The sequence below is a fragment of the Lethenteron reissneri genome, chromosome 10, assembly GCF_015708825.2.
Source record: "Lethenteron reissneri isolate LAM-NWPU_2019-01 chromosome 10, ASM1570882v1, whole genome shotgun sequence".
Taxonomy (NCBI): Eukaryota; Metazoa; Chordata; class Hyperoartia; order Petromyzontiformes; family Petromyzontidae; genus Lethenteron; species Lethenteron reissneri.
Window position 1 is genome coordinate 3,779 of NC_083788.1, and position 60,986 is coordinate 64,764.

The window sequence follows — 60,986 nt, forward strand, 5'->3', positions numbered from 1 at the left end:
CCCTGGCGCGGCGTGCGGCCTGCAAACATGGCCTCGACGGCGGTCGGGCTGCTTCTGGGCAGACCAACAGCACTTGCCCCAACAGTTTGTGACAAGCTATACGGGGAATCTTTGTCTTTGCGTCGCTAGCAGCAACTTACCCCAACAGGCCGACGTAATATTGGCATCATCGTCATCAGTAGCATCGGCAGCAGTCGCATCGTTATCGTCAGCTGGTCGTGGCAAGGTGTCATCATCGTCATTCGCAGCATCACAAGCGTCGTTATCACCACCGTCGTCATCATCATCAGCAGCACAGCCAATCTTCAGTCACCCCCACCATGACTACGACTGACTCTGCGTGCCATTACAGACGTGTGATCAACCGCATGAGAACGTCAACAACGGGCCGATGTTGTACCGCATCCCCTTTATAAATAGACAAACAAGCCACGTGAGTGCGGCCGCGGCAATGCAAACACAATCATAGACCACGTCGTAACCCCATAGAGACACACGGAGATGCATAGATACCCACTGAGATACGTGGAGACCCACAGAGATGCATAGATACCCACTGAGATACGTGGAGACCCACAGAGATGCATAGATACCCATAAAAATGACCGATGGTAATCCCCGCCATTGGCCACCGAGTGACGGTGACTCCACCACGGCGCCCGTGCCAGGCCAGGTGCACTTTAAGGCCACGAAACGCGTCTAATGCCCTCTGGCAGGCAGGAGGTCACGTGACAGACCCTGCAGGTGCCATGGGTTGACTGACTGCGAGCTGTGTGACTGGCAGATCACACAGCATCAACCACATGGCTGTATACTTGTGCATCTGCCAGGCACACAGCACACAGTTCATCGAGACCCACAGAAGCACAAAGAGATACATAGAGACTCATGGAGATGCATTAAATACAAGCCACTGTTCGACTGTGGCCATGCAAACCGAACTTTTGACCACGTGGATAAACTCCTGTAATCACGCGCTCCTTCAACGCCGCGAACTTCCTCTGCTGAAGCCCTCCCGTCGTGGCGAGCAGCAGACCTCGACATCGGCATTCAGCTCGCGAACAATAAACAACAACAGCAGTAACAACAACAACAACGACGACGAACACAGCTCGTGAAATAATTACGCAAGGGTAGAACAGAACGCGGATTTGCGTACGCATCCAAACGCGGTAAATTCGAACCGCCATCACCCGCTCAGCACACAAGACCCAACAACAAGAACAACAACAGACGTCATTCGCCGCTAATTGGCGGGGGACACCACCGCGGCGCTTGTGCCAGGCGAAGTGCACTCCGAGGCCACGTGAAGTGTCAGAGGGTCGCTGGCAGGAGGTCACACGACTACCATCACCACCATCATACCAACCATCACCACCATCATACTAACCATCACCACCACAATACTAACCATCACCACCATTACACTAACCATCACCACCATCATACTAACCATCACCACCATCATACTAACCATCACCACCATCATACTAACCATCACCACCACCACACTAACCATCACCACCATCATACTAACCATCACCACCATCACACTAAACCATCACCACCACCATACTAACCATCACCACCATCATACTAACCATCACCACCATCACACTAACCATCACCACCACAATACTAACCATCACCACCACCATACTAACCATCACCACAATACTAACCATCACCACCATCATACTAACCATCACCACCACCATACTAACCATCACCACCATCATACTAACCATTACCACCACCATACTAACCATCACCACCATCATACTAACCATCACCACCATCATACTAACCATCACCACCACAATACTAACCATCACCACCACCATACTAACCATCACCACATACTAACCATCACCACCATCATACTAACCATCACCACCATCATACTAACCATCACCACCACAATACGAACCATCACCACCATCATACTAACCATCACCACCATCACACTAACCATCACCACCACAATACGAACCATCACCACCATCATGCTAACCATCACCACCATCATACTAACCATCACCACCATCATACTAACCATCACCACCATCATACTAACCATCACCACCACAATACTAACCATCACCACCACCATACTAACCATCACCACAATACTAACCATCACCACCATCATACTAACCATCACCACCATCATACTAACCATCACCACCACAATACGAACCATCACCACCATCATACTAACCATCACCACCATCACACTAACCATCACCACCACAATACGAACCATCACCACCATCATGCTAACCATCACCACCATCATACTAACCATCACCACCACCATACTAACCATCACCACCACAATACTAACCATCACCACCATCATACTAACCATCACCACCATCATACTAACCATCACCACCATCATACTAACCATCACCACCACCACACTAACCATCACCACCACAATACTAACCACCACCATCATGCTATCACCACCATCACACTAACCATCACCACCACCATACTAACCATCACCACCATCACACTAACCATGACCACCATCATACTAACCATCACCACCACCACACTAACCATCACCACCACAATACTAACCATCACCACCATCATGCTAACCATCACCACCATCACACTAACCATTACCACCACAATACGAACCATCACCACCATCATACTAGCCATCACCACCATCATACTAACCACCACCACCACCATACTAACCATCACCACCACAATACTAACCATCACCACCATCATACTAGCCATCACCACCATCATACTAACCATCACCACCATCATACTAACCAACACCACCACAATACTAACCACCACCATCATGCTAACTATCACCACCATCACACTAACCATCACCACCACCATACTAACCATCACCACCATCACACTAACCATCACCACCATCATACTAACCATCACCACCATCATACTACCATCACCACCACCATACTAACCATCACCACCACCATACTAACCGTCACCACCATCATACTAACCATCACCACCACCATACTAACCATCACCACCACCATACTAACCATCACCACCATCATACTAACCATCACCACCATTATACTAACCATCACCACCATCACACTAACCATTACCACCATCATACTAACCATCACCACCATCATACTAACCATCACCACCATCATACTAACCATCACCACCACCATACTAACCATCACCACCATCATACTAACCATCACCACCACCATACTAACCATCACCACCACCACACTAACCATCACCACCATCACACTAACCATCACCACCACCATACTAACCATCACCACCACCATACTAACCATCACCACCACCATACTAACCATCACCACCACCACACTAACCATCACCACCATCATACTAACCATCACCACCACCACACTAACCATCACCACCACCACACTAACCATCACCACCATCATACTAACCATCACCACCACAATACTAACCATCACCACTACTACTACAACCACCTCTCATCCACCACCACCACCACCACTACTACAACCACCTCCCCACCACCACCACCACCGCCGCTCAGCCGCAAGCACCAACCCCGTGCGTCTGTCCGCAGCAGCGGAACGCGCCGTGCCCCCCCGCCCCTCACTCATCTTTGTGACGTGTCGGACGCGGTGACCGCGTGCCGCACTCTCTTGAACGACGATCAATCATTGATGGTGATGAGAGCCCCCCCCCACCACCTCCACCCACCACTCTCAACCCCCCCACCCTGCCTACCCACTTACCTCGATCACTTCTAGCCCCCAACCCATCCGCCCCCCTCAAACATAAACCGCACGACACTCACCACCGCAAACGTGAATCGACTCCCAATTATGCAGAGAGAGAGAGAAGCTGCCAGTGGTAGTGCGGGCTTCACCTACACGAGCCTCGCTTTCCTTCAGGGCGAACTTGAGCTCGGCCTGAGACCGCGATGGTGAAACGTACGCTCGCCTCGCTAGATTTCAGGGTTGACCTGGCGTAGGTTTTGCTAATGTAATGTAGTAACTCGGCAGGAGACGACTTCACGGGTAGCACACTCTTTATTTCCACCAACTTGTAGTTACACGGATTACTAACACCCTACTTCGTTACACGGGTGACTAACACCCTACTTCGTTACACGGGTGACTAACACCCCACTTAGCTACTCGGGTGACTAACACCCACTTAGCTACACGGGTGACTAACACCCACTCAGCTACACGGGTGACTAACACCCACTCAGCTACACGGGTGATCAACACCCACTCAGCTACACGGGTGACCAACACCCACTCAGCTACACGGGTGACCAACACCCTCCTTAGCTACTCGGGTGACTAACACCCACTCAGCTATACTGACACGGGCTCTTACGCCCCGTAGCCTTCCGGGACACACCCAGCCGGGGTGCCCGTCTCGGCTCTGGGTACCACCGTCCCGACCCACACGGGCGTCGGACTACGGTCCCCCAGTCTCGGCTCCGAGCCGCACAGGGCCCCGGTCCTCACAAGGACGGCGGGACTAGGGGTCTCGGGCCACTACCTCCTCCACCCCGTCTTCGGTCTTCAACTGGTTAACACTGACCACGAGTGCTCTCGCGCGTCTCCCTTTATACCCCTCCTGCGGACGTCGCTGAGAGCACCCACTTATCTGACCAATCACTGCGCACTCGCTACGATCCTCTTTTCCCAGCTTGTGTCAGCGCGCCTTACCACCGGCGCGCGCGTCCATACCACGCCCACATCGCGTGCCCAACCCCGCGCCCCGTGATCCATCACTGTCGGCGCACGTCAATACCACCACTACATCACCCCCTACCACATAGCTCGCAGCCGACCCGGCTGCTAATAAAATATACAACACCCCTTCACCCCTATGTGTGCCCCGTAACATAACAACAAAACCCTAACAACACAACATGAACACCGCAATCCGCAAAACCCAGCAACCGCCACGCCCACAACAAGAAAAATATGCGCAATCCGGCGAGTGGCAACGATAATGTGTATGCGGAAAGAGTAACAATAAAAATAAAAAAAATATTTTCCATTTTCTCTTCTTTTCTCTCCGACTCGTGCAGCGTCCCAATGTGTCCGAGCGTCCCTTGAACGGGACATTACCCCGGCAGAGGGGGACCCCGGCAGCGAGGTCGGGCTTTAAACAAAAAAGGAAAATTATCTTTTTTTTTTTTTCATGAAAAGTGTTGCGTCCTAGCCCGAGTCCGCCTTGCCGGTCCGTCGTACGGCGCCAGACGCAGTTGGCCATCCGGTGGCGCCGGCAGTTCAGGAAGGCATGGGCCAGGCATCGGGGCTCCGCGCGAGCCGCGGGGTTCCGGTTCCCGACGGTCAACAGCCGTCAGGTCCGAGACACCTGGGGGTGGGTCAGGTGGAGACACGTGAGGATCAGCCTGCGACACATCCCTCCCCGAGTCGACGGTCACATCACACGCTCGGTCGTCACGGCACAACCCGGGGTCACGCGGCACCGCGTAGGGTTTCAGTCGGGAGGGGTGCACGTACCAACGGCGTTTTCCCCATTTAATCTGTATACTCTGGGGTCGTGCAACCCGCACAATTTCCACCGGTCCCCTCCATGGTCTCAACAGTTTGGGGGACGTAGCCAACGGTGCGTGTGGACAATGCAGCCAGGCCTTATCGCCCGGTTCCCAATTGTGCGTATGCACCTTCCGTCCATGCAATCGCTCGTTCGCGATCTGCCGAGACCGCGAATTCAATCTCGCAGCCTCTCGCGCTTCAGCCAATTTGGCGATGTTAAACTTGATATGGTCTGCCAATTTAGATTTTGCACGTGGCTGGGAAATCCCCAGTTGGACGTCCATGGTCGGATCGGCCTCCCGCCCATACATCAGAAAAAATGGAGAAAACCCCGTCGCCGCATGAGGTGCCATCCGATAGGCCGCTAGTACCCCCGGTACCTGTAAGTCCCAATCCACCTGGTCATCGCATACCTGTTGGCACAGCATAGACGTAATCGTCCTGTTCAGACGTTCAACCATACCGTCAGTCTGCGGGTGGTACGGAGAGGTACGTACTTTCTTTGTACCCAACAGGTCGCACACCTCGCGCAACAAAACACTCGAAAAATTTTTCCCTTGATCCGTCAGCAAGCGTTCGGGGGCGCCTTTGTCCAAAACATAACCTTGAACAAAGGCGTCCGCCACTGCCGCAGCCGACTGGTTGGCGAGTGGCCATGCCATGAGCCAGCGAGTGAAGTACTCTACGCCAACCAGCAGGAACTTATTTCCCCGAGGCGTAGCGGGAAAGGGCCCCAAGATGTCCAGCGCTACCAATTCGTTCGTGCGCAAAACCTGAATGGATTGCAGCGGTGGATTAGCCGCTATTGGTGGTGGTTTTCTTTGGGCGCACCCTACACATCCCTTAAGAATGTTCGCCACGTCGTTGCCCATCCCCGGCCAATAGTAGTCTCGCTGAATGAGGGCGAGCGTTTTGTGAAACCCCAGGTGCATGAGTCGTTCATGGGCAGCCAGGACGACCCTACCCCGCATAGCAAACGGCACCACGAGCACGTGACGCCGGGACATGTTGTCCCACCTCATCAAAAGGCCCTGTCTGCACACCCAGGAACCGACCCGCGTTTCCCCTCCCTCGGGATCGTCAACCTTCCGACGTAGCGTGAGTAGGGAGCTGTCGGACATTTGCAGACGGCCCCACTCGATGAGAGGCAACGCTAACAGCGAGTCCCTCCCCGTGGGAGCGTCGACCCCCGTAGTATCCGTGGCGGCGAGCACAACTTCCGCGGGGGACAGCGACAGAGGGTTTACACCGCGCCGATCCTAACAGACATGCGCATTCCGTACGCGGCGGCAACCGCGACAATGCATCCGCATTCGAGTGGCGCAACCCCTTGCGGTAAATCGTCGTGAATTGGTAGTCCTGAAGGACCTCCAACCATCGGGACAATTGGCCGGATGGCTGCGCCACCCGCATAGCGTATTGGAGAGCCGCATGGTCCGTGCGAACCGTAAAGTGACGGCCATAAAGATACGGCCTGAATTGCTGTATAAAAAACACAATCGCCAGCAATTCACGACGTGTCACGCAGTAGCGTTGTTCCGCGGGGGACAGAACCCTGCTACCGTAGGCGACCACCCGTTCGACCCCCCCGACCACCTCTGAGAGCACTCCCCCGATACCCGTGTTACTGGCATCCGTGTCGAGCACAAACGGTTGCGTGAAATCGGGGTAACACAAGGGGGGAGCCTGCACCAAGGCGTCACGAAGGGAGCAGAACGCGGCCTCCTCTTCCGACCCCCAGTGAAACCGCACCCCTTTAGCCGTAAAAGCGTGCAGGGGCCTGGCTATGGTGGCAAACTGCTTGACAAAACGACGGTAATAGGAGGCGAATCCTATGAAACTGCGGACTTCAGTGACAGAGGTCGGCGTTGGCCATGAGCTGACGCATTTCGTCTTAGCAGGGTCTGTCGAGATCCCTGAACGGCTAACGATATGGCCCAAATACCTGACCGATTCCCGAAGCAGAAAACATTTAGCCGGTTTAAATTTAAGCTTAGCGGAACGCATCCTGAGAAACACCGCTCTCAGTCGCTGGAGGTGCTCCTCAAAAGTCCGGCTGAAAACGATGATATCATCGAGGTAAATCAAACAGGTGTCCCATTGGAGGCCTGACAAAACCAATTCCATGAGCCTCTGGAACGTGGCAGGAGCGGAATGTAAACCCATGGGTAATCGGTTGAATTCAAATAGGCCTCCCGGTGTCCGGAAAGCGGTTTTTGGTTTAGATTCGTCATCGAGGAGTAATTGCCAAAATCCCGAAAGCAAATCGAGCGTCGAAAAAAAACTGTGCTCCCGCCAAGGCATCCAGAGACTCATCCATCCTGGGGAGCGGATACGCATCGGCCATTGAGATTTTGTTTAGGCGGCGGAAATCGACACAGAACCGCAAGGACCCATCCTGTTTTTTAACCAAGACGATAGGAGCACCCCACGGACTGGAAGAGGGCGCAATGATGTCGGCCGCCAACATGTCATTAACTGCCGACTGCACATGCTCCTTCTCGGCTGGACTGAGCCGGAAGGGATTCTGTCGAATAGGGGCCGCGTCCCCAGTAGCTATGTGGTGGCGCAACAGGTCTGTGCAGCCAATATCATACTTGTGCCTGCTAAACACGTCAGCGAACTCGAGTAGCAAGCCCCTCAATGCACCCGACTGCACACTGGACAAGTTACTGGACCCGGCACACAACGAGTCCAACCACTCCGTCCCCTCCTCACTTTGAGAATGCGTATCGGCACTCGAATTGGCGTGAGCAACGAGCTGTTCCTCGACGGGTAGCGGCGCGGCGTGAGCCAGCACCGTTCCCTGCGTAATCACGGCCGTATTCAGGACCATAACGAACGGCTCACTGTCCCCCCTCACCATGGTCTGGGCCACCGCTAAGTCGAGGCCCCCTTTAGCTCTGTTAGACGGCCCCAACAGAACTCCCTGTGCCCCCGCATCTACCCCGAGGGGTTTCCTCAACCGAAGGGGTACCAACATTTGCGAACCCGGGGGCACCCGTACAGTCTGGGTTGCCAGCGCCTGCACCGTCGCACAAACCGTGCGTATCTTAGTAGGACTCTTCAAAAACTCAACCCGCCGTCCCGACGGAAGCTCAATGCAGGCCTGGTCTATGAGAATTTTGATGGGCATTTTAGACAGGAAGTCCGTGCCTAGTAAACAAGGAACGGCCAACGAAGATGATACAAAAATAGGACCCGCCAATTTTATATCGCCAATACAAATAGTCGCCCGAATCTGGCCGATGATTCCCAAAGATCCCCCGTTTGCCGCGTAAAACGGTACGTCCACCGGCAGAAGGGGTCGACACTGGACGGGAAGAATGTTATAAATAAGGTCCGAAATGATAGTGGCCGACGCACCCGTGTCCACAAGCACCCGGACCTCAACCCCGTCAATGTACCCCGTTACCACGGACGACCCGGCCGATGCAGCCACTATCCTGTGGGCCAATTCGGACCATTCGACTGCTTTCGGGCCGTGTACGGACCCCTCTCGCCGAACCGAACCCCCGGTGCCCATACGCGGTCCCCCCACCGCTAAGCGGCGACCCGGACGTGCCGTGCATGTGGACCGAACGTGTGAGGTGCCGCGACTTGCCGGGTTCAGCTGGGATGTCTTTAGGCCCTGGTCGTCGTCCGGACGTGGTCCCGCGGTACGCTGACGTGGGGCCCGGCACCCGGACGCGACGTGGCCCCGAAGGCCGCAGTTGTAGCAGACGACGAGGGACGTCGTAGGTTTCGGTTGCTCCAGCTTGCGGTGTGAACGTGTGGGCGAACGACCTCCAGTTCTCCACTCCCCCGGTCTTGAAACGGCGAAGGCCTCCTCCCGCGGCACAGCAGGCTGAGGGCCGATGATCGTGGCGGCCGGTGCCCCGTTCCCCACCGATGCGCAGACGACCGTCGGCTTTCGCTTTAGGACTTCGTAAGCGTGAATACTTGTGGCAATCCCCAGAGAGCAAATGTCCATCTCGTCCGCCGTATTAATGGGAACTCCCAATCCGTGAGCCAACGCCAGCAGCTGCTCCGTCACCATGGCGTCCTTCCCCTCCTTGTCCATGCGGGGAAAAGCTGAGTCTGCCAGGGCGAGCAGCGCCGTGCGATAGGCGAGCGTTGTTTCTCCAACCACCTTCCGCCGATCGTAGAACTGGTGGCGACAGGTCGAGGGTGGCCCGAACACCTTGGCCATCAGGTGTAGCGCGGCCTGGAGCGTTGAACGGGACGACCTCGGGGCCGATGTGAAGGCTGCAAGCGCGTCGTCGTCGAGCATCGCTGGCAGCGCGCGCAGGGCAGTGGTGTCGGACCACCCCGACATTTCTTGATGCGCGACGAACCGTCGCTGGAAGGCTCCCCAGTCGCCGACAGCGCGGGCAATCGTTGCTGGAGGACTCGATCGCCGTCGTCGTCGTTGGAACGATTTTCCCGCGCGCCGCTGTGGTTGTAGAAGATGTCGGCTCCGTCTGCAGGCGCATAATGGAGATCTCCGGCGCGCGCCGATGACGCGGGCTGCGCTGTGTGGAGATCTCTGGCCACGTGGTGTCCGCGCTTCCCGCCAAGCGGTGGCGGGCCCTCAAAAATGGCGCCAACTCCAAAACTTTTGGCGCGAAACGCCGTCTGGCGGGATCCCTCCAGCCGCGCCGCCTCCTCCAACCCCGCAGCCATCCCTCCGCCCGCTGGAACGGAGATTTCCGCCAAAATCGCAGCGGCGGCGAGCAGCAACTCCGCCAGGCGGGAGTGTGCGTCCTGCAGGCTGGTGTCGGAGGCAAGCGGAGCATCGGCCATTTCTGCGAAGTGCTGCATCGGCGGCAACTCCTCGTCCTCTCCTCCCGAGGGTGGTGTCCCCGGTACGCCGTCGTCTCCCCGGTCTTGCACGTGGGAACGAGAAGTCTTCCTTGTGTCCATTCTCCTTGAAGACAGGTTTTACTTCTGACGCCAGTTGTAATGTAGTAACTCGGCAGGAGACGACTTCACGGGTAGCACACTCTTTATTTCCAACAACTTGTAGTTACACGGATTACTAACACCCTACTTCGTTACACGGGTGACTAACACCCTACTTCGTTACACGGGTGACTAACACCCCACTTAGCTACTCGGGTGACTAACACCCACTTAGCTACACGGGTGACTAACACCCACTCAGCTACACGGGTGACTAACACCCACTCAGCTACACGGGTGACCAACACCCACTCAGCTACACGGGTGACCAACACCCACTCAGCTACACGGGTGACCAACACCCTCCTTAGCTACTCGGGTGACTAACACCCACTCAGCTATACTGACACGGGCTCTTACGCCCCGTAGCCTTCCGGGACACACCCAGCCGGGGTGCCCGTCTCGGCTCTGGGTACCACCATCCCGACCCACACGGGCGTCGGACTACGGTCCCCCAGTCTCGGCTCCGAGCCGCACAGGGCCCCGGTCCTCACAAGGACGGCGGGACTAGGGGTCTCGGGCCACTACCTCCTCCACCCCGTCTTCGGTCTTCAACTGGTTAACACTGACCACGAGTGCTCTCGCGCGTCTCCCTTTATACCCCTCCTGCGGACGTCGCTGAGAGCACCCACTTATCTGACCAATCACTGCGCACTCGCTACGATCCTCTTTTCCCAGCTTGTGTCAGCGCGCCTTACCACCGGCGCGCGCGTCCATACCACGCCCACATCGCGTGCCCAACCCCGCGCCCCGTGATCCATCACTGTCGGCGCACGTCAATACCACCACTACACTAACACCGGCGTAGACGTGGGGTTGTATTCGCCACGTGAAGGGTTAACATGTGTTGTAATCGCCACGTGTAGGGTTAACATGTGTTGTAATCGCCACGTGTAGGGTTAACATGTGTTGTATTCGCCATGTGAAGGGTAAACATGTGTTGTATTCGCCACGTGAAGGGTTAACATGTGTTGTATTCGCCATGTGAAGGGTTAACATGTGTTGTATTCGCCATGTGAAGGGTTAACATGTGTTGTATTCGCCATGTGAAGGGTTAACATGTGTTGTATTCGCCATGTGAAGGGTTAACATGTGTTGTATTCACCATGTGAAGGGTTAACATGTGTTGTATTCACCATGTGAAGGGTTAACATGTGTTGTATTCGCCATGTGAAGGGTTAACATGTGTTGTATTCGCCATGTGTCGGGTTAACATGGGCTAACATGGCTTCTGGCTTTGCTTGGTGTAGGGTTAACCATAGCTCTATTCGCTCGGCTTAGACGCAAACCTGCTTGAGAGATATCATCACCACGCTCGTTTACGGATGACGAGACACGTGTTGTGGTAGAGAGTGTGTGTGTGTGCGGGGCTCTGTGCTGAGATTGCGAGGATTAAGGAGAGAGGTTGGGGGGCTCTCGGCTGGGTGGGGGGGGGGCTATCAGCTGCGTTGGGGATCAGAGTTTCGCTGAAAGCTGGTTAAATCACAAATCTATTGCCTCGCGAGCATAACAAGTGGCGGGAGTTAAGGGATTAAGAGTCCCAGTGAGAATGCATTTTCACCGGATCACTGTGCGCGAGCACCGCGTACGCTGAAGTTCCTTCGCACCGTACGTTGCCAACCGTGCTCATCGGAGGCTGTAGGACTACATCGTTGGCGGGGTCGCTAGTCAACTCACTTCAGCATCGCCACCACAACGACCATCATCATCATCATCCGCGGAAACAGCAGCACCATGATCGTCAGTTCCACGGGAACCGGCGAGACTCGCCCAGCCCCAGGTCGTGTTCACCCGATGCTGTGGGGAGGATGAGGAGGAGGAGGGAGCCTTCTCGAGCGCATCCACAAACATTTGGAACTCCACCAGACCCCGCCTGCCCGCCCGCCCGCCACGGGACGTTCTAAATCGCCCCGAAGTGTCGCTCGATTCCGCGGTCTGCGCGAGACGGCATCCGCGGCGACTTCCCTTCCCATCAGATACACACACACACAACGGAGAAATAATGAGGGCGAAAAACAACCCCCCCCCCCCCCCCCCCGTTTCTTTACTCATTATTTACCGGTGTTCGATTCACGCTGCGCGCAGTCGGTATCAGGCGCGAAGGTCGCCACGGATTTCTTTTTCCCATTTCTGTTTCTCTCAACCCCCCTCCCTACCCCCGTGCCGCCCACGTCCCGCTGTGATGTGCACTGATGCCTACTTTATTGAGGGCGATATTTGCACGTAAAATAAAGATTGATTAATGATTGATTGAGCAGCAGTGGCAGCAGTGGCAGCAGCAGCACCGTCACCACCATCTCCAACGTTGACGAGAGGTTAACGTCGCTATAACACACCGACTCCCAACCACGGCTAACATCAGTATTGCATAGCGCTAAGCACTACGCCACTGCTCCCCCATTTACTTGTACAAAAAAAAGAGACAAAGTTTCACCTGTAGCCTGAACAGAGTGTTGGGGCAAGTGCTGTTAGTGAGCATCTATGAAGGCCGGTGTTCCACACGAAGGGGTGGGTGGCCAGAACCATGTCCGGCCGTGACAATGATTTTACACACCGCACCAGTTAATACTTAATTTGAGGCGGAGTCGACCTAGGGGAGTCCCAGGACCGGTTCAGATAATCGTCACTGGTGTTGGTGGCCGTGAGTGTAAATCGAACTCGGGTCGCCGCGGTTCGTAGCGCGGCATCGCGCTAACCGCTACACTACCGCTCCCCACTTATACACATTCATACATACACGCACGCACGTACGTGCTGTCACACAGTGGCGCGGTAACTTCATCATCAGCTCAGAGGGTGCGGCAATCGGCCACAGGTGTGGCCCCAACATTTGATTTGTGCTCGCACGGTCGCACCCAGAGGCTATTCGAGATACGCGCGGCTCATCTTTCCTGATCAAATCATCGTCGCGCTCACGGTCTCGAACATTTAGCGCTGTATGGGGCGTTCCGTCTTCCCAAAAATGTTGAAAATTTATCTCACGGTGGGTCTCAATGGGGGGTTCAACTCGTAGGGGCGGGGGTGGGCGGCCAGGCACCCCCTGCCCCTACGCTCGTTACGCGACTGGCTGTGCATATTCACAACATACCCACGAATAGGATTAGTCGGCTGTTAGGGCAAGTGTTGTTAGCGAGCGCCTATTAAGGTCGATCCGGCACACGAGGGGGTGGTACGGTTAGAATAACGCCCAGCCGCCTTTGTCTCCCCGGTGGTGATGTTTACACACCGCACCAGGTACAGCAATAATTTAAGGCGAAGTCGACCTAGGGGAGGCCCAGATCCGGTTCAAAATTTGGTCACGAGCGAATGCCGAACTCGGGTCGCCGGGTCGTTGCGCAGTGCGCTAACCACTCCGCTACCACTCCCCATACACACACAAAGACAAAGACCCCCCGTATAGCCTGAACAGACTGTTGGGGGGCAAGTGCTGTTAGCGAGCACCTATCCGACACGGCACACGAGGTGGTGGCAAGCACCACGCCCGACCGCCTTTCTCTCTCACTCACCGCAACCAAGGTACTCAATTCAGGCCGAGTAGACCCATACGTAGCAAAAAAGAGACACATTCACTCACACCTGTGGTTCTTAACCTGGGGTGCGGGATGCCCTTTCTGGGGGTGCGAGACGCGGCCAGATTTATTAAGGTAAATCATCGAAAACACAAATTAAGTATACAACTTACTCCGCTTAATGAAACCCTACGTTTGTGTTAACATTATACATGGTTTGTTTTCGTAACAATTGAGAACCAAAAGGGGTGCAAGGCTGTGGGAAAGGTTCAGAACCACAGATTCACACCTTCAACAGAGAAAAAAATCACAATCTCACACGCGCACAATGCGACTCCAATTGACGAGCATCATCATCGTCAGCAAGCGGCAGCGAGCGTGTCCTTTGATTCGCCGCGTGAGCTTCACTGATGTTTTCCCACGCCAACGCGCCAACGCGCCAACGCGCCAACGAGTTTGATGTCATTTATTGAATCTGATCAAAGCGCCGAGATCTATGACATCGCAGCGGCGGACTCCCCCCCCCCCCCGGTGGCGATTTGATATCTGTCCCGGTCCTGGCCATATACCCCCCCCCCCCACACCACCCCCACCAATACCGCCATTCACCACTAAGTGAAGTAACCACGGCGCCTGTGCCAGGCCAGGTGCACTTTGAGGCCACGTGGAGTGTCTCGCTGACAGGAGGTCTCGGGACAGACCCAGCAGGTGCCACGGGTTGGCTGACTGAGATGACTGGTAGAGAGGCACCTGCTGTACCCCCTACCGTGTGTTAACTTCACACCAAGATAAGCCCACCGCCCCCTACCGCCCCCACCACCCTCCTACCATGGTTCAAATCGCTTTAAACTATTTCCATTGTAGTGCGTATTTAATGTGGCATAAAAGTCTAATTAATTTATTTAAGAAAACATTTACGTAAAAGTGTATTTAATTAAGTAGAACGTGTTGTCTATATTAATTAAAGTTGCGCATTTTTATGTGACGTCACATTTCTCACCCCCCCCCCCACTCGTCACACATCGTCACAAATGTCTGACCCCCGCCCCCCTAGGTACGTGACGTCATTTATGGACGGTCCCCAGGTTGGCACTAACGTCGCCGTGTGGCCAAATAGCTCCACGTAGAAGGGGGCGATCCTATTACCGTAATTGGTGATCACGTGACATCACACGTTCCATTGTTCCCGGAAGGACCGCAATTATGGACGCTGTCTACGATTGATGTTGTACCCATCGCGTTAACGCAGCTGTCTCTCAACCCTTCCTTTTAATCCACATCCCTTTGCCAACCCCCTGCTGGATGGAATCCTGCCCCTACAAAGTGTCGGGGTCACGAGGGTCGTTCCATCAGACTTCACCGCGCAAAGGCCAATTGCCGAGAGGAGCGTAGAAGTACAGCACAATAAATATATTTGTTTTCCTGCACTGCCTTCTGCTACCAAACTACACCGTGACGCGTGTCGGTCACTCAAGTGCGGGTAAACCACTTTGGGGCCGTCCATAAATGACGTCACGCAACTTTCAATAAATATAGACAACACGTTCTACTTAATGAAATATAATTTGAAATAAATGTTTTCTCCTACAACATCAGAGTGCAGTCCCACATAAAATACGCACTACAATGACAATAGTTTAAAGCGATTTGAAGCATGTTTAATTTTTTTTTGAGGGGGGGGGGGGGGGGTCAGAGCTTTGTGACGTCATTTTTGAGGGGGGGGGGGTTCTGACTTTCTGTGACGTTGTGTGACGAAGGTGGGGGGGGAGGTAAAAAAAATCGTCCAAAATCGCGTGACGTCATTTATGGACGGCCCTTTTGCAGACTCAATCAAACCTCTGCTGCTCAGCTTACTGAACGAGAGACCATTACGGGAAGAATAAGCTTAAAGATCGGGACGCGCTTGCAGAGGGAGCTGGTTTGATCTGATCACACCGCCCGCCTTGGCCTTCACGTCAACGCAACACACACACGAGCATCTTACAACAAACCCAGAACGCGGGGTGCTTGGTCGCCTACAAGACGCCCGGCTCCCACCAGCCGTGCCAACGATCAAGCGGCCAGGCGGCCTGCCGCTAATCCGCACGCGCGATTCGCGCGTTAGCAGCGGACCTCAGCCGCGAGCGGTCGCCAGACTCAGCTGCAAGCCACGTGGCAACTGCATCCGCTGCACACCGACTCGCCCCCCCCCCTCATCCCCCCCCCCCCAAACTATTGTTGAACATCCCCTCCTAACTAGTGCTGAACTTCTTTCGCACCGTACGTAGCCGGCCGCGCTAATCGGAGGTGCGGGGGCAAGGACAGCGAACTTCGAGCACAAAAAGCAGTTCTGAAGAATTGAGTTCGACATTTAAGATTGGTGGATCGGTGTGGTGCAGTGATTAGCGCAATGCGCTACAGAACCAGGCGAGTCGAGTTCGATTCCAGGCTACGGTCAACACATCAGTGGCGAGTGGTTATCAGAACCAACCCTGGGTCCAGCGCGTCACCAAACCGTACTGACCAGCGTGATGAAGTATGGTCAAACACCCCCCATGGCGAGCCACACGGCAGAGAGAGGCATTTGATTGTTCATTCATGTGTCTCAAGGTTGTGTCACATCTGTCGCGGAGACGGCGTTTTAAAATCCTTTATATAAAGTTCACTTGCTTGCGCGCTTACGACCGTGCAAATCTTTCGGTCGTTTTTTAACCCACTTCCCGTGATCCAATCGAGCTGACATTTTGCGCATAGACTCGTTGTGCGTGACAATTTATTTTCGTGAAAATTTTCCAAAATTTTACACTTTTTAGGAAAAAATAAATTATATTTAATTACCAATTGCTTAATGGTGGCAGGCAATCATCTGATCCATAGGTGGCAGCCATCTCAAGCCAGAGGACGAGAGGACTCTAGCCGCCACGCATATAAAGGATGTATAGTGAAAAACTTAGTTTTTACGGGTTAATTTTTATTGATGAAACCCGACTCAAGAGCTCACTGGGTACTTCAAAATAAACAGAAACTGATCCAGCAGTGGACTGACATTGGTAGTGATGGCAGCTATACAGGTCCCATCGACAATACAAACTGTACCTTAGACAGATGACAGGAAAGACATTATATTATACTGGTAGGAACCACCTGGTTCCACCAGCCCACAGGGGATTATTGTGTCCGTCCGTCCGTCGTGCATCCAAAAATGGGAGGGGTGGGGCTGGGTGGAGAGGGGCTGGGTGTGGAGGGGCTGGGTGGGGAGGATGGGGGGTGGGAGAGGTGGGGCTGGGTGGGGAGGGGCTAGTCACCCCGTGGTGCCCTTATAAAACTCAACGTTTAACCTACTCACGCCAGCTTGTGCCCGCCCTCACAGTCGGGCATATTTACGGAATACACCACGCCGCCGTTGACCCTGGCCATTGACCGAGCAACCCAACGTTCCTACCAGCTCTCTCCGCAAGAATGTGTTATCATTGAATTCGCGGCAGATCCCTGAACCGAATGTGCCGGGCAGAGCTCACAAATCGCTCCATGGCCTGCTCTCAGCGCCTTTGTCATTCCGCTGCTGGACGAGAGACTCTATCCTCCCACACAGCGCGTGGGGTCATTGGGGTCATTTGACCCACAATTCAACCACGGTGGCCAAATGCGGGGGTTTGGTGAAGGCGGGGAGCAATCGACGCGGGAGCAAAGCACGGCGAGTCCTCGCTCAACGTGTGGCGGCGTTCACACCGCGACGCGTGTTCGCTGTGACGCCGTTCTTCCGTTTGGGAACACTTTTTGGGAACACTTTTGGGAACACTTTTTGCACAACGGGCGCTGTTTTTCTCACGCGGAACGCGCATCCCGTCATAGCGCAGAATGCGCACCCTGTTATAACGCGCCTGTTAGAACGCGGAACGCACACTGCTATAACGCGCACCCCATTATAGCGCTGAACGCGCCTGTTATAACGCGGAACGCACACTGCTATAACGCGGAATGCACACTGTTATAACGCGGTTCCTGAGCGCTCGACGACGAACTACTTTCTTGAGCTGTGCGGCCGAGCGGTACGATACAGTAAAGCGGAATGACACAGCAACGTGGCGGTGGGGTGCTCTCAGTTGCTCGTCCCGCCATCGCCCTGTTCGCGTGCGTAGTAGTGCATCGTATCTCGCCGAACTTGATCATTACTACATTGTTCATGGGGGAAAGCTTTTCTCTCGACGCGTTTTTCGTGAATGCATTTCCCGCGTCGGACTTGCTGGAAGAGCGCAATGGCTTTAGCTGCACTGCCCTCTGCTGACGAGATGAGCCGTAGCATCGCTTCCAGAGCGGGGTTTAAGCATCGCAGTTGACAACCAAAGCACCACCGTGCAAGGCTCAGCGTGTCGCGATTCAAGACCCCAGCGGCCGCCCTGGTTAATACTGCAAAGTGGATTAACCGTTTATACAACCAAACGACATCTGCAGACACTGTACGTGTGTATATGTAGCCAACCGTGCCAATCGGAGGTGCGGGGAACATTAAAGAATCCTAATACAGGTTTTTGTGGGTGAGATCGCGTAAATACATGTGTCGTTAAACCCGCCACCACCCGACACCGCCAATTAGTAAGGTTTGTCACGTAAACAGAACATTCCAATTCGTTACTTGTACAGCACACCGGTGTGTTGGAGAGCCAAGCTACAACATTTACAATCTGAGTACGACGTTTCGCCAGTAATTACCACCAGCTTCATCAGGCGACAGCCAGATTTGTGGAGAAGTCCTCGTTACATAAATGATTCCATTATCTCATTCGAAAGAGGAGGCCATTGTGTGCCGCGTGGCAACCCAAATTTCCGAAAATTTGAAAAATTACACCACAAACTACTTAACTTGGATCCCACACACACTCGCAGCAGCAGACATCGCCACCCTCCTGGCAGAATGCCCCGGGTCATCTCTTGCAAATGAGGTTCATCCTGGTCTCATGAGTTCGTGTCTGGTGAAACAAAATCAACACGACTAACAACAATACACTCTGCTTTACTTGCGATCCCCCGGTGAGACTGGGTGGATCCCGAGTGACCTGGTCACCGACACACGCACACTACAACCACCGCTGCTTGTGCAACACGCTCCTTCATTGCAATGCCGGGTCAAGGAATAATTTAAGGCTTCATGAATACAGCGCCACTTAGCCCCCACCCCCCCACCGATATATTTAACATCATTAGTAAATAATTATAAATCCGTTTATATACATGAGTTGGTTCATAATCACAAACTCTGCGTGCCGTGAACTTCAAGATCGAAATGGGGTGGACCAAATAGTGGGATTCAAGCAAAGTGCACAACCAACAGCTGGTTTAACATGTAGGAGGCTTTCGCGACCAATATCATCCATAAGAGGTTTTTTGAGTTAGATCGCGTAAACGTGTCGTTAAAACCCGCCACAGCCAACGAGTAAGGGTTGTCACATAAACAGAACGTGGCCAATTCGTCATTACTACAACACACCGGTGCGTTGGAGAGCCAAGCCACAACATTTACAATCTGAGTATGACGTTTCGTCAGTAATTACAACTAACTTCATCAGGCGACAGCCAGATTTGTGGAGAAGTCCACCTGTTTCGTTCCTGAAATAGAGGCGTAGATGTGGTGACCACGCTTCTGCGCTCTTGCACAATGATGGGGGAGGGGGATTACTGAGTCAACGTACATGATGCATGTGCATTATGCGAGCCCGTTGTACTTGTACATCCTGTCCATTGTGCGTATTAAAATAGCCGTACCAACGGTAATCCCAATTGAAGTATGGTGCCCTTCATAGGCATGCATTTAAACAATGTATTATTGAACAATTCGCATCCACGCAGCACTAGGGCGGTAGCTATCCGAACGGTTAAAATTATTTAAATTTCTTTCAATTTCGATAGATTCTCTAATTAGTCTTGGACAGTAGTAGCTAGTTTTGCACAGAACATCAACATTATCAAAATCAATTGAGTGTCCTTGTTGGCACGCGTGTTCTGCTACTGCTGACAGTTGTATTTGGGAGAAATTAATATTTACCTGATGTTCTTTCAGCCTCGCGCTGATCATTCGTCCTGTTTGCCCAACATAACATTTACCACACGTGCAGTTAATCCTGTACACACCTTCTATTGATAGCTTCGGTAATACATCTTTGTACCAGATATTAATTTCTGTATTTTATGTACCATGCCAAATCTGACTCGGATGTTTTGTTTTTCCAAACATCTGGCTAGTTTATCAGTTACTCCCGCAATGTACGGTATTTTGATCGTTTTAATTACTTGGGTAGTTTCAATGCTCGTGTTATTTGATTTGGTTTTGGCATTCAATGCCCTGTTGATTTGTGCATCATTGTAACCGTTCATTTGCAGCGCTTCTTGAACATGTTGAATTTCACTTCTCAGACTGTCACCATCTGACACTTTCTTAGCTCGATGAATGAGCGTCTTGATAAGAGCAGATTTCTGTGCGGGGTGATGGTGTGACTCTGCATTCAGATAGTATGCGTTTTCTTTCAGTAAACGCTGTGTTATTTTACCATTTCGACCCCGTCAGAGCAGAGAGGGATTAGCGAGCAGATAGGGATCACCGTTGGTAGGGCTATTTTAATACGCACAATGGACAGGATGTACGAGTACAAAGGGCTTGCATAATGCGCATGCATCATGTACGTTGACTCAGTAATCCCTTTCCCCACTTTGCACAAGAGTGCAGAAGCGTGGTCACCACATCTACGCCTCTATACAAGGAACGAAACAGGTGGACTTCTCCCCAAATCTGGCTGTCGCCTGATGAAGCTGGTTGTAATTACTGGCGAAACGTCGTCCTCAGATTGTAAATGTTGTGGCTTGGCTCTCCATCACAACGGTGTGCTGTACTCGTGACGAATTGTCATGTTTTGTTTACGGACAACCATTACGAGTTGGCTGTGTCGGGTGGTGGCGGGTTTAACAACACATTTATATATTTAGGAGATCTATGAACAAACAACTGGTCAGCGAGCCCACCACCACCACCATGCTGCTTGGTTACTTTAACACACAGCTCATCAGCGAGTACATCACCACCACCACGCTGCCGGCTTCCTCTACACACTGCTCATCAGCCAGCCCAACACCACAACACAGCCCGGCTTCCACCTTCCTTAACACACACCTGATCATCCAGTCCACCACCACCACACTGCCCAGCTTCCACCTTCCTCAACACACACATGATCAGCCAGGCCACGACCACCACACTGCCCGACTTCCTCTACCCAGAGCTCATCAGCAAGCCCACGACCACCACACTGCCTGGCTTTCACCTTCCATTGAAACAATGGGCAGCGCTTAACCGGATCCGCACAAACCACGGCAGATGCAGACACCCAATGCACAAGTGGTGAATAAAAGAGTCTCTCTCTCTCTGTCTATTCCTGTGCACGGCTGTGGATACGGACACCAAACCATGGACCATGCAACTTCGCACTGCCCCAAATGTAAACTTGAAGGCTGTGGGTGGTGAGTGGGTGGTGGTGAGTGGGTGGTGAGTGGGTGGTGAGTGGGTGGTGATTGGGTGGTGATTGGGTGGTGGTGAGTGGGTGGTGATTGGGTAGTGGGTGGTGAGTGGGTGGTGAGTGGCTGGGTACGTGCATCTGAAAGTCACCAACTCTCAGACAAAGCAATTGAAAGGCTAAATCACTTAGAACCGAATCTCCGATAGTTGCTCTTCATTAGCCATACGAAAATGAAATAATCATCAAAAAAGTTAATGAGATAACGCGGTTGTTCGAAAGTTTCCCTATGATTTCTCTCAGCCCGGCATATTCACGGTGGCGAGATGTTAACTACCTCGCCTGGTATGCAGAAGGTCGTGGGTTCGATCCCGACCCTGACGCCTGTATATTTGGAGTTTGCATGTCTCTCTCGCCCCATGATTGCGTGGATTTTTATCCGGGTCCTCCGGTTTCCCCAATGCACAATTAGAATCAACATCACACGTTTAGAGTATTTGGCTGCTGCTATAAATGTCCACGTGACAAGCAGCCACTTCGTTGGACTATCATTTGTGGTGGCCAGGTCGCTGCTCGTCATGCGATGTTGTTCCTGTCCTGCTGGTCACACGGGGTTACACTCCGGGCTTAATCGGGAGCTGGGTCTGTCAGGGGTCCGTGACCCAGAAAACGATCTGCGCCGAGGCACACCGTGTCCAGTTTACTTCCCGCTACAGCTGCGGTTATCGGTCCACGTGCCTAAACCGGTCGACCAGCCACTCGAAAGAAACCAAAAAAAATGTTCAGTGAGAAATTAAGCCCCGTCGTGTGAGACTGCTGGTCAGGTGACATAAATTAACTTTTCCCCCCAATATGCACTTTCGTGTCATTTGGTGATGAATCCACTATGGATCTCTAGCACGGCTGCACATTACCCTACGTGTTAAAGTACGGCCCAGGGAAGTAGAAACTGCAGAGCTACCCACTTGAGATGGAAGCTGCTGGTCACATGGCCCATGCTACTCTGGTCGCGTGACTGTGCTGCTCCGATCACACGACTATTCTTCTTGGTCACATGACTGTTCTGCTCCAATCACACGACCCCCACTGCGCTGATCACGTGACCGCGCCGCCGGTCACGCGGTCGAGTTGCGGGGCGGTCAGGACTCGTCCGCCTTGGGCTCGCGGAGGCCGTCACTGTGCTTCACCTTGCCGGCCATCTCCAGCATGGCCTGCACCTCCGGGTCAGCGTCCAGCACGCTGCGGGCCTTGCCTCCCTGTGGGTGGCGCACGTGGCACTCCCGTCATCAGCAGCAGCAGCAGCAGCAGCAACGGCAACGGCAGCAGTGGCAGTAGTCGCGTCATCAAAATAAACATTATGGTGATGATCATCATTATCAGCAGGAGCAAAATCATCATCATAGTCATCAGCAGGAGCGACAGTGTCATCAACTTTCAACAGCAGCAGCAACATCTGCAGCAGCATCACCACAATTAACCCTTTCCTGTTCTGGTGTCGTGTGAGTACATTATCAAAACGAAACCAGAAGAAAAACTGAAATAAAATAACTTTATCGCGACCGATCCTCCCACGGGGCCATGCGGGAGAGCGTGTGGCACAGTTTGGCACCAGCTACCGTAGAGTGCGGCGGTCGTGTTGCTACGGTTCTCTGCAGTGAGTACAATGTCTTTCAAAACAACGGCGCTATGGCTCTCTAAATAAAATTAACGCTGAGCCGCTTGGGCGTTCCGAGATTCAGAGGTGAACGGGACACCCTGCGATTTGTAGACGTCTCGGAATGGGAAAGGGTTAACATCAACGGGAGCAGTACCATCATCACCATCATCATCATCGCCACAAGCAGCAGGGGGCATTTAATATTCCCACAGATGGAACCTGAACAGCGACAGGGGAGGTCCTTGGGGTGTGGGGGTGTGGGGGTGGAGGGGTGGGGGGGTGGGGGACTCACGCTCCCTTGGGCGCGTTCGGGGGGAGCGCCGAGCCCCCACACCTCGACGGCTGAGAGCGAGAACTCCTCGCGGGCCGACAGCTGGGGGCTGCCGTAGGTGGTGCAGCGCGGCTTGGCGCGGCTGTGCCCACGTCCGTAGTCGCTGTCCAGCCACAGCCCAAAGTAGTCGTGCTGCCCGCCCATGCCCTACACAGACACAACATCATCAACATCAATAACGTCAACATCAACAACGACATCAACAGCATCAACATTAACAACATCAACATCAAAAACATCAACAATATCATCAACATCAATAACGTCAACATCAACAACATCAACAACGGTCCTAATTCTCCACTAAGCAACGGTGATGTTCACGGAGGCGACGGTGTCAGGCGAGGTTACTCAATTAGGATCACACATCTGTCCTTAAAGACCTTTTTACTTTCTTAATTAGTATATTACACTAAACATCTGTGAAAAAAGCTTTATATCTCATCGGATTCCTCCAGTATAAATAAATATTCTCATTCCGATTCGGATTTTTTTTTACCCATGCGAGTTTTTGTCGTAGCATCGACAGATTGTCGAGGAATCGGCGGCGGCCTGAGTTCAGCGTCGTTTCGATGGTGGGGAAAGGATGTGACCGGGACTGTCAGTAAAAACTCACTCATTGGCCGACAACACCTTCATATACAGAGGACCGCAGAGCTTGGGGGCGGGTGGAGGAATTTGGACACCGCTCCTCTCTCTCTCCCCTCTCTCTCTCTGAGAGCGTGAGCGAACGCTGCGCGGTGGCGGCACACTGAGAGGTGACGTCACTACGATTACCACTCAGGTTGCGCACGGGCGACGGGGCAGATGTGAACTCACGAGTCCATTGGGCATGGTCTGCTGGCCGTGGTTGAGGTACATGTAGTGGTCGTTGTAGCCCGTGCAGGAGTACACGCCGACGGACGGCCGCAGGCTGAACAGAAAGCAGTGGCTGCTTCCTGGGACAACGCAAACGGAGGACGGCGAATGAGGGGGTTGGCTGGGGATCGTGGCTCAGTGTCGCAAGACAAGCAAAAAAAAACGCCTGTCGCGGCGATTGTTGAGAGCTGGGTTAGTTCGCCATGCACGTTCGGCGAACGTTCTATCACTGCGGCTTGTCGTTATACGACCGTGGTCATCCAGAACGAACCGTGCAGCGTATAACGACCCAACAATGCCCGATCCATAAAATACGAAGGAGACATCGCAGCGGTACACTCCGCTGCTCCCGACGCGGTCATCTGCTGCCTTGACCACCTGAATGTGAAATTGAAGTTGTTGCGCTGCATCTACATCAGCCATATGAAAGAGAGTTGTATGTATGTATGTTCAATTTCTTTCGTACTGTATGGAGTCAACCGTGCTAACAGGAGGTGCGGTCGTCGGAGCAAAAGCTCTGACGACCTTCAATTTTAAAACGTTACTGATGCCGTCCGAATAAAGACGAATTATACGGTGCACCTTTGGATTTATACGGGGGGAGGGGAGGGGCGAACGCTGCGGCATAACCCAAGGGAGAGGAACCCATGTACAGGAGTCCCTCGGTCAACGTTTTTAATCCGTTCCATGAAAACTACTGCTCACCGAAATAACCGTTGATCGAATTCACTTGTACGTTGAAAGATAAGTAAAAATCACCGAGTCTGCAAGAGAGCTGTTTCCACTGCCAAAATAAAAAAAACGTAATAATGTAAACAAAGCCAGTCGAGGTCTAAAAGTTCATAAATGGGGGTCGCTGATTGGCTGAGGGCATGGCTCAGCCCCACTTACGAGCCCTCGCATTGGCCAAAATTGGCGCCCCGTGTGCATAACGTAAACGTAACGTAAATTAACATTTTTAAATCGGTCGAAACCATGGGGGGGTCCTATGAGGCGAAACGTTAACAGCAAAAACCGTTAACCGATGTCACTGTTAACCGAGTACTAGAGAACACACGTGGCCCAGAGACATCATGTTGACCGCTGAGAAGGGTGCGCTGAGGCAGGACACGTCGCAGCTAGAAGGGAGGACGTCCGGCGATCGAGGCCGGAGGAGGACGGAACGGCAGCGAAAGGAATCACGACCGCCGTTGAGACGGAGCGGTGAAATACGCTCGCGTGCGGAAGACGGACGGATCGGTTTGTATCGCAAAAACCACGAGAAACAGCGGACAGCCGGGGGGGGGGCGGGGGGTGGGAAGCTTTAGTCCAGCAGAGTGGTGAAGTATGGCTAAACAACAAGGTCGACACAGCATGGGGAGGGAAACATGCCGTGTCGGCGGACTGACAAAGGGCTGTGTCACTGCCATTTAGATATCGGTATAAAAGCGTGTGGCCCAGTCAGGCTGGGGAAGAAACGACCTGGTGACTTGGTGCTGGCTTTGAAAAGCCTGCTTTGTTTACTTTTGTTTGCCTTTGTCTGGAGAGGAAGAAGGAATTTGGGTTCCGGGGAGTGTTGACTTCCAACACCAAGCCTAGACAATGCCCCATTGTGTGACAGGCAGCGCACGGCTGGAAGTGAAAACATATACAATTTACTGAGCTATTCGTGCCGATTAGCACGGTTGGCTATGTATGATGCGGAAGAAGTGCAAAATATATCCATACAATTGTTGGAAATATAAAAGAATAAACAAGACGCAGGAGTTGGGGGCGGTGATGCGATGGTTATCGCGGCGTGTTATAAATCTGCCGACCCGAGTTCAATTCCCGGTCACGGCTTGCATCAGAGGCCAAGTGACATCTGTACTGGTTCTGCTGGGTGCTCCCTTCACCATCCTCCACTGACCAGAGCGGTGACGCACGGCTGATAGTCTATTCACCATTTCCCATTCCGGCGACGAACGGAATCAGATGGGAAAAAAAAAAACTTTAGGTCGGAAGACATACCGAGGCTCCCACAAGGCCATGCGGGAGGGCGTGTGGCACAGTTTGGCGCCAGCTATCATAGAGTGTGGTTACAGTTGTCTGTGGCGAGTATAATGTCTTTAAAAACAGCGGAGCTATGCCTCTAAATAAAATTCCCGCAAACCGCTTGCATGTTCCGAGATTCATCGGTGAACGGGACAGGCACCCTGCAACTTGCAGACGTCATCTCGGAACGGGAAAGGGCAAAGAGTTTCCAGATTTCACCATTCAATCATTGCTGTCCTCACCGAAACTCACCCAATTATTAAAATCGCTAAAGTTTAAGCATGAATGCAATTATACAAATAATTGCTTCAATTAAGTTTGTTTGTATGTTCATTTGTGGAATGCTCTGACGTTGATTGCCGGCCAAACCGCCATTGACAAAGTGCTTCTGACAAAGAGTTGTGAATGTAACGTCATTCATCATCCATCGGTCATTTTCCTGAAGTATTCCCAGTTCGGTTATCATTGGCTACTGATGTTAGCCAGTGGCCAGCAATCGAACTCGGGGGTCATCGAGTCAAACGCCGCAGCGCCGTAACCGCTGCGCTGCTACTCCACGACCAATGAACAATTAAAGCGACGTTGTAAACAAAAGTCATTAGCAGTATAAAACACGGCCTCCCCTGATTGTAAAATGAATGGGCCCATGACAGGGGGGGGGGGGTGGAGGAACCGTAGCTGCTGATGACTGCGAGTGGAGACGAACCCTGGAACTGGGGCTTGACCTCCCAGCTGGCCGAGGCGAAGCCCCCGAAGAGATGACCGTCCACATCCTCCACGAGCAGCAGCGTTGGGCCCTGGCCTACGGCGAGGCCACACAGCCTACGCCACCGCATCATGCACGTGACACCACACCGTCATGCATCGCGACACGACGCCGTCACACAAAGGGCTCATTTCGGTTAAAAACCGATTTGACCTCCATGTCATTGTCTTCCATATCGATGTTTGTTTTACGTGGCACAGCATTGCGTTACACACCACAACCACCAAAGGCAAAGCTCCCCCGTGTTGCCTTAACAGATTGTTGGGGCAAGTGCTATTAGCGAGCACCTATGAAGGCCAGAACGACGCACGAGAGAGTGGGTGGCCAGCACCACGCATGCCTGGCCGCCTTTGTCTCCCCAGTGGAAATCTTTACACACCACACCAGGTACTCATTTGAGGCTGTGTCGAATTAGGCAAGGCTGAGGACTGATGCAGATAATCGTCATTGACATTGGCCGTAAGAAGGAATTGCACTCGGGGTCACCGGATTCATAGCCCTGTGCGCTGACCACTATACGACCGCTTCCCACCACCACCAGCACTACCGGCGCCACCATGCCTGCCTTGAAAAGCTCTCCCCCTGAAGGCGGCTGGAGAACAGCAGCCTCCAGCGGTCGCGCAGCTCGCCCGGCAGGTGGACGCCGAGATGGAGCATCGACGGCACATCCAGCAACAGCCGCGGGCCCCGGCCGCCACCACCGCCGCTGCCAACCCCCAGCTGGGACCAGGCGACGCCCTCGCACGCCGGCGGCACCAGGAGCGGTGGCAGTGCGCGGCGCGGGTCCTCGTCGGGAGCGGGCGTCTCCGCGGAGGGCCCGGCGCCGCCGCCACTGCCGTCATCGTTGCTCGAGGGGGATGAGGAGGAGGATGGGGCTGGCTCAGTGGGGAGGAGGAGGAAGTTGTGACCGTGACCCAGGTCGAGGCGCAGGGAGGAGGTGACGAGGAGGGAGAGGAGCGCCGGGACGAGCGGCGTGCGGTGCAGCCAGCCTGACACGTCGTCGCGAGTCACCGCTCCGCTCGCTGTATCGGCCGTGGCGCCATCTGTATGCGGAAGCGGCGCCCAGCATCATCCCGTGAATGTAAAATATTTATTTTATGATTTTATATGGTGCGTCAGAACCAACAGAGGGCTTCAGAGTGCCATACAGAAGAAAATAAATTTGTAGTTCACATATTATTGCAAATAAGTAGGTTTGTAGTTTTTTTAAATGCGAGAATCTTCAGCGATAAGGCGCAGTTCTTCATGCAGAACGTTCCAAATCTGAGGGCCAAGGGCTGAAAAAGGTTAAGCTCCGAAACGTTATTGCCGAAAGCGTGGTTGACAGAGGAGCATGGTGTGTAAGGTTTTAAAATATCCACACACTTATCGATTTGATTAATTGTCGTGATTCGGGGTATGATTCAAAGTGAGGATTGAGAAACAAAACACCTGAAGACGGCTGCACGCGTTGTAGCCGAAACGTCGTGAGAATTATTTTATTTTATTATGTTTTATTTTTATTATTTTATTACTTCCCTTCTACGTGACTTTACCGAAAGAACCAAGAAGAAAAAAACTATTCTTTCCATATGTATGTTTGATTAACTTATTTCGCACAGTACGTAGCCAACCGTGCTCATCGGAGGTGTGGGAGGACAAAACTAAACACAAAAAGATGTTTTGAAGAAATTAGTTTTCAAACTAGATTTAAAGGTGCATAGCTCCAATGGCTTCCTAATATCGGAAGGAAGCGTGTTCCAGACGGCCACAGAAGCGAATCTGAAAGAGCGCGATGCAGTGACTGTCTTTGTTTGGTGGCCAGCCAAAAGCTGCTGTGAGGATGACCAGAGTTTGTGTGATGCTTTATACTGGTAGAAATCTCCTGGTTACACCAGCCCACAGGAGATTATTGTGTCCGTCGTGCAGGGAGGGGCTGGGTGGGGAGGGAGGGGCTGGGTGGTGTTGTATACTAACCCTTCTTCCATAATTGAGATTAATAATATTTGATGATTTTTATATATTATCTTTTTACTTGTTTTTTTTAATGAGTGAAACACACCAAGCGCAGCAAACTGCAAAACACCAGGTGTTGTTAAGTAATGAACTGGAGGAGGGCTAGGATGGCAGAATTTGCAACCTTGCTTCAAGGAAAGATAAGGCCTGATGAACGGGCACATGTCACCCGTGCAGGCGGCAGAGACAGTGGGAGTGTCAGCCAGACATAGTTAAGGCAAAAGCCCAATCATCCTGCATGGTTTTAAAGTAACGTCAAAATTCGAAATTCAACAACAGAGTAGGCTAAATTATCGATCCTCGCGCTCGCTCAAATTGGAGACCAGGCTGCGAGCTACATCAATGAACCATTGCCCATTTGCTAATCCAATACTGAATGTTAATATTACTGAAGTCAAAACGAATTCTATGACCTCAGCACATGGGCAAATAATAGGGCAGTGTCGACTCAAAGGCAATGGAAGAAACAGAGGCGCCTTTGTCTAAATCACAACCACAGAAAGCCAGGAATCATCACTGATTGTGTGTTCAGGAATTCCGAGCTAGTTAGAACACGTGCACAGGGGGGGAGCTGATGTAAACAACCCTGCGCGTCTGGATGTGAGGGGGCCTTGGACCTGGAATCAAGAATAAACACTCCCAGAGCAGAAGGTTGCACAGGGGGAGAGGTGATTTAAAAGAGGGTTGTATATCTCTCAAGGCACAAGACCCAGCTGAACAACACGGCTGCGGGGGTCACCAGAAGTTCGCATTCGCCTAGTTAAGACAAAAAGCTCAATTATTCTGTATTGCTATTAAAGTAACGTTAAAGTCGGAATTTAACAACAGGGTAGGCTAAAGTTATCGATATTCACACCCACTCCAATTAAACCAGGCCACAAGTTACGCCTACTGAACCATCACCATTATTAAGTCAATATGAAATGTTATTTCCATACTTCAATACTTTCGATACAATTCGACCCGAAGCATATGACAATCAGAACCTTCCTAAGTCAAAATTGAATCGCACCCAGACAGGAGCGAATAGTCAATATAAGGTTGAAGAGGGAAGGAAATCAAGAGCACGGCGAACTGCAAACGTAAGCAAAAAGCCGGGAACAACACCAGCCCAGCAACAGCGAGTGGGGCTTCGACAGGCCATAAAGTAGAATAATAACTCCCGGGGTCAGGGGACACAAGAAGAAGCAGGCAGACAAAAACCAGAACTGACTCCAAGGTTCAACCGCCCTCACCTACTCAGGAGTGACGGAAATTAATGAGGCCTTGAATTAACGGCAGGCAACAACAACGGCGAGCAGAGATAGGGTGGGGCAAAGACTGCGGACCATGGAATGCAACTTCGTGTCAGTAAAGCCCTGACAAACAAGTTAAGTTAAAGACATCACAATACATAATATCGCACATAACATCAATGTTAACGCTATTCACCGTAAACTATATTCCGCTTATATAACCATCCAGGCACCAAGGAATACGAATTCCTAGGATCAAGAAACTTACCCCTTAACCTAAGATATCGGAAATAAATTAATAGTAATAAGTATATGCATGAAAAGACAAAGTAAAACTTATGGAAAAGCCAGGATAACGGGATGAATCACCACCAGGTCGAATATAAATACATAATAAAAAAAAAAAAAACAATGTTAAACCCAGGGTCGGAGAGAAAGGGAGATCCCGGCCGTCTTTGTATCCCCGCAGCGCGGGATAGGAGTGTGTGTACGCTCGGGGAAACACCTACACTTGGGTCGGGAACCACGATGGGAAACGACAGACCTTAGGTTACATACAGAATCATAACTGTGAAATAGTAAGGGACAAATGTTAACTTAAAACTTTTAACCATTTCTTTGTGCGCCGGGTCGGAGAGAGTGTTGCCCCCCCCTCCAGGTTGTGCAACACGAACAAAGACGCCTATGAGACGATTTGTAACGTCTGTGTTTTGGGTTCATGAAGAAGGCCAGACAAGAGATAAATTGCACCCAGACAGAGAGACGACTTCGAGACAATTTGTAACATCTGGTTGTTTGCTCGTGGGTTTTATGGAGGGAGTTGACAACGGAATATACCGTCAGTGATGCACACAAGGACATACGGACACACACATGGACACACCTGCCTACGGACAGATCCTGACACAGCAAAAATCGGAAGCCCCGCCTTGTGGGCGGGATCCAGGGGGATTTTTCAGCATAAAGGAACGGATCCTGAACATTGGAAACCAGTGCGACGGGAGGGTCCACTCAGAAGCTCGACCGAGAGGGTCGACTCAGGAACGAGTGCGACGGGAGGGTCCACTCAGAAGCTCGACCGGGAGGGTCGACTCAGCAGGAGTGCGACGGGAGGGTCCACTCAGAAGCTCGACCGGGAGGGTCGACTCAGCAGGAGTGCGACGGGAGGGTCCACTCAGAAGCTCGACCGGGAGGGTCGACTCAGGAACGAGTGCGACCAGAGCGGGTCCACTCAGGAGTGCGACCAGAGAGTCGACTCAGGAGCGAGGACGACCAGCGGGTCGACCCAGGAGCGAGCTCGACCGGGAGGGTCGACTCAGGAGCGAGCTGCGACCAGCGGGTCGGCTCGACTCATCTTCAGCTCGTCAATCTCTGCTGCCGCCGGAGATCTCCGCTGCCGCCGGTGGTGAGCGTCGCGACTTGGCGACGATCCAGCGCTGCACGCTACGAGCGAGTTGTGGGCGCCACCTACCGACCGGGTTCCGAACTGCGACAGCGTATCAACAGCCATCCGAGCCAATTCACCACGGTGACAGGAGAGCGCCTGATACGTATGACGCGCACCGCCCCCTCACCACACGACCACCAGGCGTCTGTTTGACATAAAGAATCGACTCCGAACACTGACTATTCAAGACAACTCTTACCACTCAAACACACTCGAACCCATAAGTCATCCGTGGCTGGGAAGGCATCACAACGAGACCGAGTGGTGGCCTCCGTCGTATAAGAGTATTCTTAATTTTTATCTTTAATATTTAGTGGGCTGTACTCTTAATCGCATAAATTCCCAACAGATCCATCAATACGAACTGATTCTTGGCACCTCCTTCCGCCGAGCCACGCTCACGTGGGGAGTGGTGGCCACCGGATCCTTATCAGGTGATCTGGTCCCCAATTAGTAAACTTGGTATAAGATAACGATCTTCGGAAAAGGAGCACCGTCGCAGGCCCTTACTCCGAGCCATTCTGCTGTCAGATAACCTGCCGATGTATCTGTTGAGATTGGTGCCTTTAAGAATAGTAACTGTTTTGATTGTGTTTTTTTTTTCTTTCGCCGTATAATCTTTCAAGTATCCTTCAGTCATAATCGCCGCACGTACTCGCATCCTCTACAGAATATTCAACTGTCCCGTGACCCAAGGTGTTAACAACGTGATAAGGGTTGCGTATGATCAATAAGGAGTGCGGTACTGCGTGAACAATATTGAGTATAATCATTCATTAACGTTAAGGTTTTCTTAGCATAGTATTTGCATGTTTTAACGACTCTCTCTCTCACTAACAACCATCGCGTTATGCGGGATCCATGTGCAGTTGTCAAAGTGAAATCAGACAATCGTTGATGATACTGTATTGATGCCGTATTGACGTTCCGGGATTGAGAGTTCGCATACTATATCATAGTTAAGGTTGAATTAGTAATAAATTGATCAATACAGAAGTGGTTGTGTGATTCTTTCCTGAAATCTATGCATAAGATCTGCTTCTGCGTTGAGATTTGAACTTGGTGACCTTAATAAACACACTAATACATACTCAGTAAATGTTAAAGCGATAACGGGGTGAACCGGGGTCTGGTTATCATAACGACTTGCGTTATCATAATTACACCCACTCGCATAATAATACGATTACCTCTCGAATTGGCATAATTAAAATGTGCGTAATTACATAATTAACATATTTCCGGATAATTACACATTTGGCCAAATTTCATTAATTATTATTATTTCCACTGAATATTCATAACCCACACGTACAACATAATAATTCACCCACGCACGCATACAACATAACAAATTTTCATAACCAACATATACAACATAATGGGGGCTCGTCTTCCGGGATCTCTCGCAGACAGTTTATGCATGAATTCAGGAACGAATCACTGATGTGTTAGTCAAAGTGTTGTGAACTAACGTTGCCTTGTGATTGTAAACGGGGGTATACAAACAAAACGCGCTCTGAAGGGAGGTACCAGAGTAGCAGAGTATAACAAAGACATCTGGGCTGAGATTATTTGCTCGAGTTGAACTGACGCATCCTGTGATACAATTGTTTATATGTGCTCTGAAGGGGAATTCTAGAGTAACTCACGACGCACATGAGATGTTAGAATTAAGATACACTCTTAAGTCTATTAACCACACTACATAATAGAGAGGGCACAGGATCCACAACATTCTGAGTTTGACACACCAACGCATAACACTGATACAGAGTGGACCTCTGAGGAGGAGATGGAATCTATGGAAAAACAATATCGGGAATTTGTATTAAAACGTACTGGACGGACTGCTAGCCAGCAGACGGAGCAGAGAGATATATGGGAGGGGAGCCATACAGAAGATGTTAAGGCCCATAGAAGGAAACTACTTAAGGATGTGATGAAATGTGGCAAAGCCAAACGTGACGTAAAAATTGCAGAAATAGCGAGGGTAGACTCGTATCTCCTCGCACAGACAGACAGAGAAAGATTATGGAATGAGGAAAAATTTGAAAGGGAGAGACAAGAGAAACTGTCCTTAATGGTGCAGGTAGAGCGTCTGCACGCCCTCGTGAGAGAGAAAGAATCCGCACTAAATGCACCAGTGAAACACCCAGACGTTGATACACAGGACACATACGGGAGTAACAATTTACCACACTCCGAGCCACGGGGACGTAGCCCAGGGCCAGATCCCACAATGAGTGTGGCTACTATGCAAAGCAATTTTGATAAAGTAACACCCTCGCAAATCGAGGAGAGAGAAGAGGAAATAATAATACAAACGGGAAAACATGAGGCCGACCACCCCAACGTTAGAGAGAGACAAATAATTAACCCTAAGTCATCAGGATACACTGTAATGATAGAGCGGGAAAGGGCGGAGCTGGTGCAAGACGGGAAACATGACATAAACAGAACACCAGGCAGACGCACGCTACGCAAGTATGACCGACATGATGCAGATGACAGAGACAGCTCACCAGAGAAACGCACCTCGCACAAACACGACCAACACGACACACGTAACAAGAGCTCACCAGAGAGACGCACATCACACAAGCAGGAGCCATGGGATAAGCAGAAATCACCGAGCCAAATTGACCCACGTAACAGGTGCAAAAGGCACTACAAAAGTGATGTTAAGCAGAGCCATCGTGATGGTGACGGCTCATCTGACACTGACTTCTCTGACAATGACCAACACGACACGGATAACAGGAGCTCACCAGAGAGACGCACATCACACAAGCATGAGCCATGGGATAAGCAGAAATCACCGAGCCAAGTTGACCCACGTAACAGGTGCAAAAGGCACTACAAAAGTTATGTTAAGCAGAGCCACCGTGATGGTGACGGCTCATCTAACACTGACTCCTCTGACAATGACCAACACGACATGGGTACCAGAGAGAGCTCACCAGAGGGACGCATGACATGTAAAAATCACCCACGCAAAACCACCCGCACCAAAAATCCCAGAGACAGGAATCCCGATAACCATGAAGCACGAGACAAACATAAATTCAACACCTCACCTAGCAGGCACCACACACGTAGTAGGCAGCATGAAGGTCGAGGACAAAAACACTCACCACATAGACACCGCTCAAGGAGATCACGCACACCAACCCACAAGCACGAATCACAAGACCCACATAAGGAAAACAAGAGACACAAGCAACGGGACAGATACGAATCCTCGGACAGAGGGAGATCACGACACAGACACGGGACACATGACAACAGTGATAGTGGAGACAAGGGTAGCTCAAGGGAGCACTCCTCAGGAACCGACACCACTGATGACGAACAACACACTTTTAACAGTAAGACACTAAAACTAATGGACAAAGCACTCGTGAGAATTCCCTATTTCGATCCACATAACAAGAACAGGGATATCCACACTCACATAGCTACAGTAGAACAGGAGGCTAAGATCCGGGGTTTGGGTAAATCAACAGAAAAGGCATGTCTATTATCAAGGAGCCTACATGAACCCGCCAGACCATGGGTAGCCTCCCTGCCAAATAGGGTGAAGAGTGACTTTAAACAATTGAGCCGAGCAGTAGTTAAGAGATTTGGGGAATACTCCACACTATCCGAGGGATTGAACGCGGCAAAGTTGATGACCCAGCGTGTAGACGAAGACCCACGAGATTATCTCCTGCGCCTTAAGAAAGCATATTACGCAGGGGACGTGGACAATGCCCAGGGAGATAAGACAGTCTTAAAAGTGATGTTCTTCCAATCATTGAGACCTGAAATAGTGAGAATAGTAGGAATGATGTTGGACCCCGAGACTGCCTCCCTACGCCAGATTGAAAGCAAGGCCCACACGGCCTGGGTGAACGGACGGAAAACCACTGGCATAGCCAAAACCCACATCGTCACCAGAGATAAAGAATGCCTCGATCTGGAGGGAAGCGAATCTCCAAGGAATAATATTAGCGCCACACGGGGTGAACATGAATTCCCCCAGGAGAGGGCGCCCAACCCAATAGAATCAACACCCGTCCACAACACGCTGAATAACGTTCCACGTGAGAGGAGGAACGAGGCCAGAGGAACATGGCACCCACAGCCGCCACCACCATGGAATGCAGAAGAGGGCGGAGGCTGGAATTATGGAGGAGGAGGAGAGAGTGACGGGCCATACCTACACCGCGGAGGCCGACACCCACCAAACCAGTCACCATATCGTCCCCTACTGCCGCCTCCACCAGCAATAGAGCATAGACCACCGTTAGCTAACAGGAATCGATATGCTCACCACATTAGGATGGAAAAAGAGCTCCTAGGGAGTATGAAGACTCCCATGCAAGTAGCGAAGGGAAGAATACCAACTATACCCACACAAGAGGAGGACACACCCAGAGCAAAGGTAGCCCAAGTGAACGTAGGGAAGACAAGAAGCCTCGAAGCAATCACCGAAGTGGTACCAGAGGGAAAAGGGTACCATCTGGGGGAATTGATTCCCGTAGGACCAGTCGGACGAGTCCACGTGGAAGTAATACTGCAAGACACCCTGACCAGCCAGGGCCTTTGTGATACTGGAGCAGAAATATCCATGATATCCAGAGAATTATTTGACGAACTCCAGACTGCCCTCCAGAGGAAGAATGAAACACTACAAATGATGCCAAGTAAACTTACCTACTCAGGATGTGAAGGGACCCACATGCGACCATTGGGCAAAGTTATGACGAAGTTGACGTTCAACAAAATCAACATGAACCATCCCCTATATGTCGTACAATACCCAGGTAAAGAACTGATTTTTGGGATCGAACTACTGAATCGCCTGAAACCCATTGTGAACCTTGAATCCCGACAAATTTGGGCACAGTCAATGCCGGAGAAACAAAGGGACTCAGAAGATGAAGACGTTATGAGAGACTCCACGGGAATCCAAGTGATAACACAAGAGCTCGACGACCTATCAACGACAATCAGGAACGAAGACAAGCTCCCCGCAGGAATTCGAATCACTCAGCTAATGACTAACAGACTGAGAGAAGTCCGAAAGGAAGCCGACTTAGAGTCAGTATCACCGAAAGACCGTCCCCTCATGGAGTATATACCGCCCCCTGGAGGCCAAACCGACGAACTGCAAACTGATGAAGGAGAACCCAAGGGCAAGAGCGTATTACCCTCGGATGAAGCCAAGGCAACTCAACCGATAGTAACGCAAAAGGAACTTTCAATTGAGCCGCCCGAAACCACGAAGGCCCTAGATCCAAACCAAGAGGGAAGAGTCCTTACAATAGAAGAACAAATAGAACAACAAATTGAAGCAGCAGACGCCCTCGAGAGGGAGGAGAAGTCAAAGCTCGCGACACCAGCGAAACTCACAGACGTTGAGCCACAAAATAAATATGGAAGTAACATCAAATCACTCTCTTGGGTACGTGGACAGAGTCCAGGGATTGATCGCACAAAAGTTAAAGTAAAATCGCCAGGACATGGTACACTAAGGGCAGAGGCAAAAACTGAAGGGAAATGGCAACACGAGCGACACGGCACTGGGCGCGCACACAGAAAATGCACACCACTTAAACACAGGAGACACAGCACAGACCAAAGTGACAGATTGCCTGATGATAACTTGTTTGATGATGACGCTGTCAGCAATCAACTTTCGGAATACCTGTTCACCAGTAAAACCCTTAAGTTGATGGACAAGGCTCTAGTCAGAATTCCCGATTTTGACCCCCACAATAAGACTATGGATATCCACACACATATCGCGACAGTGGAAGAGGAGGCAATGATTAGAGGACTGAGGAGACGGGATGAAAAAGCGAGTTTGTTGAAACGGACCTTACATAAAGAATCTATTCCATGGGTAAAGTCACTACCACACAAGGTTAGAAATGATTTTAAACAATTGAGCCTGGCAGTGATTCGGAAGTTTGGAGAATATTCGACACTCACTGAGGGGTTTTATGCTGTAAAATCGATGACCCAGGGCATGGACCAAGATCCACGTGACTACCTCGTCCAATTTAAAAGAGCGTATTACGCAGGCGATGTGAATCAATACCACGAAGGGGATAAAATGTTCAAAATAATGTTTTTTGAATCCTTGAGCCCAGAGATTACAGAAAGGGTGAGAATGGTTTTGAATCCAGAAACCGCATCCTTACGCCGCATAGAGAGCAAGGCGTACATGGCATGGTTATACAGAGCTAAGAATCATAATTCGGATCCAGAACACAGGGAGAGGGATGAGGAACCCAGCCTCTCAGAGAGGAATAAAAATCACCGAGCAGTCCCACCATGCAGAGAGCAGCAGAAACGCACGCACACATGGCAAAATAACCCAGAGAGAGGTTGGCACGAGAATGAGAGCGGCACAAAGCCGAACATTCAGGAGAATCGCAGGAGGGGGAGGTTCAGAATAGAACCATACCAACACCCCATGCCCCGACATGCGCAAGGTCAAGATTACCCACAGGGATGGCGAAGTAACAATCCAGGAAAAATTTGGCACCCAAATGGGAAAAACACTGGGCCAAGGGTGCAGGAGAATCGTAGGAGGGGGAGGTTCAGAACAGAACCATATCAACACCCCATCCCACGACACACGCAAGGTTCAAATTACGCACAGAGATGGGAAGATAACCACCTAGCGGGAAGGTGTTACACATACCGCGGAGGTATGGATGCGAACATTCACGAGAATCGCAGGATGGGAGGTCAAACACAATCGATACAATTCCGACCAATTCCTCCACCGGCTATACCAGGAGGGAATAGAGGAATAACACAGAATACGGTCCAAATACGTGATGAACCATCCACAGTGATTGAGAGCGGGCAGCCCATACGCGCCACACCCGCCGAGGTGTTAAACCCGGCGCTCAATGTGAAATACAGGCAGGCTGCAAGTGACAGGGCGGGCAAAAACGTGGACAGTGCTCCCGTAAATGACGCGCGGATCGAATACAAGGACAGGGTTGCATTGAAGCGTGATCGGACAGTACAAAAACAGACAGCAGGGACACGCCCTGAGGAGCGCAGGCATGAGCCTTTGAATGGAAAATATCCAAGGGAAACCAAAAATTATGTGGATCGGAGTGCTAAAATGGAGACGAATGTCCATGACGTATCGGGAATGGTGTTGAAATCCAACACACTAGTAAAAACAAAGAGGGCAACATTACGAGGGACAGAATTAAATCGACACACGGACTCGGCAAATGTGCATGTAATCGCAGAGAGAGCGAATGCCTCGAACCAAGGGTCAAAGTGGGTCGGGTGCGCGAATTCTGGTTATGTGCAGCACAATTTTTCACCACACACTCCCACGACACAGAGAGTGAGAGAAGAAACTACAAAAACAAACCCCGAAAACCGTGATCGAATTATCGAAGTGATAAGTGGTGAACGAGGCAACATGAGGAAAGTAACGCATAAATGCGTTCGAAACCGCTACCTAGCGTTTCCCAGGATTTAACAAAAACAAAAATGAATATTCGTCGGAGTCATGATGTATCAGAACCGATGTAACGCAATATCGATGTTTAACGCTTGTTTAATTTTCTTTGCTCAATTCAAAATAACCATGTTAAGTTGTGACACGTACGCGCGCGTTGTAAGGAATAGCAGCAAAACTTGAGGACAATCGATGGTTCATGATGGAAGAAGGGTATACATTTTTTTTAAAATAACCCGTGGCCATTTGACCACTGGTCATTTTTAAAAGGGCGGAATGTTGTATACTAACCCTTCTTCCATAATTGAGATTAATAATATTTGATGATTTTTATATATTATCTTTTTACTTGTTTTTTTTAATGAGTGAAACACACCAAGCGCAGCAAACTGCAAAACACCAGGTGTTGTTAAGTAATGAACTGGAGGAGGGCTAGGATGGCAGAATTTGCAACCTTGCTTCAAGGAAAGATAAGGCCTGATGAACGGGCACATGTCACCCGTGCAGGCGGCAGAGACAGTGGGAGTGTCAGCCAGACATAGTTAAGGCAAAAGCCCAATCATCCTGCATGGTTTTAAAGTAACGTCAAAATTCGAAATTCAACAACAGAGTAGGCTAAATTATCGATCCTCGCGCTCGCTCAAATTGGAGACCAGGCTGCGAGCTACATCAATGAACCATTGCCCATTTGCTAATCCAATACTGAATGTTAATATTACTGAAGTCAAAACGAATTCTATGACCTCAGCACATGGGCAAATAATAGGGCAGTGTCGACTCAAAGGCAATGGAAGAAACAGAGGCGCCTTTGTCTAAATCACAACCACAGAAAGCCAGGAATCATCACTGATTGTGTGTTCAGGAATTCCGAGCTAGTTAGAACACGTGCACAGGGGGGGAGCTGATGTAAACAACCCTGCGCGTCTGGATGTGAGGGGGCCTTGGACCTGGAATCAAGAATAAACACTCCCAGAGCAGAAGGTTGCACAGGGGGAGAGGTGATTTAAAAGAGGGTTGTATATCTCTCAAGGCACAAGACCCAGCTGAACAACACGGCTGCGGGGGTCACCAGAAGTTCGCATTCGCCTAGTTAAGACAAAAAGCTCAATTATTCTGTATTGCTATTAAAGTAACGTTAAAGTCGGAATTTAACAACAGGGTAGGCTAAAGTTATCGATATTCACACCCACTCCAATTAAACCAGGCCACAAGTTACGCCTACTGAACCATCACCATTATTAAGTCAATATGAAATGTTATTTCCATACTTCAATACTTTCGATACAATTCGACCCGAAGCATATGACAATCAGAACCTTCCTAAGTCAAAATTGAATCGCACCCAGACAGGAGCGAATAGTCAATATAAGGTTGAAGAGGGAAGGAAATCAAGAGCACGGCGAACTGCAAACGTAAGCAAAAAGCCGGGAACAACACCAGCCCAGCAACAGCGAGTGGGGCTTCGACAGGCCATAAAGTAGAATAATAACTCCCGGGGTCAGGGGACACAAGAAGAAGCAGGCAGACAAAAACCAGAACTGACTCCAAGGTTCAACCGCCCTCACCTACTCAGGAGTGACGGAAATTAATGAGGCCTTGAATTAACGGCAGGCAACAACAACGGCGAGCAGAGATAGGGTGGGGCAAAGACTGCGGACCATGGAATGCAACTTCGTGTCAGTAAAGCCCTGACAAACAAGTTAAGTAAAAGACATCACAATACATAATATCGCACATAACATCAATGTTAACGCTATTCACCGTAAACTATATTCCGCTTATATAACCATCCAGGCACCAAGGAATACGAATTCCTAGGATCAAGAAACTTACCCCTTAACCTAAGATATCGGAAATAAATTAATAGTAATAAGTATATGCATGAAAAGACAAAGTAAAACTTATGGAAAAGCCAGGATAACGGGATGAATCACCACCAGGTCGAATATAAATACATAATAAAAAAAAAAAAAAACAATGTTAAACCCAGGGTCGGAGAGAAAGGGAGATCCCGGCCGTCTTTGTATCCCCGCAGCGCGGGATAGGAGTGTGTGTACGCTCGGGGAAACACCTACACTTGGGTCGGGAACCACGATGGGAAACGACAGACCTTAGGTTACATACAGAATCATAACTGTGAAATAGTAAGGGACAAATGTTAACTTAAAACTTTTAACCATTTCTTTGTGCGCCGGGTCGGAGAGAGTGTTGCCCCCCCCTCCAGGTTGTGCAACACGAACAAAGACGCCTATGAGACGATTTGTAACGTCTGTGTTTTGGGTTCATGAAGAAGGCCAGACAAGAGATAAATTGCACCCAGACAGAGAGACGACTTCGAGACAATTTGTAACATCTGGTTGTTTGCTCGTGGGTTTTATGGAGGGAGTTGACAACGGAATATACCGTCAGTGATGCACACAAGGACATACGGACACACACATGGACACACCTGCCTACGGACAGATCCTGACACAGCAAAAATCGGAAGCCCCGCCTTGTGGGCGGGATCCAGGGGGATTTTTCAGCATAAAGGAACGGATCCTGAACATTGGAAACCAGTGCGACGGGAGGGTCCACTCAGAAGCTCGACCGAGAGGGTCGACTCAGGAACGAGTGCGACGGGAGGGTCCACTCAGAAGCTCGACCGGGAGGGTCGACTCAGCAGGAGTGCGACGGGAGGGTCCACTCAGAAGCTCGACCGGGAGGGTCGACTCAGCAGGAGTGCGACGGGAGGGTCCACTCAGAAGCTCGACCGGGAGGGTCGACTCAGGAACGAGTGCGACCAGAGCGGGTCCACTCAGGAGTGCGACCAGAGAGTCGACTCAGGAGCGAGGGCGACCAGCGGGTCGACCCAGGAGCGAGCTCGACCGGGAGGGTCGACTCAGGAGCGAGCTGCGACCAGCGGGTCGGCTCGACTCATCTTCAGCTCGTCAATCTCTGCTGCCGCCGGAGATCTCCGCTGCCGCCGGTGGTGAGCGTCGCGACTTGGCGACGATCCAGCGCTGCACGCTACGAGCGAGTTGTGGGCGCCACCTACCGACCGGGTTCCGAACTGCGACAGCGTATCAACAGCCATCCGAGCCAATTCACCACGGTGACAGGAGAGCGCCTGATACGTATGACGCGCACCGCCCCCTCACCACACGACCACCAGGCGTCTGTTTGACATAAAGAATCGACTCCGAACACTGACTATTCAAGACAACTCTTACCACTCAAACACACTCGAACCCATAAGTCATCCGTGGCTGGGAAGGCATCACAACGAGACCGAGTGGTGGCCTCCGTCGTATAAGAGTATTCTTAATTTTTATCTTTAATATTTAGTGGGCTGTACTCTTAATCGCATAAATTCCCAACAGATCCATCAATACGAACTGATTCTTGGCACCTCCTTCCGCCGAGCCACGCTCACGTGGGGAGTGGTGGCCACCGGATCCTTATCAGGTGATCTGGTCCCCAATTAGTAAACTTGGTATAAGATAACGATCTTCGGAAAAGGAGCACCGTCGCAGGCCCTTACTCCGAGCCATTCTGCTGTCAGATAACCTGCCGATGTATCTGTTGAGATTGGTGCCTTTAAGAATAGTAACTGTTTTGATTGTGTTTTTTTTTTCTTTCGCCGTATAATCTTTCAAGTATCCTTCAGTCATAATCGCCGCACGTACTCGCATCCTCTACAGAATATTCAACTGTCCCGTGACCCAAGGTGTTAACAACGTGATAAGGGTTGCGTATGATCAATAAGGAGTGCGGTACTGCGTGAACAATATTGAGTATAATCATTCATTAACGTTAAGGTTTTCTTAGCATAGTATTTGCATGTTTTAACGACTCTCTCTCTCACTAACAACCATCGCGTTATGCGGGATCCATGTGCAGTTGTCAAAGTGAAATCAGACAATCGTTGATGATACTGTATTGATGCCGTATTGACGTTCCGGGATTGAGAGTTCGCATACTATATCATAGTTAAGGTTGAATTAGTAATAAATTGATCAATACAGAAGTGGTTGTGTGATTCTTTCCTGAAATCTATGCATAAGATCTGCTTCTGCGTTGAGATTTGAACTTGGTGACCTTAATAAACACACTAATACATACTCAGTAAATGTTAAAGCGATAACGGGGTGAACCGGGGTCTGGTTATCATAACGACTTGCGTTATCATAATTACACCCACTCGCATAATAATACGATTACCTCTCGAATTGGCATAATTAAAATGTGCGTAATTACATAATTAACATATTTCCGGATAATTACACATTTGGCCAAATTTCATTAATTATTATTATTTCCACTGAATATTCATAACCCACACGTACAACATAATAATTCACCCACGCACGCATACAACATAACAAATTTTCATAACCAACATATACAACAGTGGGGAGGGGAAGGTGGGGAGGGGGCTGGGTGGGGAGGGTGGGGCTGGGTGGGGAGGGTGGGGCTGGGTGGGGAGGAGAGGGTGGGGAGGGGCTGGGTGGGGAGGGTCGGGAGGGGTGGGGCTGGGTGGGGAGGGGCTGGTCACCCCGTGGTGCCCTTAGAAAACTCAACGTTTAACCTACTCGCGCCGGCTTGTGCCCGCCCTCACAGTCGGGCATATTTGCGGAATACACCACGCCGCCGTTGACCCTGGCCATTGACCGAGCAACCCAACGTTCCTACCAGCTCCCTCCGCAGGAATGTGTTGCTCCTTGATTAAATCAGCAAAGTATTGTGGTTCAGTTGTGGCAAGAACTTCGTGTGTAATAAGTGCGACCTTACAATGTAGTCGTTCGGCAACAGGAAGCCAATGCAGCTCAGCAAGCACTGGACAGACACGGTTGGATCTTGAAGTACACGTTACGACATGTGCCAAAGAATGTTGTACACGCTGCAGTTTGTTAATGTTTTTCCCAGACGTCCTGTAGAGTAGTGAGTTGCAATAATGGAGCCTTGTTGATACTATGTTACATGCCACCGTGTGGGCTGTCACAACTCAATAGTAGACTAATGTGTCGCAGAGCCCCCGATATGAAAATTGCTCGACCTGACGAAATTTTGCAGGCGGTGATCAAACGACATATGCTGGTCGAGTATGGTGCCGAGGCTCTTTATACGAGTAGAAAACTGAATACTGGAATCTGCGACCACCACACCTAATCCTCCTACATAGAGGGAATGTAACCGCTACATGCCCAAAAATAATGAGTTCAGGGTACACCGCATTATGGGAAAAACTAAAATCTATATTACCCTCTCACCACAGGCCATCTCTAGGTCCTCCGCTAACCTCCTACTTGAAGCTAAGCCCTCATTAATGATTCCTGAGACTTGGTAAGATTTTGCTGTACATATACACGCAGTCTGTTCTCCTGCAACACGGGTTTTCATGACATGAATTGGACGTAACGCGATGCGAATTAGATACAACGCGATTTAGTGAAGAGAACTACTTCGCACAAGGAGGAATAAGGGGTTGTACGGCTACCTCAGCATTGCACGACACAAGGTGGGATGCTGCTAGATGCTTCTAGATGCTATCCACACGCCTCAGTTTTTGTTCGGCCTGCATACGCATCTCACGTATTATCACGGACTGTTCTTTACCCCATATATTATTTATAGTGACGTGATTTTTTCATAACGCAGTGTTCTTCAGGAACGCAACTCCTGCGTTATAGGAGAATAGACTGATCGTAGAGCTCTCATTACTACAGGCAAATTGGGGCTGCCCCACGCCGAGAGCTGCCCTCTCACCGGACCGGCGAATCTCGGCGAGGAGGGCGGTCGCCACGAGGGCTGCCCCTTCCCGCGTGTCGGCCATCTTGTCCAGCCGCCATCCACGCAGGAGCTTGCCGTGGTGCAGCACCTGCACCGCCACCTCAAGCAGCTCCTGCACAAGCTGGACACAAGCGCACACAAGCATGGACACACACGCACACGCATGAACATGCGCACACATGCATATACAAAAAACAAAGATCCCCCATATAGCCTTTTATCAGACTATTGGGGCAAGTGCTATTAGCGTGCACCTATGAAGGAGGGCACGGCGCACGAAGCGGTGGGTGGCCAGCACCATGGCCGTCTTTCTCTCCCCAGTGATGTTTACACATTGCACCAGGTATTCATTTAAGGCTGAGTCCATCTAGTGGAGGCCTAGGACGAGTTAAAATATTTGTGACTGTTATTGGTCGTGAGTGGGGAACAAACTAGGGTTACCGGGTTTGTAGCATAGAACGCTATCTGCTACACTACTGCTCCCCCCAGGCTACACACACACACACGCACACGAGTGTACACGCCTTACATGCAGGGACGGTCACAATTGATGTGGCATGCTCACCACTCATTTATCTCTCGACGTGCCCTGTCAGGCGAGCCTGCGTTCGATACCGACTGCCCCGACTCAAGGGCAGCGCCCGCTATCGTTAACTTTGGCTTCAGTTCAGTAAAAACAGGTTTTACCATTTTCTGGCAATATTTAATTTGTATTTTATTTTTATTACCGATAGAACCAAGAATAAGTCTACATTATAGACTTGCAGTCCGCTCACTCAGTTTAATAACCATTGCTACAGTCTACATTATAGACTGCCAATACGCTCACCAAGCTTAAAAACCAGGCTACAGTCTACATTATAGACTGCCAGTACACTCACCGAGGTTAAGAACCAGGCTACAGTCTACATTATAGACTGCCAGTACGCTCACTCAGCTTAATAACCATTGCTACAGTCTACATTATAGACTGCCAATATGCTCACCAAGCTTAAAAAAGTCTACAGTCTACATTATAGACTGCCAGTACACTCACCGAGGTTAAGAACCAGGCTACAGTATACATTATAGACTGCCAGTATGCTCACTGAGGCCAAGAACCGGTTACAGTCTACATTATAGACTGCCAGTACGCTCACTGAGGAGGTTACAGTCTACATTATAGACTGCCAGTACGCTCACCGAGGTTAATAACCAGGCTACAGTCTACATTATAGACTGCCAGTACACTCACCCAGCTTAATAACCATTGCTACAGTCTTAATTATAGACTGCCAGTACGCTCACTCCGATTAAGAACCAGGCTACAGTCTACATTAGTTTTTTTACTCCCTTTATTTTTATTTTTCTATCTATTTGACTTTACCGAAAGAACTAAAGAATATAAATAAAACAGGTGTTAAGATGTACAAACACATCTTCTTATTGCTTCATAATTTTAACACTGGCAAAAAGGTCCCGGAGATGTAGCTGCTCAACCCGAGCTGTAAATGCTCTGACACTTGCATTGTCTTTGTGCTGTTCGCCTTTTGGCGTTCTCTGGTCTAGCACTGGTGAGACGAGGCCATAAAAAAGCTGTCTCTTGGGTAGGCCAATCAGTTGCAAAGACAATGCAGATATCATCAGAGCACGATTGTTTGCACATTTTTCCACAAGTACCGTGTGTGGTTAATGCAGACTTGACGCCTTCCAAAATGTTTCTATTTGGTGTTTGAACATCTTAACACCTCCTGTTTTATTGGGTTAAAGCTTATTCTTATCGTTTCACACGGACATATACACTTCTGTGATTTCAGCTTTTAGCTAATTTTGGCAAACAGCTTTTGGAACTCATTTGATTATTTTATCTTTTCTTTCTTCATGTTTAGTTTTCACGAGTTAGCCAACCTCACTTTGAGGTCCTTGATGAAAGGCGTGGTATAAATAGAGTCCTTGTTGCTGTTGTTATTATCTGGCGAGATCTGCCCCATTGTCAGCAATATGATCAAAAGGCGAGGCACGCCATTAGTCGCATTGAGATGGGATGCACGGACAGTTGTGAAACGCGTTTAAATCAGGCCACGAGAACACAAATGAGGTGTGAGTGAGCAGTCCATCTCTGCTTAAATCCCCACTCTCTACATCTGCATCTAAATCACTGCATACTTAACATATTAATGGGAGGTCAAGTACACGTAAATGGAGATGCCCCCATTAACAAGGAATGGACGAAGAAGTGCTATTGCTTATGTCTGGAGGCGATTATCCCTGCAAACGCAACATCAATTATCCTCCAAGGAAAGCCTCGCTGAGCCTTAACACTCCTCTTAAGGAGGGTTCTGCTTTGGGATGTTTGACCAATTCCGTTCATGAATTATTTAGCGTGTGGCAAGAGGAAACTGGAGAACCGGGAGGAAAATCTACCACAAGAATTGCTTTGATATAATATACGCAAAGACAATGCATATATTATATCAAAGCATGTTTGTTTGCATGTTTTACACAAGTACGTGTGGCTAATGCAGACTGTATGCCTCGCATAAGGTATCGATTTGGCGTTTGAACATCTTAACACTTCCTGTTTTATTGCCAGAAAGAGGAAACACATTCTTATTTTTCATCATTTTGGATACTGCCAAAAAGGAATCCCATAGTGGGTCGCAAGTCAAGCCGTGAACGAGCCTTGGGAGGAAATATGGGTTGGATGATTAGTGGCTAGTCCAGACGAATTCACTTTGATTACTGATGGCAAGTTGGCATCCACGCACGGGGCTGACTTTTACGTAGAATTGTGCAAAAAAAGTGAAGGTTCATTTCTGTTCAAACGACCGCGGAATGTTGGCTCCACCAGTGAGAAAGTGGTGGAAAGTCCACATTACCATGACAAGTGGCATTTTAATTCCCGTCATCTGAAATGTCTATTCAGGTGACGCCCAACTTACGACGGCTCGACTTGCATCCCCCCTGCTTTTACGACCTTTCTTATAGTAATTAAGACCCCAGAGTGACGACCAAAAACTCGTATCTAAGACCGCCTAGCGACTGCTATCGACGCCGAGTCGATTGGCGCTGTGCATGATATGCACAGACTCAGCGCCATCAGGCGACGAGTCTGCGTGAGTTATGTGCACACTCGTTGCCAAGCGGCGCTGCTTTGCGCTTCAACCGTATGCGTATGTAGAGGCATCTCTTTCTTGACGCTCTTCACGTAAGTTTTCTTAAAATTTTGAAGACATTTCGCCTTTCGCTACGTCTAAGAAGAGGAATTTCTATGCATGTACAGAAAGGTACTTGAGGATTTTCAAATGTAAGTGTTTGTTTTTACATAATAAATGTTTCGATTTAAAACTTTCGTGACTGCAGGGATTCATCTTCTTGGTTCTTTCGGTAAAGTCACGTAGAAGGGAAGTAATAAAATCATAAAAATAAAACATAATAAAATAATTCTCACGACGTTTCGGCCACAACGCAAGCAGCCGTCCTCAGGTGAAAACCAGGTCCGTCGAGGCGACAGAGTCTGAATGAAACAGCACACGAGCTTGGAGCATATATATAAGCTGGGCGCATTGACAAAGGAATTTGCATATCAAGATGAATTTAGCATATTCATGGGAAATGCAGGAATGTGATTGGTACTGCATATGCATGTGCATTATGCAGGATTAACAGCATCAAAGGGAGCTACAGTTGCTGCTGCTGCTGCAGTTGCTGCTGCTGCTGCTGCAGTTGCTGCTGCTGCTGCAGTTGCTGCTGCTGCTGCAGTTGCTGCTGCTGCTGCAGTTGCTGCTGCTGCTGTAGTTTCTGCTGCTGCTGTTGCTGCTACTGCTGCTGTAGTTGCTGCTGCTGCTGCAGCTGCAGTTGCTGCCTTATCCATTTTTAATATAACACTATGTATTATTCTACCCACCTTAATGTGTATCACACTGCTATATATTTACTATACAATTACGACACCATACATTACTCTGCACACTGCACCATGCCAGTGAGTGGAACGCGGTCTGAAAGTCACCGTAAACGTGAACACAATCAGTTAAGATCCGAAATGGTTTATTACGTCCTTCCAATGATTGCTAAGCCAGAATCCATCTTCTCGGTTAAAATTGTCTCTGTGTTTGTATATGTGGATCGCCTCATGAACGAATCTCTCATGATAGCCAGATGGCTTGCAGAGAACCTCTGTCTTGGAGAAGTCAATGTCATGTGAGCCCACTGAGTTGTAACAGTGATCTGCCACGGCTGAGGTGTTTGTCCTACCGTGTTTCAGGTCTGCTTTATGTTCACGGATGCGGTCCGAGACATGTCGTTTGGTTTCCCCAATGTAACTGCTACCACAGAGGCAACTTAGTTTGTAGACGCCAGGGTACTGTATGTCTGGAACCACATCTTTTACAGACGGTACCAGATCACGGATTTTATGTACTGTGTTGAATCGGACCTGGATCTTGTGTTTAATCAGGATTTTGGAGATCTTTTTTGTGACCCCAGCAATGTAGGGTAAGGTGATGGTCTTGAAAGGCTCCTCAACAGGATCCTTCTTGATGGTTGGAGTGATGGCTTTGCGGATTGTGTAGTCGGAGTAACCATTAGCCTTAAGAGCTTGGCGTACGTGTTTGAGTTCACTGGAAATGTGTTCCTGGTCGGAGATGCATTGGGCTCTATGATATAGAGTCTTGATGAGGGAATTCTTCTGGGATGGATGGTGGTGGGAATCCGGTTTTAGGTAAGCATCCGTATGGGTGGCTTTCCTGTAGACAGAGTGGCTCATTGAACCATCAGGTCTCCTTTTGATTAGGACATCCAAAAAGGGTAGCTTGCCATCTTTTTCGACTTCCATGGTGAATCTGATGGCTGGGTGTATGGAATTGATGTGGTCGAGAAATTGGTCTAGAGCAGGCCGGCCATGTGGCCAGATGACAAAAGTGTCATCTACGTACCTCTTCCATAAGGTCGGGCGTAGAGTGGCAGTCTGGATGGCGTCCGTCTCAAATTTCTCCATGAAGATGTTGGCTACAACCGGAGATAGGGGGGAGCCCATTGGGGTGCCCTCAGTTTGCTTGTAGAAAGTTCCATTCCAGGTGAAGTATGTATTGGTTAAGCAGTGTCTCACCAGGGGGGGTACCCCAGCATTCAGTCCTTGATGAACCAAGTCTTCAATGATTGCGATGGTGTCAGGTACAGGAACCTTGGTGAATAAGGAAACCACATCAAAACTGACAAGCAGGTCGTCTGGGGACAGGGCAATCCCCTTGATTGTCGATACCAGGTCAGTAGAGTTTAGTACCGCAGAGGTGGTTTTTCCAGTGAAAGGCCGTAGGATTTCAGACAAAAAACGAGCCAATTTATAGGTGGGGGAGTTGATAGTTGAGACAATGGGACAAAGAGGTGTATCTTCTTTATGTATCTTTGGCAAGCCGTATAATCTTGGTGGCCTGGCTGCAGAAGGTTTCAACGAGAACTGTTTGGTCTGATCAATTAATGCGGTTGAATCAGAAATGATTTTGTTGGTTTTAGTGACGAGGCTGTTGGTGGGGTCTCTTTTTATTTTTGTATAGCTGCCATCGTTGAGTAGTTCTTGAATTTTGTTGTTGTATTCTATTTTGTCCATGATGACAGTGGCATTGCCTTTGTCGGCTGAGAGGATGACAATGTCATCCCTCTTTTTTAATTGAGCTAATTCAAAACGCTCATCTTTGCTGATGTTGCTAGCTGGCATCTTAGCGTTTTTGAGGGTTGCAGAGATTTCAGATCTTGCTACGTCTGCAGCGATGTGACTCAAGCCCTTGAGAGCTACATCTACTCGAGCAATTATATCATTAACTGGTATGTGTCTAGGTGTGACTGCAAAGTTTAGTCCTTTAGCTAAAACGGATTTCAGACCTTCAGAAATAGAACTGTTACTGCGATTAATTACGACTTTGTTAACATCTAGCTTTTCAATGTGTGGGTCCGGTTTCTTGTTTGAGAGGCGGTTGAATTTGGAAATCAAGTTTTCCTTACATTTAGTCGACATAGCGGCAGCAGAAGAGGCAGTCATTTTTTCTACATGTTCCCAATCCGATGTGGACATTGTTGCACTCAAAGATAAGTGTGATTTGTAGAGTGTCTTGTCTAACTGATCTAGTTCGGTGCGCGTAAGTCTGATTTTCTCTGAGATGAGAGCTAAGCTCGTTCTAGACAGAATTCGTTTCGCATTAGAAGAAGTTACAGCAGCAGATGTTAGTGTAAATGCGTTTGGTATTACCTTAGAGTCGCGGCATCTCTTCAGAAAGGTGAGAGACTCGATTAGCTGAGCCTTCTTATCACGGAGCTTGTTGAAGGATCTCAAAGTTATGTGGAAACCCTCCCCGTAGAGGCGGTTAAATTTCGATTTAAAACTTTCGTGACTGCAGGGATTCATCTTCTTGGTTCTTTCGGTAAAGTCACGTAGAAGGGAAGTAATAAAATAATAAAAATAAAACATAATAAAATAATTCTCACGACGTTTCGGCCACAACGCAAGCAGCCGTCCTCAGGTGAAAACCAGGTCCGTCGAGGCGACAGAGTCTGAATGAAACAGCACACGAGCTTGGAGCATATATATAAGCTGGGCGCATTGACAAAGGAATTTGCATATCAAGATGAATTTAGCATATTCATGGGAAATGCAGGAATGTGATTGGTACTGCATATGCATGTGCATTATGCAGGATTAACAGCATCAAAGGGAGCTACAGTTGCTGCTGCTGCTGCAGTTGCTGCTGCTGCTGCTGCAGTTGCTGCTGCTGCTGCAGTTGCTGCTGCTGCTGCAGTTGCTGCTGCTGCTGCAGTTGCTGCTGCTGCTGTAGTTTCTGCTGCTGCTGCTGTTGCTGCTACTGCTGCTGTAGTTGCTGCTGCTGCTGCTGCAGTTGCTGCTGCTGCTGCAGTTGCTGCCTTATCCATTTTTAATATAACACTATGTATTATTCTACCCACCTTAATGTGTATCACACTGCTATATATTTACTATACAATTACGACACCATACATTACTCTGCACACTGCACCATGCCAGTGAGTGGAACGCGGTCTGAAAGTCACCGTAAACGTGAACACAATCAGTTAAGATCCGAAATGGTTTATTACGTCCTTCCAATGATTGCTAAGCCAGAATCCATCTTCTCGGTTAAAATTGTCTCTGTGTTTGTATATGTGGATCGCCTCATGAACGAATCTCTCATGATAGCCAGATGGCTTGCAGAGAACCTCTGTCTTGGAGAAGTCAATGTCATGTGAGCCCACTGAGTTGTAACAGTGATCTGCCACGGCTGAGGTGTTTGTCCTACCGTGTTTCAGGTCTGCTTTATGTTCACGGATGCGGTCCGAGACATGTCGTTTGGTTTCCCCAATGTAACTGCTACCACAGAGGCAACTTAGTTTGTAGACGCCAGGGTACTGTATGTCTAGAACCACATCTTTTACAGACGGTACCAGATCACGGATTTTATGTACTGTGTTGAATCGGACCTGGATCTTGTGTTTAATCAGGATTTTGGAGATCTTTTTTGTGACCCCAGCAATGTAGGGTAAGGTGATGGTCTTGAAAGGCTCCTCAACAGGATCCTTCTTGATGGTTGGAGTGATGGCTTTGCGGATTGTGTAGTCGGAGTAACCATTAGCCTTAAGAGCTTGGCGTACGTGTTTGAGTTCACTGGAAATGTGTTCCTGGTCGGAGATGCATTGGGCTCTATGATATAGAGTCTTGATGAGGGAATTCTTCTGGGATGGATGGTGGTGGGAATCCGGTTTTAGGTAAGCATCCGTATGGGTGGCTTTCCTGTAGACAGAGTGGCTCATTGAACCATCAGGTCTCCTTTTGATTAGGACATCCAAAAAGGGTAGCTTGCCATCTTTTTCGACTTCCATGGTGAATCTGATGGCTGGGTGTATGGCAATGCCACTGTCATCATGGACAAAATAGAATACAACAACAAAATTCAAGAACTACTCAACGATGGCAGCTATACAAAAATAAAAAGAGACCCCACCAACAGCCTCGTCACTAAAACCAACAAAATCATTTCTGATTCAACCGCATTAATTGATCAGACCAAACAGTTCTCGTTGAAACCTTCTGCAGCCAGGCCACCAAGATTATACGGCTTGCCAAAGATACATAAAGAAGATACACCTCTTCGTCCCATTGTCTCAACTATCAACTCCCCCACCTATAAATTGGCTCGTTTTTTGTCTGAAATCCTACGGCCTTTCACTGGAAAAACCACCTCTGCGGTACTAAACTCTACTGACCTGGTATCGACAATCAAGGGGATTGCCCTGTCCCCAGACGACCTGCTTGTCAGTTTTGATGTGGTTTCCTTATTCACCAAGGTTCCTGTACCTGACACCATCGCAATCATTGAAGACTTGGTTCATCAAGGACTGAATGCTGGGGTACCCCCCCTGGTGAGACACTGCTTAACCAATACATACTTCACCTGGAATGGAACTTTCTACAAGCAAACTGAGGGCACCCCAATGGGCTCCCCCCTATCTCCGGTTGTAGCCAACATCTTCATGGAGAAATTTGAGACGGACGCCATCCAGACTGCCACTCTACGCCCGACCTTATGGAAGAGGTACGTAGATGACACTTTTGTCATCTGGCCACATGGCCGGCCTGCTCTAGACCAATTTCTCGACCACATCAATTCCATACACCCAGCCATCAGATTCACCATGGAAGTCGAAAAAGATGGCAAGCTACCCTTTTTGGATGTCCTAATCAAAAGGAGACCTGATGGTTCAATGAGCCACTCTGTCTACAGGAAAGCCACCCATACGGATGCTTACCTAAAACCGGATTCCCACCACCATCCATCCCAGAAGAATTCCCTCATCAAGACTCTATATCATAGAGCCCAATGCATCTCCGACCAGGAACACATTTCCAGTGAACTCAAACACGTACGCCAAGCTCTTAAGGCTAATGGTTACTCCGACTACACAATCCGCAAAGCCATCACTCCAACCATCAAGAAGGATCCTGTTGAGGAGCCTTTCAAGACCATCACCTTACCCTACATTGCTGGGGTCACAAAAAAGATCTCCAAAATCCTGATTAAACACAAGATCCAGGTCCGATTCAACACAGTACATAAAATCCGTGATCTGGTACCGTCTGTAAAAGATGTGGTTCTAGACATACAGTACCCTGGCGTCTACAAACTAAGTTTCCTCTGTGGTAGCAGTTACATTGGGGAAACCAAACGACATGTCTCGGACCGCATCCGTGAACATAAAGCAGACCTGAAACACGGTAGGACAAACACCTCAGCCGTGGCAGATCACTGTTACAACTCAGTGGGCTCACATGACATTGACTTCTCCAAGACAGAGGTTCTCTGCAAGCCATCTGGCTATCATGAGAGATTCGTTCATGAGGCGATCCACATATACAAACACAGAGACAATTTTAACCGAGAAGATGGATTCTGGCTTAGCAATCATTGGAAGGACGTAATAAACCATTTCGGATCTTAACTGATTGTGTTCACGTTTACGGTGACTTTCAGACCGCGTTCCACTCACTGGCATGGTGCAGTGTGCAGAGTAATGTATGGTGTCGTAATTGTATAGTAAATATATAGCAGTGTGATACACATTAAGGTGGGTAGAATAATACATAGTGTTATATTAAAAATGGATAAGGCAGCAACTGCAGCAGCAGCAGCAACTGCAGCAGCAGCAGCAGCAACTACAGCAGCAGTAGCAGCAACAGCAGCAGCAGAAACTACAGCAGCAGCAGCAACTGCAGCAGCAGCAGCAACTGCAGCAGCAGCAGCAACTGCAGCAGCAGCAGCAACTGCAGCAGCAGCAGCAGCAACTGCAGCAGCAGCAGCAACTGTAGCTCCCTTTGATGCTGTTAATCCTGCATAATGCACATGCATATGCAGTACCAATCACATTCCTGCATTTCCCATGAATATGCTAAATTCATCTTGATATGCAAATTCCTTTGTCAATGCGCCCAGCTTATATATATGCTCCAAGCTCGTGTGCTGTTTCATTCAGACTCTGTCGCCTCGACGGACCTGGTTTTCACCTGAGGACGGCTGCTTGCGTTGTGGCCGAAACGTCGTGAGAATTATTTTATTATGTTTTATTTTTATTATTTTATTACTTCCCTTCTACGTGACTTTACCGAAAGAACCAAGAAGATGAATCCCTGCAGTCACGAAAGTTTTAAATCGAAATTTAACCGCCTCTACGGGGAGGGTTTCCACATAACTTTGAGATCCTTCAACAAGCTCCGTGATAAGAAGGCTCAGCTAATCGAGCCTCTCACCTTTCTGAAGAGATGCCGCGACTCTAAGGTAATACCAAACGCATTTACACTAACATCTGCTGCTGTAACTTCTTCTAATGCGAAACGAATTCTGTCTAGAACGAGCTTAGCTCTCATCTCAGAGAAAATCAGACTTACGCGCACCGAACTAGATCAGTTAGACAAGACACTCTACAAATCACACTTATCTTTGAGTGCAACAATGTCCACATCGGATTGGGAACATGTAGAAAAAATGGCTGCCTCTTCTGCTGCCGCTATGTCGACTAAATGTAAGGAAAACTTGATTTCCAAATTCAACCGCCTCTCAAACAAGAAACCGGACCCACACATTGAAAAGCTAGATGTTAACAAAGTCGTAATTAATCGCAGTAACAGTTCTATTTCTGAAGGTCTGAAATCCGTTTTAGCTAAAGGACTAAACTTTGCAGTCACACCTAGACACATACCAGTTAATGATATAATTGCTCGAGTAGATGTAGCTCTCAAGGGCTTGAGTCACATCGCTGCAGACGTAGCAAGATCTGAAATCTCTGCAACCCTCAAAAACGCTAAGATGCCAGCTAGCAACATCAGCAAAGATGAGCGTTTTGAATTAGCTCAATTAAAAAAGAGGGATGACATTGTCATCCTCTCAGCCGACAAAGGCAATGCCACTGTCATCATGGACAAAATAGAATACAACAACAAAATTCAAGAACTACTCAACGATGGCAGCTATACAAAAATAAAAAGAGACCCCACCAACAGCCTCGTCACTAAAACCAACAAAATCATTTCTGATTCAACCGCATTAATTGATCAGACCAAACAGTTCTCGTTGAAACCTTCTGCAGCCAGGCCACCAAGATTATACGGCTTGCCAAAGATACATAAAGAAGATACACCTCTTCGTCCCATTGTCTCAACTATCAACTCCCCCACCTATAAATTGGCTCGTTTTTTGTCTGAAATCCTATGGCCTTTCACTGGAAAAACCACCTCTGCGGTACTAAACTCTACTGACCTGGTATCGACAATCAAGGGGATTGCCCTGTCCCCAGACGACCTGCTTGTCAGTTTTGATGTGGTTTCCTTATTCACCAAGGTTCCTGTACCTGACACCATCGCAATCATTGAAGACTTGGTTCATCAAGGACTGAATGCTGGGGTACCCCCCTGGTGAGACACTGCTTAACCAATACATACTTCACCTGGAATGGAACTTTCTACAAGCAAACTGAGGGCACCCCAATGGGCTCCCCCCTATCTCCGGTTGTAGCCAACATCTTCATGGAGAAATTTGAGACGGACGCCATCCAGACTGCCACTCTACGCCCGACCTTATGGAAGAGGTACGTAGATGACACTTTTGTCATCTGGCCACATGGCCGGCCTGCTCTAGACCAATTTCTCAACCACATCAATTCCATACACCCAGCCATCAGATTCACCATGGAAGTCGAAAAAGATGGCAAGCTACCCTTTTTGGATGTCCTAATCAAAAGGAGACCTGATGGTTCAATGAGCCACTCTGTCTACAGGAAAGCCACCCATACGGATGCTTACCTAAAACCGGATTCCCACCACCATCCATCCCAGAAGAATTCCCTCATCAAGACTCTATATCATAGAGCCCAATGCATCTCCGACCAGGAACACATTTCCAGTGAACTCAAACACGTACGCCAAGCTCTTAAGGCTAATGGTTACTCCGACTACACAATCCGCAAAGCCATCACTCCAACCATCAAGAAGGATCCTGTTGAGGAGCCTTTCAAGACCATCACCTTACCCTACATTGCTGGGGTCACAAAAAAGATCTCCAAAATCCTGATTAAACACAAGATCCAGGTCCGATTCAACACAGTACATAAAATCCGTGATCTGGTACCGTCTGTAAAAGATGTGGTTCCAGACATACAGTACCCTGGCGTCTACAAACTAAGTTGCCTCTGTGGTAGCAGTTACATTGGGGAAACCAAACGACATGTCTCGGACCGCATCCGTGAACATAAAGCAGACCTGAAACACGGTAGGACAAACACCTCAGCCGTGGCAGATCACTGTTACAACTCAGTGGGCTCACATGACATTGACTTCTCCAAGACAGAGGTTCTCTGCAAGCCATCTGGCTATCATGAGAGATTCGTTCATGAGGCGATCCACATATACAAACACAGAGACAATTTTAACCGAGAAGATGGATTCTGGCTTAGCAATCATTGGAAGGACGTAATAAACCATTTCGGATCTTAACTGATTGTGTTCACGTTTACGGTGACTTTCAGACCGCGTTCCACTCACTGGCATAGTGCAGTGTGCAGAGTAATGTATGGTGTCGTAATTGTATAGTAAATATATAGCAGTGTGATACACAATAAGGTGGGTAGAATAATACATAGTGTTATATTAAAAATGGATAAGGCAGCAACTGCAGCAGCAGCAGCAACTGCAGCAGCAGCAGCAACTACAGCAGCAGTAGCAGCAACAGCAGCAGCAGAAACTACAGCAGCAGCAGCAACTGCAGCAGCAGCAGCAACTGCAGCAGCAGCAGCAACTGCAGCAGCAGCAGCAACTGCAGCAGCAGCAGCAACTGCAGCAGCAGCAGCAGCAACTGTAGCTCCCTTTGATGCTGTTAATCCTGCATAATGCACATGCATATGCAGTACCAATCACATTCCTGCATTTCCCATGAATATGCTAAATTCATCTTGATATGCAAATTCCTTTGTCAATGCGCCCAGCTTATATATATGCTCCAAGCTCGTGTGCTGTTTCATTCAGACTCTGTCGCCTCGACGGACCTGGTTTTCACCTGAGGACGGCTGCTTGCGTTGTGGCCGAAACGTCGTGAGAATTATTTTATTATGTTTTATTTTTATTATTTTATTACTTCCCTTCTACGTGACTTTACCGAAAGAACCAAGAAGATAATAAATGTTTGTAAAAGTTATGTTAAGTTACGATACATGTTTGTTCGGGTTATTTTAATTTATTTTCGTGGTCAATTTTGGTATTTTTATGGTATGTAAGGGGTTTCCAGGAACGGAAGCCCAATGTATAACATTGAGCCCTATGGGAAATAAGGATTCGACTTACGACGCCTCGACTTGCGACCATCGTACAGGAACCAATTAGGTCGTTGGTGCGAGGGTTGCCTGTATGTAATTAATGATTCATCACCTCCAAAGCTATTATAATGTTTTTATTTAACAGATAAAGCCCATTAAACTATGTAGCTTTTTTTCAGAAGCGACTTGGCCACAAATGATAGCTGGACGAAGTGGCTTATCAAGTATGTGGACATTTATAGCAGCCAAATACTCTAAAACTTTCTACAACACTCCAAAAGTCTGCACAAATGCGTTAAAAAGCCCACTTGCTGTAATGCATTCCCCTGGCCACCTAAAAGCATCAAAGGGTTTTAGAGTTTCACAAATCCTGCTGGGTTCAATTATTTGTGGCTAGATCGCTTCTGAAAAAGAGCTATATAGCTTAGCGGGCCTTACCTGGTAAAATAAAAAAATAACTGTTGCCACCTTTGCGTTGGACCACAGGTGTGTGAGTGTGTGACGATGATGATGATAATTATGAGCAGTTGGCTGTCCTCACCTGGTGGACCTGCTGACTGGCGACGCCTCCGTTCCTCTCGCCCACCATCCAGCAGAGAGCAGCGGCCTGCTCCTCCGCTCCTCCCCGCAGCACAGATGCCACGAACCTCACGAACCGCTCCTGACACACGCACTCTGCTCCCGCTAAAACGCACACGCACACAAAGACCCCCTGTAAAGCCGTAGACTGTCAGTGGAAATGCTGTAAGCGAGCACCTATTAAGACCAGCATGGCAGACAAGGCTGTGAGGGTGGTGTACGTCTGCGCCATGCCTGTACCGGTCTCCCCAGCACTGATGTTTACACACCAAGCACTTCATTTAAGGCTGAGTAGACCCTCGGGGAAGCCCAGGACTGGTTCATGTATCACTTGCCACCGATAGTAGCCGTGGCTGGAAATAGTCACACACCTGTGCTCCTGCCCCGACTGGAGATTTGTGAAGAAGAGCTTTATAGCTCATCAGATTCCTCCAGTATAAATACATATTCTGATTCTGAACTCGGAATGCCGGATTCGTAGAGCAGTACAAGAACTGAATAGACCAGGATACAGTCTCATTCGCAAGAGCGACCTGGGAAGAAGACAATCCTGAGAAAAACACACAACAGGTGGAGGCAATCTCAGGCACTGGGGCGTGCCCACCTGTGTTGGGATGCGTGAGCAGGTGGAGAAGGAGCAGGAAGAGGAGGTGTTAACCTGCTGGGGCGGGTTTCTTCAGGGTGGGGTCGTACGCGTGGCTCATTCCCCGGAACAGGCTCAGCAGCAGCACCTCCGGCAGCGCGGGTTGCACGAATTGCTGTCACGGCCGGCACGTAAAACGTTAGGACACAAAAAAACACACGGCTATCATCATTTGCCGGGCAGTGGTGGGTCACGCCAGTAATCCAGCACTGTGAAGGTGAGGGTTGGTGGATCGCACAAATGTTGTCGACCTCCCTTCCCGTGGGTGTCGGTGAGGTGTCATACCCTGGCTCGCCAGAAGGCGGCAAAAATGTGGATTCCACCTGATCCATATGTATGGCATAGAGTAGTCTTCTAAATTGCAAGGCCAGCGGGCCACTGGCAGTCCCCGGTGGCCTTGAGTGCAGCCCGTAACAATACACAAATGTGAAAACACCCCATTGTGCTGTCAAACACAATGGTGTCAAATGTGTGGCGGCCCTCACTGATGATGTTTTATCGGCGAAAGTGGCCGACCTCTGAAAATTCGTGAATAACACTGGGCTAGATAGTTGCCCCCTTGCATGCGTCGGTTTTTTTTCGGGGTGCTCTGGGTTCCTTCAACATGTAAACACCCATGAATTGGCCAGTAACACCTTAATATATAGAGGAACGTAGAGCTTGGGCAATTGTTGGTACCGACTTAATGCGTGGCTGCCTTCCTGCGTGTTTGTGGTTTCTTGCGCCTCTGAGTTGTCCTCTCTCCTCGAGCGAATACTGTGAGACACGTTGCAAGTTTAAATTATTATTCATTCTACTCCAGCTGTAATAAGTATTGTAACTGTATGCTTTAAAACAGTTGAGTATATTGCTCCTGATTGTACATGTAGAGCCTTGTCAGTCAACAGCAGGCCAAAACGTCTTCCCAATGAGTGCATCGTGGTGGTTATTTTGTCCATACTTCACCACACGGGTCGGCGTGGGTGAGTGTGAGTGGGAACCATAGACGTGGCAGCATTTGTGGTACATTACAATGGATTTTACTGCACTGGCCTCTGCTGCTCATCACGTAGCCCTGCAGCCTATGTACGTGTGGAGCCAACCGTGTGCATCGGAGATTGCTCTGCATGGTCACCCATCCAAGCACTATCCAAGCTCAAGTCTGCGTAGCTTAAGTCATCTGACGACATCAGACTTCTGATCATGCAACAACAGCCTCCAATGAGCAGTCGCACCTCCGACTGGCACGGTTGGCTATGTCCGGTGCGAAAGAAGTTCAACATAATCCACATACAGCAGTCGCAGCCGCCGCTGGCTACCAAATTGACAGCATGCCTGGCTTGTGCCAGGCTAGGTGGACTTTGAGGCGATGATGTGAAGTGTCAGAGGCTCTCG

At 49.6% G+C, this 60,986-nt stretch overlaps 1 protein-coding gene across 1 annotated transcript; it reads right to left on the reverse strand.

The window, feature by feature from the left end:
* Positions 1 to 19,674: 19,674 nt before the first annotated feature.
* LOC133340774 (MTOR-associated protein MEAK7-like) lies at positions 19,675 to 60,320 on the reverse strand. Its single transcript, XM_061549160.1, has 9 exons — positions 60,291 to 60,320; positions 59,628 to 59,727; positions 58,932 to 59,074; positions 45,029 to 45,173; positions 27,683 to 28,160; positions 27,058 to 27,173; positions 24,300 to 24,418; positions 23,442 to 23,627; positions 19,675 to 22,748 (listed from the first exon to the last, which is right to left on the reverse strand). Exons 2-9 carry the CDS (start codon positions 59,671 to 59,673, stop codon positions 22,632 to 22,634), a joined length of 1,350 nt encoding a protein of 449 aa, XP_061405144.1. The 5' UTR covers positions 59,674 to 59,727; positions 60,291 to 60,320; the 3' UTR covers positions 19,675 to 22,631.
* Between the last annotated feature and the right edge of the window lie 666 nt (positions 60,321 to 60,986).

Coding starts and splice junctions, on each gene's coding strand:
- LOC133340774 (XM_061549160.1), bottom strand. CDS start 59,673: ATGAGCCACGCGTACGACCCCACCCTGAAGAAACCCGCCCCAGCAG. Junction 45,174..58,931: donor CCAGTCAGCAGGTCCACCAG/GTGAGGACAGCC, acceptor GCTTGTGTCCAG/CTTGTGCAGGAGCTGCTTGA. Junction 28,161..45,028: donor CGCCGAGATTCGCCGGTCCG/GTGAGAGGGCAG, acceptor TTCCGCATACAG/ATGGCGCCACGGCCGATACA.